General features: G+C 37.9%; 1 long non-coding RNA gene across 2 annotated transcripts; it reads right to left on the minus strand.

The window, feature by feature from the left end:
* Positions 1–556: 556 nt before the first annotated feature.
* Positions 557–27,873, minus strand: LOC125264781. Of its 2 annotated transcripts, XR_007184121.1 has the most exons (8): positions 27,694–27,873; positions 25,849–25,964; positions 9,560–9,651; positions 8,900–9,137; positions 1,894–2,002; positions 1,702–1,756; positions 1,446–1,586; positions 557–1,322 (listed from the first exon to the last, which is right to left on the minus strand). It is a non-coding gene; the product is annotated as an uncharacterized LOC125264781 (long non-coding RNA). The 2 variants fall into 2 exon arrangements; XR_007184120.1 differs by having other exon boundaries at positions 1,446–2,002.
* Positions 27,874–68,408: the final 40,535 nt, after the last annotated feature.

A 68,408-nucleotide genomic window follows, 5' to 3' on the forward strand; every position in this document is an offset into this window, starting at 1 on the left:
TAGAACGATAGAATGATCAATAGAACAATCGATAGAAGAATAGATAGATAAAACGATAGATAGATAGATAGATAGAACGACAGATAGAACACGATAGATAGATAGAACGATCATAGATAGAACGATAGAAAGATAGAACACTAGATAGATAGATGGATTCTATTTGAATTTAAAAATTGAACAAGCACTTATATGCTTAGCACATCTTCCTTCAAGGCAGAGGGTGTTCAGCTTATGTAGAGGCGCAGAGCAATCAGACAGCCTGTGTCTGTGAATGTGAAAACTAGAGTATCCGCAGGGATGGAGGATAACAATTAGAGAGCGTCTGTCAGAGTCAAGCACCCCCTCTCAGCCTTTTTTCCCCATTAATTGGGATGTAGGGAGGCTGAGGGCGGGCAGGTTCAAGAGGCTCCATGTGAATGACAGACCCACTCAGGGGCCTCTTCAGAAACCATCCAGAGCAGATGAGTTTCTGACAAAACGTGATCAACAGCATAGGGTAACAGCTGAGGTGTCCCAAAACCCCCTCCCCCCCATGAACATGCAAATACGCTTTCTCACTCACAGTTACAGCAGTTTGCCATCAGTGATCATTTGTGGAGTGATGAGAATGTAATATAGTTTTGATAATAGAATTTCCCAAAGGAAAAAAATATTGCTCAGATTGCTCTTTAAAGGTTCAGCCTTTTCATATGAGAATCATTTTATCTAGGATGGATGGATGGATGGATGTGCTTTCTTTTTAATCTTTCAAAGTTGTAAATAAAACAAAAATGATTGGAATGTGTTTTATTTTCTTCCTTCCTTTATTATTCTACCGTATGCATGTCACTAAGCAGAAACTTTGAATGTCTGGTATTTCATATGCAAAATGTGAATTGCCCATTCATGTGGCAAAAGCAAAACAAACACTTGAGTTTCTTTGTAACTTTGCTATGGACAATGAGCAGAGCAGAGCAGAGGGTGAGAAAGGAAGTTAAGAGCACTTGTTAAGAGGCTAAGAGTGTCAGCAGTGGGGATATGATATATCAGTTCAGTGCTAAATGGGTTCAGTGTCCACTATCACCTCTCAAGACCTTGGACCAAATGCTTGAGGCTAGAAAAGCTGAACACTGCAATAAGAGAAAAATCTCTTTGTCGAAATAAAGTGAAATCTTCAGTGCAACAGTATGATAGATTCTAGGTTTTAACCTTTTTAATCCTGCCTGTTTCCTTTGAAACAAACACACACAGTCTCAATGTTCTGGTTACACACTTCTGGAAGGAGCAGAGAGGAGATGGGAGCAGGCGGGCTTGTCTTGACAATACACACCAGTGTTTTCCTGTTGAACACAAAGGCTATCTGTCACTGCAGGCCCCTTCTGACTCACTCCTCCTAGATGTTAATTTCATGACCTTCCCAGCAAAAAAAAAAAAAAAAAAAAAACTTTCCCTTTGGTACTCACTGCAACTTAAATCCCCCTCCAGGCAAAATTGACTTCACACAAGTACTGCCATGCTCTCTGAATGACACACTCTCTAAAAATATCCTCTTCACCGGCAACGGATTGCTGTTGAGCTCTATTTCCTGTCAGCACACACTAGGACTAGATGGTGAGATGGGAGATGAAGGGAAAGAGTGAGAGTGAAGGCACAAAAATGCTTCAAACGTGGGGTTATCAAAAAGCATAGAGCAGGAGTTGCGATACACATCAAACGTACCTCAGGCTCCCTGTTATCATGCATACATTAACACCCACAATCTTTCTTACACACCCTAATAAACAGAAACACACACCTCACAAATGTGTTATGTTGATTTAACAATCATAAATGCTCAACACACAAACACATACACACAAGATGTGTGCGCTAGCTCAGAGCAGTCAGTTACTCTGATTAACTCTGATTAACCTCCTCACGGATCATGAAGTCTGCCGGGGCCCGATACAGGATTCATCGATCGTAACACTCAGCTGTTTCTTCCGGACTGAAAACGTCTCCCGAATCATCTTTCTATGATCTTACACACAAGAGAGAGAAAACGATTAGCCAAATCAACAGAGATTAATGCGCTAACCATGTGTGTGTGTGTGTGTGTGTGTGTGTGTCTGTGTGTGAAATCCATTAGTCTTCTTTTCCAAAGAAGATTAAAAATGGACTTTCTTTTAATTCTCTAATTATCAGACTGCTCCATGTTAATGTATCTCCAACAAGGCTGCAGCTCTCAAGCAATTATTATGAATATGGCTGATGGCAAGCTAAAAACAAATAGCATATTTAACTGGTGCTAATGACTTAATTACTGTGCAATTCGGTGCCAGTGAACTTATTTTGTATTTATTCACTTCAAACTAAAACAATCACAGAGAACGTATTTCACAGCCGTCTTCAAGGTCAGTCTTGTTAAACTGCTAAGCATTAAAAAGATTGTATCTATTACACCTGTGTGTCCACTTCACATATCTCTCATGTGGTGAGTCAGAAAACAGTTGGATGTGTTTTTTGATTTAAGATATTTTTGCCAAGTGACTCTGTGAGTCACACACCATAATGTCATGAGGCTTGCACATGGCCGTGTGAGTTTCTTTCCTGATGGTGTGAATCCGGACCTCTGTGTGAAATGTGAATTAAGGGCAAAACTCACCAGGAATGGATGTGGTGTTACTCTACCCTTTTTCACTCCTGTCTTGAACCATCTGTTCTTGCTGTCTAATGGATGGTCCTTTATTTGCAGCAAGGATTTTTGGTACCATGGTGGTGAATACGGTTTTACTGGTGTTCATTGCCATAGTAACACAGAATGCCATAGTGATCATGAGAACATGACACCACGTACACACTGCAGCTAAATTCGGTTGTCAGTTCACCTTTTAGTGCTTAATCCCGTTCTGTACACACACAGATCAGTAAAATACGGGAGTGACAACTGCATTCTGCAGCCAAATTAACTCCCGAAAAATACAGGTACACTGTAAAAAAAAAAAAAAAAAAATCAAAAGTTGAGAAAACTTAAAGGTGCCCTAGAACCAGTTTTTACAAGATGCAATATAAGTCTAAGGTGTCCCCTGAATGTGTCTGTGAAGTTTCAGCTCAAAATACTACGTAATATCATTGTGCCTGCTGCACCCATGGTACGGCAGTAAAGTTCCTTGATTATTACACTGGAATGAGAGTATAGTTCCTAGCCATATCGGCCTAGAAAATCGCAACTTTTCATTTTCCGTCGGTCTTAGTACATGATGTAACTACAGAAGAGTCAAGTTTTAAATAGGAAAAATATTGAAACTCTTTGGTCATTTTTGAGCGAGATGCTATTGGTCTCATCAGATTCAATGATCTATGCTAAAAGTGGTACCGCCAGACCCGGAGATCGGCTGAATGGATTCGAAAACGGTAAAACTCAACTGTTTAACTCTAGGGGAGTTGGAAAATGAGCCTATTTTCAAAAAAAGTGGAGTGTTCCTTTAAACAACAAGCCCAAAGCGCTTATAAGTGATCATGGCAACAGAAAGAATGTGAAACAGGCTGTACAAGCATCAACAAAATACGATGCCTCCGTCGACTGTGTTTAGTTAGATAAGTTTCTGAAAATAACGAGTGTTTTGTCACTGTAATATTAGGCTAATTTGGTCACAATAATGGCTACCAAACATGAGAGACGCCAGAACGTCACTATGGTTTCCAAGCTGTTAATCATGGGAGTTTCAAGGGTTTCAAGGCTGAGGCGTGTTCCGTGCACACATGTAATGATAATTTAGGGGATTCACTCCCACATTTAAATGTGGTTGTCACTCCTAAATTTTACAGTGTGTACGTGACCATGACAAACTTAGGCCTGCTGGTTGATGGGATGGCACAGTTTGTTCACATGACCTGTGGCATGAAAAAATTTGAACACAGTAGAATGTCACTGGTAAAACTATGCTTTGATGAAATATTAGTGATGTATATCAACCAGCTGGTGTGGTCAACTACCATATGAAAGGGTTAATGGGGCTATGCTAACCAGCTAAATCGTGACACCTTAGGAACAGATTGCAAACAGACATCGAACCAAACAGTTGTGTGCAAAGCGACAAATCTCTGATGCAATAAACACCAAATTAACTCCAATAAACTCCAAATTAATAGAACACTTTACAGGGGAAGAATTTTGGAAATGGACAAAAAATACAGCTGTCTACGATGATTATTTATTCAAAAGACATAGATTTTCAGCAGAGGGAGTCTCGTATCTTTGTCAGCATTTTGAGCCCGCACATTAAAAATGTATTATTGCTTTCTGTTTCGTCATACCTGTATGCAGAGAGTGACACCTCAGCAAAAACTCTTTGCAGAGCTGTTCGTCAGATGGTCATTTAAATGTTTTTTGTTTTGTTCCCCTGTCATTTACCTACTAAAATATTGAATATAATATATCAATAAAAATACAAAACATCTATAAAAATCAATATTAATCTATCACCAATATTTATCTATGACATACAGCTAGTAAGATCATTCATATCAACAGAGAAATTTATTTATCTTAATACTGGAACACAACTAAGCAATCCAATAACTTATTTGGGAAACAAATAAAAAAAGCTGCATCCCAGGAATTCATATTAGAATGTCAGAGTCATGTTATTATATTGTGCAGTTTAAAGTTGACTGATAGGCTCTGGAAAGAGTGGGGGGAAATAATCATTAGATCTTCTGTTGTACATGATAGAAATCTTTCCTCAAAGAGCTACTCACACCGTTGCCAAGACTGCAGTCCTAATAGTCTCAGAGCAGGTGTTGCCCTGGTAACATACAGGTAGGTGTCTAGAGCCCTGACGGCTGTGCCACATGAGACAGAGAGACAGAGTGCTGCGCTCACATGATGACTGGCAGTCTGAACAAATGACTAGACCGTTGAGACACCATCTGCTTACTGTAAACTGTAAAGATATAAAAGGACAGGGTAAAGACCAATGTAAACATATTTTATATAATATGAGCATTTACTATGGGAAAAATATGCTGTTTGCCTCCCCTGATGGTGTAGTTACAACACCCACCAACAGGGGCTAACTGGCCCATGCTAACCAGTCAAAACTTGACCCCACATACACACTATAAAAAACAGGGTGCTTCTCAATCAGAAGGCTGCATTGTAGTGAGGCTCTGTCCTTCCTAGTCCAGTCCTTCTGAGGCTTCTGGGCTAAACTCCTTCACAACACAGAATGCTAGAATGAGATGATCCACTGGCTACACCATAAAGGATTCTGACACCCATGGTCATGGTGTGAAGATACTAATTAAAACATTTTTTGGAAAATACCTTATATTAAAAATTCTTTGTATTTTCTGACCTTCAATTAATTCAGTACAGTGAATGACAACCGTCAATCATTTCCAACACAATAAAAGAAAACAAAGTATCATTTCCGAAAATATTTTTTGTCTTTCCACCAATTATTTTTTGTGAATTGGAATGTGTGCAAAGGATTGTGGGTGACTGGAAGATGCAAAGGATAGACTTGACGCATCCTTCAAAATAAGTCGAAAGGATGATGCAAAATGAAGGCTTCTGTTTGTTGTATTATTTTTTTTTTTTTTTTATATGATTTGTTATCATTTGCTAGTTTGTTGTATTATTGTTATACATTTTATCGCAATTGTACAATATTATGGTATTTTGGACATGCAACTTAGTTTTATATTGTAAATGAAAAAAGAATAATTTAATTAATTTGAACAAATTCACCATTAATATAGACTGCATCCATTGTGTCCAACATGTTTTTCCTCACTGACATACAGTGTTGGGGAAAGTTACTTTTAAAAGTAATGCATTACAATATTGTGTTACTCCCTAAAAAAGAAACTATTTGTGTTACTTAGTTACTTTTTATGAAAAGTAATGTGTTACATTAATTTCGAGTTACCTTTTCTCGCCTGGCCTGGCCTGGGCTTGCTTGTTTGTTTTTTAATAAAAACAAAAACAGTTCTATTTTTGGCATGTTAAGGCCCTTTCACACCAAAAGTGAAATGAATAAGCCTCAGGCTGAAGGAAATGCACATTTATGTCTATACAGTAGAGGGTCCAGCTCAAACAAACCTTTCTGTCATTCTGGATTAAACAAGAATAGGATACAAGAGAAGGAAGTTCAACACTCTTATTTCTAAATCTAATCTAAAGTAGTTTTTGCTTATTAGTATGGTTGAATTAGATCATTGAAGGTCAGTAGAGAAGACATTTGTTAATAAAGTGAGATTAAATACATAAAGAATATATGTATAATTTAATATAGTTAATTATTACAGGTTTGCGTAAAATTCTGAGATTGCATTTCACTGTTTTTATTCATTTTGAGGAATACTGAATGTTTTCGTGCAAGTAAAAGGAATAAATGTATTTAGTCTAAATACATTTAGTCTAGAACTACAATAACCATCATTTCTACATAACACACACAACACCTTTGCACTTTATTTCTCTGAACATGGGGACAGGAGAGCTGTCAGTCAATAAATGTGAAAAAGTAACATACGTTAATTATTTGAAAAAGTAACATTTTGTTGTAAATTGAAAAAGTAATGCGCTACTTTACTAGTTACTTAAAGTAATCTGATTACATAACCAAAGTCACTTGTAATGCCTTACCCCCAAACACTGCTGACATGCTCCCATCTGGGAAACTTGAAGCTTAAAGAAAAGTGAGAAAAGTGAGAAAAGTTTCCCACTCGTAATTACGACTTTGTGGTGACATTCATGTGCATTCAGCTTGTAAACATAACCTTTCTAACATGACTTGAAAGCACATATAGAATACTACAGACACAATAAACATGACTATGATTTTGACAACTATGAAGTCATATGATGAAATAATTCAGGCCAAAATGTATCCAGTCTGAGGGCTCAACCTGACAAGCACTACACACTTCAGTCTTCAGGTCAAGTCCTGAGAACATGGTTTTTGACATATAAATGAAAACACACACACACATACATATCCAGTACACTAACATCGACCATCATCCAGACACACAGAATCTCTTTCTTGTGCTTCCCTCACTTATTCTGTCTCCCCCAGGACAGCAAGTCCAGCCAAGATCTGAAAACACATTTTCGGCTCTACTGAACAATTGACTGTGAGGGTGCAGAGATGCTTGTCCTTGCTGCTCTCTCTCGCCGCCTCTCCACCTTGTGTTAGGACAGTCCAATAAATCTATACTGCTCTGGCAACATGCCGCTTACACCTCAAGCCTGCTTTTTAGACAACCTTTTTTAGTACAGCCTTTTCCCCCCTTCCCATGCCAGCTTCCTGTGGATTACTACAGACAGATTGCATGCTCAGCAAAGGACACTGAGTCCACAGCGCGCTAGCACTAATGAGCTATCTGGCCCACTGATGGGGTAACCGCACATACCCACGTCAAAGTTGTTCAGTGACCCTCACTAATTGGGCTCTGGCAGAGAACAGCTCCATTTGCCCATGAGGCGTGTAGAGAAGCAGGCTACCTGAACGCGCAATGAACAGAATAAGTATGCACAGCATTATCACATAACTGTCACATAATAACTACAATAAGATGCTTCCTGCAACATGCTGTGAGATTTCTTTTTTCTTTTTATTCATATTGCACATCAGGAATTATGACAATTATTTACACATCAGAGTAAAAAAAAAAAAAAGAAATTGTGAGATTACGTTTAAAATAAAAATGAATGTTAAAGGTGCCGTAGAACGTCTTTTTAAAAGATGTAATATAAGTCTAAGGTGTCCCTTGAATGTGTCTGAAGTTTCAGCTCAAAATAGCCCATAGATTTTTTTTTTATTAATTTTTTTAACTGCCTATTTTGGGGCATCATTAACTATGAGCCGATTTAGGCTGCGGCCCCTTTAAATGCTCACGCTCCCCGCCCACGGAGCTCGCGACTGCCTTAAACAGTACATAAACAAAGTTTACACAGCTAATATAACCCTCAAAATGGATCTTTACAAAGTGTCCGTCATGCAACATGTCTAATCGCATAAATATGGTATTTATTTGGATGTTTACATTTGATTCTGAATGAGTTTGATGGTGCTCCGTGGCTAAAGCTAACATTACACACTGTTGGAGAGATTTATAAAGAATGAAGTTGTGTTTGTGCATTATACAGACTGCAAGTGTTTAAAAAATGAAAATAACGACTGTCTTGTCTCCGCGAATACAGTAGGAAACGATGGTAACTTTAACCACATTTAACAGTACATTAGCAACATGCTAACGAAACATTTATAAAGACAATTTACAAATATCACTAAAAATATCATGTAATCATGGATCATGTCAGTTATTATTGCTCCATCTGCCATTTTTCGCTGTTGTCCTTGCTTGCTTACCTAGTCTGATGAGTCAGCTGTGCACAGATCCAGACGTTAATACTGGCTGCCCTTGTCTAATGCTTGAACATGAGCTGGCATATGCAAATATTGGGGGCGTACATATTAATGATCCCGACTGTTACGTAACAGTCGGTGTTATGTTGAGATTCGCCTGTTCGTCGGAGGTCTTTTAAACAAATGAGATTTATATAAGGAGGAAACAATGGTGTTTGAAACTCACTGTATGTCATTTCCATGTACTGAACTCTTGTTATTTAACTATGCCAAGATAAATTCAATTTTTAATTCTAGGGCACCTTTAAATATTGTTAGATATAGTAACAGTGTGAGATATAAAGTTAAAATTGCACAATTTAAAGTCACATTGCGACATATACTGTTAAGTCGCAATTACAAAAAAACAAAAACACACACACAGGATTTTTTAAAATCCTGTCAAAGTAAACCAATAACTAAACAGGCTCTAATATTTAATGTAGTTCTATCTGCTATTCTTCTTGGTTTTGTTTTTCTCTTATGAGGATGTTTCAGTAGCCACATGTTCCACTCACCATCAAAACCACAGAGAAGACGCTCATCTCAGGCAGGAAGTGGCTGCTGAGGCCAAGTCTTTTCGGTAGCAGTAGATGGCAGAGCAAAGGAAGTGCGTCACAGATCAGACAGTTCGAACTGTGTCTTGGAACACCGCAGACTGACCACAATCTAGAGCGCCTATCTGTAGGAGCACATCTGTATTTCACACAGGAATGTAAACAGGTCACACATCCTTGCACCCAGTGCTCAGAAACCCTGCAATTATCACATGATAAAAAATGCTGTTAAGAAAGAGAATCAACATCAGAGTGTCAGAGTGTTTCCAGAGAAATATTAAGCAGCAGAGCTGTTTCTTGAGCACCAAACCAACATATAAGAATGATTTCTGAAGCATCATGTGACACTGAGTAATGGCCCCCCCAAAAAAAGCTTTGCCATCACAGGAATAAATTTCATTTTAAAATATACTGTATTTTTGTTCAATTAAATGCAGCCTTGGTGAGCATAAAAGACATTAACGAAATATTACTGACCCCAAACTTTTGAACAGTAGTGTATATAAATACATTGTTACACTGACATATCACATTAGAGGTTACCAAATTTAAAAGACATTGAGGGATAATTCAAAATGCTTTCAGTCTTTTTGACATAATTTGGGTGTTTGGGAGCAGTACCTGATCAAATCCACCAGTGAGGGTCGAATCTGAAGCCTCATTAACAAGTGTCTGTGAGTAGTGATGACAGCAGATGGACACTCGCACTTATTCTGGATAAGGAAAGAGGAAGAGAAAGAGAGAAACATAAACACGTAGAAAAGCAGTGTAAGCTGTAATTTATGTAACACTACTTAGCATGCTAAGCAAGCTGAGAACCAGACATAAGTTAGAATGTTGACTCTTGGTAACACATTTTTACACACCCACACACACACATCCCACACAATCTGTTTACAAGCATTAGTGCAGACTTACTTTCAAAGTTACATTTATCTATACTACTGTATTTAATGTATTGTTATTTTTAATAGTCCATGTTTTACAGGCTTTACCAAGCTTAGTGTAATCACATCACAATTCCTTTGTGTGTGTACTGCAAAAGTCAGATCAACAGAGCTGAAATCTACAGGATTCATGCTTCTACAGTCTTCATCTGTCTGGTTCAAGTACATGACATGATGCATAATGCAATCTATGAAGGATTAAATAAACATTATCAAGTCTTTCGGCGCAAGCACCCAACAGCGAGGCCATTTGTAGTTTGATTAGCATACAGGACAAAGCCCACCTACAATCACATTATCAATCACATTTCATAAAAAATGGACTGGTATGATTTTACATGACATTTCAAAAAGATGAATTACTGTTTTAGTCTATAACTGAACTTTTAAAATGCATGTAAACACACTTAATGTCTGCAAGTGTGCCTACGGATTACAATCTCCATCTTTGTAGTGCTAATTTTATACCTGCTACCACAGAAACGTGTGTCAGAGGACCTGGCAGGAACCTGCAAATCTGCAGGGCTACAATGAAGACACTTCAGTAATGATCCACCATCTTTATGAGCTTCATTAGCCACACACACAGAACAGAGGAGCACCTGTGGCAAGCCTGAGCTCCCAAGCCAGGCACTCGCGGCCCACCCAAGTGCATGTGTGTGTGCATTTGTGTGCGGGTTCAAGGCCTACAGCACTGTTGCGCATCGGGGCCTATGAAGCGAGAGCCCTTGATGAGAGACGAGTGGAGCGCTTTACTGTGTGTGAGAGAGAGCAGACTAAACCACAGCTCTACAGCAGGCTGTAATTCACCCGCCACTGAAACCGCCGACAATGCTGCTACCACCGTCTAAGCTGCGCCTGCTTTCATACACATGTACGTGCACACACACACACACACACACACACACACACACAGGATTTCCTTGTTTGTTTTATTGCATACAAAAATGTAGCTTTTGACAGAAAGCAAAATTGTGATCCTACTCCAACGCAGTTGTCATGTTCGAGGGCTGCGATCATGGCTCAGAGATGAGGTTTCATTTCTCCCACTGACCTCTCAGGATAAACTAGAAAAGCCACTTAACTCTGGGGCTCAGCTGCCAAACCTCAAGAGAGTTAGTCAGAGAGGGAAAGAGAGAGAGACAGACAGGGAGTGACAAAAAAACTGACACACACACAAAAAAGAAAAAAAAAAAAAGAAAGAGGAAGTGGTTACTTGACTACAGTACAAGCAGTGTGGTTGTGTGTGTTGCTACACAGTTGTCACATTTAATTAGACATATCAAACTTTTTGAATGCAGGATCTTATAATTATAGGGTTCAGAGTTTCTAACTTGGATTTAAAAACACTATTAAGTCAACATTTGAGTTGTATGTTTGATAGAAGCATCTACTGTGTGTGGTATACTCCTGAAAGTGGGGGAAAAAAAAAAAAAAAAAAAAAATCACTTTTAGTAGATATGCTTATTTAATAATTAGACCCGTGCTGGCAAAAGAAGTCGGAATGAGAAAATTGTCAAAAATGAGTTAATGTTATTTTCACATTCTCTATTAAAAAAACAAACAAACTTCAAAATGTTTTTTTATTTGTTGTAATCTGACAAAAAATGACTCACATGACAGTCAGCGTGAGAAAGATCTTTTTCTTTTTTTTTTTAACAGCATGAGTTTGAAAATCATATTTCATTGGTGCAGATTCATGCCATAGAGAATTTGCTATGAATATTCACAGAGTTGGAATGCTGCACTTTAAAACAATACCAAACCTGTGCCGAGAATAAGCACGAGTAATCCAGAAGCGAGCAGAGAAAAATGGCATTTTTCATGGACAAAGGAAAGGTAGGCTGTTACTCTCAGAAAATGAACAAAGATACTTTTTCTAGGAATTTTGTCCAATCAAATTCTCTCTAGAATGGGAATGGCTATCCTCCTGATACCACCTGCAACTGATTAGCTAGTGGATTCAGGATTTTATACCTAAAGATACTATTTTTTTATAGGTCAGCACTTCACAATATGGTTCAGTTTGTAACATTAATTCATGCATTAAGGTTTGGTCATACTAGTGAAATTTTGTAGACAAATAGTACATTGTCTATTGTCAATAGTGTAGCGATGTATGAAGCACTGCTCACATTTAAGTGACTTTCAAACCAAGAATCTTTCTGTTGGTCGACATGAAAAATTTATTTGACCAACTTGAACCCGTTGTGAAACTTTAGTTCTCACATGAAATTCCTAATTGTGAGGATTCCTATTGAAATTACTGGATTTTTCCCTTGAAAATTTGCAGAACAATAATAAATGTGACTTCAGATGTCATGAACTAAAATTAACATTTTCATGTTAATGCTAATTTGTTAATTCATGTTTGTTCATAATAAATAAAATTAATGTTTATTTATACTACTTGTACTTAAAAATGTACTAGAAATTAACCAAGATAAATAAATGCTGTAGCATGTTGGTCATTATTATTTCATGTTAGCTACTGCATTAACTAATGGTAAAGTATTGGTAAACAAATTGATATTAGTAAAGTGTAACCTAAAAAAGGGGTGAACCACTCAACCTGGAGTTTGGGTGGAACATGTTTTCATGGGGAATACAGGAAAGCAAATGACACTTGTCATGTGATTTAATGGGCCTTTAAAGATATTTTAAAGGTGCCATCGAATGTTTTTTTACAAGATGTAATATAAGTCTAAGGTGTCCCCTGAATGTGTCTGAAGTTTCAGCTCAAAATACCCCATAGATTTTTTTTAATTAATTTTTTTAACTGCCTATTTTGGGGCATAATTAGAAATGCGCCGATTCAGGTTGCGACCCCTTTAAATCGCGCGCTCTCTGCCACCGGAGCTCGCGCTTGCCTTAAACAGTGCATAAAGTTCACACAGCTAATATAACCCTCAAAATGGATCTTTACAAAGTGTTCATCATGCATACTGCATGCATGCGTCGGATTATGTGAGTATTGTATTTATTTGGATGTTTACATTTGATTCTGAGTGAATTTGAGGCTATGCTCCGTGGCTAACGGCTAATGCTACACTGTTGGAGAGATTTATAAAGAATGAAGTTGTGTTTATGAATTATACAGACTGCAAGTGTTTAATAATGAAAATAACGACGGCTCTCTTGTCTCCGTGAATACCGTAAGAAACGATGGTAACTTTAACCACATTTAACAGTACATTAGCAACATGCTAATGTACTGCTAATGTTTTCCTTGCTTGCTTACCTAGTCTGATGATTGTGCACATCCAGACGTTACTGGCTGCCCTTGTGTAATGCCTTTCATAATGTTGGGAACATGGACTGGCATATGCAAATATTGGGGGCGTACACCCCGACTGTTACGTAACAGTCGGTGTTATGTTGAGACTCGCCTGTTCTTCGGAGGTCTTTTAAACAAATGAGATTTATATAAGAAGGAGGAAACAATGGTGTTTGAGACTCGCTGTATGTAATTTCCATGTACTGAACTCTTGTTATTTAACTATGCCAAGATAAATTCAATTTTTAATTCTAGGGCACCTTTAAATATTGTTAGATATAGTAACAGTGTGAGATATAAAGTTAAAATTGCACAATTTAAAGTCACATTGCGACATATACTGTTAAGTCGCAATTACAAAAAAACAAAAACACACACACAGGATTTTTTTAAATCCTGTCAAAGTAAACCAATAACTAAACAGGCTCTAATATTTAATGTAGTTCTATCTGCTATTCTTCTTGGTTTTGTTTTTCTCTTATGAGGATGTTTCAGTAGCCACATGTTCCACTCACACAAATATCTGTCAGCATGTCACGCCCTATATCAGTCTTTTACCTCGTCGAATTTTCACAGAAAGCTGAGCTAGCTTACAGCTAGCTGGCTGACAGAATTTAGACCTGTGTACACTAGACTATGAGTCCCTACAAATTTTTGCCACATGTTTGTATGTGTGTATTTATCAAGAGGAAAGAAAATGAATAACCCTTGGTGACATTTTGGAGTACCTCCATGGCTTTGCTTCCTCTTTACCAATCTGTAGCAATTTGTGAGCAAAAGAGCAAACATCTGGATGGTCTCATTACAGCTGTGTTAAGAGCAGTCACAAAGCAGCTCACAGTGAGTTGGAGAAAGAGACTGTCTAAGCACATCGACTGAAATCCTCAAACACATTTTGAATCCATATTGAGCACCACATCTACCTTGTGAACTCAACGTACATTAGATCTGTGAACTACGACTCTAGTCTTGCACTGACCTGTCTGTCTCACAGACTGGAAGTGAGCCAAGAGTTGCTAAGGCTAACATCAATATTATTATTGTTAATAATTAATGTTAGGGATTTTAACAAACCTCTAAAGCCCAAAGTATACTTCACTTTTTACTCGTACGCGAGGGTCAGCGTACAGCGCGCATGACGCCAATTTCGTCATCAGAAGAGTACGTGCGTACTGTAAGTGCACCGTCGGATCTTTGTAACTGCACGTACTTTGTACGCATAGGTCGCACATGTGCATTTACATTTTTTTTGCAGTAATTAGTTTATCCACAAGGTGGCAATCATGCCCTGGGGCCATCAGTTCACAAGGTAGTCAAAGAAAACCTGCATAAACAGAACAGACCAGAACGCATGCAAGCTACAGCAACAATGGAGGCCTACATAGGCGACAGATTGTGTGAAGAGGTTAGAAAGTACCCTTAATTTGTACAACTCTAGCATGAAAGAATGCAAAGATATTAACTTGGGTTGTAATTGCTCAAAACTGTGCATACGTCGAATGTCTGTGTACGTGTACGAGTCAACTAAAGTATACTTTGCAAGGCTGTGCGTTTGACTGTAAAAACAAAAAAACAAAGTATACTCAGGGCTTAACCCTGAATATTTTTGCCCGTAGCTCAAACTGTGTGGGCTTTGCAAAAATATGTCGTCAAAAGATGCTCTGTATCCATCATAAGTGCTGATTATGAGTTTATTTTATTCCATCTCCCTCTACATTGGTTTCTTTTCTTGTATTACACACTCATCTTTCATCCATCTCTCTCGATCTTATTCTCCCCAGACGCTTTAATGGCCTGATGAGCATAGGCTGAGTGGGCAGCAATACGATAGAGCTTTGTGACCTGCTAACAAACAAATACATACACAAACACTCAGTCACACACTGCTTCTAGCAGCCTTATCTGTCCATCTCTATGAGCAGGGATTGACCAGACACTGATAGCACTTCTCAACAGCTTATTACTAAGAGCAGGCTAAGACCAAATACATGTTTTCTATGTCCTCTACATTGTGCAAAACAGAGACACATTTAATAAATAAAGAATTACTAAAACTGGATTCATGCATAAAACACAATTATTGTCCAATTTATTGTCCATTGTTCATCCCACAGTGACAATTAACTACATGAGCAGCACTGTACAATTTCTTTTCCATCCAAACATATTCCAAATCCACACACACAAAACATGTGTTCACTCTTAAACCCATTTCTCACTGAATCAGCTGAAGCCAGAACGGCTACCGACTTTGTCAACATAAGTGAATACAAAGAGAGATAAACAGACCAGAGAGAGAGAGAGAGTGGGAAATTGCTACTGAGGCCAAGTGCGTTGCGCCGCAAGCCTGTAAATCACCAGATTATAGCTTTTATGAGCACTGCTCGTGTGAAAATAATTGCTAATGTTCGAAGAGTAACCAATGGAAATCGAGGTAATGGAGCAGTTTATAAATTCTGATTGCTATACATGGAAGACTTCCAGCCCATCTACTTTGTTATTTACAGCCTATAATAAAAAATACTTGGAACTGCACAATGAGTGCGCGGCTGTTATAATCAATAATAATATTTATTTATTTTTTTGCAGAAGCTTAGTTTACGTTCTGTTATTTTTAGCAAGGCTGCAGGAGAATCTGCTGCCAAGTCCTAAATTAAAGGTCAGTGTGACTGAACACTTTATTTTAGTAAGAATAAGTAACATGAGGGGGGGGGGGATGTTTTTACATCACTGTAATTAGGAAATCATTTAAAAGGAAGGCTGAACATGGGTTAAACTAATAATTCCCTGCAGGATGCATGAGTGACTGTGTGTCTGTGTCTGTGTGTGTGTGTGTGTGTGTGTGTGTGTGTGTGTGTGTGTGTGTGTGTGTGTGTGTTACTGGTAAACCCTACATTACGGGGACAAACCCCATAAAGACAGCAATATCTGAAATATTAATAGCTGAAAATCAAATAGCTTATAAATCATATACAAAATATTTTTTTTTAAAATGTAAAAATGCAGAAGGTTTTCTGTGCTGGGTAGGTTTAGGGATAGGGGATAGAATGTGCAGTTTGCACAGTTTAGAAATCATTATGTCTATGGACGTTGAATATGAATATATGCACAAACACCCAAATACCACAAAATAGTTGTTTTCAAAAGAACACAGTATTCCTACTGGCCTAGTTGGAGTGTGTTGGTCCTACTCAGAAGTGTATGCACAATTTATCACACTCATCTCAGAGATCATGGTGTTCATAATAAGCTTTTCTAAGTCTCAAAGAGTGTCATAGCCCACACAGATAACTCGCTGCTTTTTACTCTGAGGTGAAAACACCTCTTCAGTATTTAAATCATCTGTGGTTTAAAAAGAGAAGCACAATAGTGTCAGGGTGATGTGGAGGACGTGTTTGTGTGTGTGAGACGGTGAGAGAGAAAGAAACAGAGAAAGGGAAGTGTGATCACACACACACACACACACACACACACACACACACACACACACACACACACAAACAGATAAATATATTAAAAAACTAGAAGAATAAAGTGCAGTAAACGGTAAAACTATTTGCACTACAAACCAGTGTGTTTACAATTAGGACTATACGTTAAAATAATATGGTAAGAAGAAGTACCAGTTTGCAATATCAAGCAGCATAAAGAGACATTTTGTATAGCTAATAATAACTGGAAGTGGATGACACTGAAAGTGCATTCAATTTACAAATGGCTGTACTCACTCGTACCTGAAAAATACTTTTTTTTTAAAGTGGATATAGCAGCACAAAATATACACATCATTATTCTAACACAGCAGCAATCAGTATTCAGCTTTGCATGTAAGATTATGTGTCTCTGTATTTCTTATGCTGCATATCGCAATATAAATCTGAACTATTTTCCACCACACACACAAAAAAAAAAAAAGCTAAAAATAGGGCACTCCCACATAATGTCATACACAGAAAAAACACTTTTATGTTCAATATCTCCTCATTCTGCAGTTCCAAGAGACCTTTTTTTTTAATCAGTGTTTTTCCTTTGAGGGAGGATGAGGTATATCAGTAGTTATCAGACTACAGACGGAGGAAAGGCTGTAACAGTCAAAATCACTATTGTGGGCTGATTTCGTACACATACACGTCATTCTCGCACCACAGCACTGCCTTCACCTACCTAAATACTAACACTCCACATACACACCAATCCACTTCTCTTTCTCACAAGACAAGTGCCGTGCCAGCTAATGTGTGGTTATGACCCATCTTCCTCCCTTTTCCTTTTTTCTTTCTCTTTGCTGTATTCTGTCTTTTGTTTTTCGCTCAGTTCATCGCGTGTGAACTTTACTTGTGCTGTTGTGGGTTTAACTGCCCCCAAGATGAAATGTGTGAGAGAGCGTGTTCTCCAAACCTCAGACGATGATAAGGTGCATAAAAGCGTGAGACTGTGTTTATGTGTGGTGAATGCATGTGTGGCATCTTACATCTCATGGACTAGTATGGGTAGAACAGAAGTAACAAGCAAACAAAGAGAAAGCAAGAGATGCAGTGTATTTTTTTAGCTTCTACACTCTTCTGACAGCCCTCGATACATTCACACGCATCAAATGCGATGACAGTGGTGGCAATATGTGCAAAATCTAATTTGTCACCTACACCTACACAGAGAGAGGAGCACAGCTCCTGGAACCGTAAACCTCTGCTTATCACCCACACTGTAATACTGAAAGTAAGAAAAAGTAAGAAAAAGTAGAAAGACACACTACATTAATAGCATTCCAAAGAAAAATTAAAGACACAGAAATACAATCTTAAACTGATAATGCACAATAACAGAAAATACACTGTGTATATGCCCTCAGTTGCCATGACAACAGCAGCAGATCATTTTGTGCAGACAAGTCAAAGGCAACAAAGAGAGCAGGAAGGACATGAAAGGGAAAAGAGAACTGATAACAATTTCAACAACACATGCAGTAGCAGCTTGCAAGAAAGAACATCAATAATTCAAGCAGTTGGTGTGATAGAGTGAAAAGAAAACTAACTGCATAATCTCATCAAACCGGAACAGTTTACACATCAAGTTGCTAACAGCCCAAAATCAGCCACTGAGCGTGTCTGTGTGTGTTGAGTTCAGAATAAAAGGAGTTTTGGGTGAGGAGAGTTACAGGAGATTTAGGTTATGAGTTATGAGTAGTGCGGTAAAGTGTGAGTCTGAGTGTTGCAAAAGCACACAACAGAGGAAAAAAAGCTTACAGAGGAGACAGCATGTGGTTTCTGGTCTGTGAGGTTTCACAAGAGCAAACGTCTTTCTTGCTCACTCAGCACTTAGAGATCATTGCACTAAACCGCAGATGAACCTGTGAGATAACCTTCACACAAACACATTTGCACATACTCTGGAGTAGAAAAACAACCTTAAAAATAAACTTGTGGCTGTACTATGGCACATGACAACATGCTAATTTGTGAGAAAGCAAAGAAAGATGAGACGAGCAAGTGAGAACTTGTTTTTGTTACTTTGACCAAGATAGGTGTGCAAGATGTGAGTGCATGCGTGAGCATTTGTGGTGAAAGTAAGATGCTTTCGTAAGAGGAATTGGTTTTGTTAGCCTCATTATTTCTGCCGACACGATGATTCTCACAACCGCATCTTCTTTCCTTAAGAACAATAAAGGAACTGACACAACTAAGTTTAGACAATAAAAAGCACAGCAGAATAGTATTTAAGAGATGCTATGAAGTAGTTATTTTGAGTTTTTGAAAGAAGCATATCAGATGCGAATCTATCTGAAGATAGTAGAATCGGTGGACACGTCTACATGAACAGTGCCATTTTGTATTGGCAGAATGATTCAGATGACGCTAAAAGATCAAAAGTTGAAGGCTACAGTTCACAAATTACACACTCACAAAGACTTTAATAACGTACAGTGTACTACAATTAATACTGTCAGTGTCGGACCTCCCTATACGCAAACTACACAAGGTGCGTAGGGCGCCGAAACACCAGGGGCTCTCAAAGATCATTTAAATAGAATAGTACTACATAATGTAAACATATTTTTTTATAAAATGCAAATATAAATGCAGATTCATGTGGAATTTTTTTTTTTGTTTGCCCTTGGACATCTGCAGTGCGACATACTGGGTTAAATAAAACAATGTATTTATTGAGGAAGCATCCTTCAGGTATGTGCGATTGTGGAATGGAAGAAGAGTCAGTGGAGCATGTGATTTATCACTGCATTAAATATGAGACAAGGTTAAAAGATTAGTTAAAGAAATATGGGGTGAGTGTGTTGAACCTTAAGAATATATTAAATGAAGAGCAGATCAATAAAGCTGTATTTATTTTTCTGGAAGGATTAATGGAAAGAATTTAAATGATTAATTTATTTTATGTTTAATTTAATTTTTTTATTAATTAAGTAAATACTAGGCTGCGTCTGAAAACTGGAAAATGCTGCCTTCTGAGGACACATTTCAAGGTAGTAAGGCATCAAGGTACGTCCCAATCCAATGTTAGCTTCACTTCCTGTCTCATGAGATACCTTGCTCAGATCGATTTTTGAAGGAAGCATAGATGTATCCTTAGCTGCCTTTGATATCCCACAATCCTGTGCTTTCCATTCTGTCACAGTTGAGCTAGAAAAATAAAGAAAGTTGCGTTTGCTGCTCAGTTTGTGTATAAATGTACGATTTTGACCAACATATTTCAATTTTGATATAATTTCTATTGAGAAATTACTACTGTAATAATTAAATATTTGTTTAGTTCTCACCAAAGCTCACGCTATATTGCTGTAAATCATTAACTGTTACGCTGCCTCAGAAGTCTGTCCGAAATCAGTTTCGTGAGGTACCTTCATGCACAAACGCTGCCGTACAAGTCATTCTCTTATAAGACGGCGAGGCAGCAAGACAGCTACCTAGGTTTTCGGACGCAGCCCTAATCTCTGGCCCACACTCCAGTACAGCAGGTGGCGGATTTGCACCTTAATTGTTAATTGCCTCCTGCCAATAAAAATAGAAGAAGAAGATCATGCAGTGCGGCTTGACATGGCTTCCAAACGAAGCTATCTGTCCAGAGCAGAAAAAAAGAAAGAAAATGCACTAAGAACGAAGTACATATTTTTGTAACATTTTAAAATGAATATTTAGAATTTAAATTCTTATTTAGAAATCTTATCATTTAAACTATACTCCAGTCCAGGGGTGCATTTGCCGAAAGCACCGTTAGCCAACTATGGTCACAAGTTCCATCATTATCAGCATAGTTCAACGAGTCAGTGTTTCCCAAAGCCATGGTTCCAACGAACATTCGCAAAGAGCATCTCAAAGTTGTGTGGTTGGAACGACAGCTCTTGAGCTGTGGTTAAAAGCATAGTTTTTTTTTAATGACATGTGGACTTAATAAATCTGAATATTGAGCAAAATAAGCAAGCTGACATTCAGTACAGTCTATATCTTTTATCTTGAATGTAATTTATGTCTTTTAGTTTGTCAAGAAAGAAACATTTTTGAAGAGTGTGCATGTGCGTACACGCTCTATACATAGAACGAGCCTATGATTGAATCAGGAAATAAAGCAAAATAACTGAGGGAAAACTGAGAATTAGTCCACAAATGCCATGTCTGTAATGTATAGCAAAAAAAATCGAAAATTCGATCTCAAACGGACTCATTAAATAAAGTTATTACTCCACCACATGCATGATATCATTAACAAACGCAATTGAACGACAAATTTGCAACAATATAGTTTTGGGAAACATGCGTCATACTATGGTAATTAAGCAGCAAGTTACGTTGCTCTCCGGGTTCAATTAGTGAACTGTTTTATTAGAAATGTCCCATGATGAAATGCCATTTTCAGTTTGTGTCAGTATACATCAATAATCAAAACATATTTGTACATGGTTTAATGTATAAGAAATAAACATATTCCTGTTCAGTTATGCAAGCTGTCATAGAAGTCTGTCAAGCGCTTTAAAAACAATGCTCAACTAAAGTTAGTAAACATCAGAATTACTGATGTATTTTCATATGTTAAGTTAAGATGCTTTGAAAGCAGTTGGGTGGGGGGGTTCATTTCGACAGGGGCCTCTTCACAAAGTTTTGCTTAGGGTCCCCCAGAAGTATAGGACAGGAACTGAATACTGTCAGCCAAGGACATTTTTATAGAGCTGCTCAGTCAGGGTGTCAATTTGTAGGCCAACCTGGAAGGCTAATTCACATGGGTTCCCTTGGGAATTTCCTATGAGATTTTAGAAAGGCGGCTATGGATTTATGAGTAAAATTAGGTCTGTGGTTAACATTACTAGATGAGACTTTCATGTTTTGTTCCAGAACATAAAATTACACACAGTCAAAACCTCAAACATGAAGCCATTGTGTTGTTTTTTTTTTTTTTTTTTTTTTATGTAAATTGCTATATAAGATATAACAGTTTGTCCAGCATGCAAACTTACATACTTGAGGTAGTTGCAGTCTTAAATATATGTATATGTCGCACTTTTCCTCATCAACCATAAAACTTGATTAACCACAGAGCACTCAACTGTTACATTTAAATAACATATAATATCAAGCTAAAAGGATAGCCGAGGTAACTTAATGACCAGTGGATTGTAAAAAAGATCTAATCAAGACATTTGTAAATTTAACAATTTCCTTATCTAGTTCTGATGAATTTGACAACACCCTCAATATATCTTCCTGAGAATGGGCTTTAGACTGTACTGCTTTTCCAATGTACTGTATTATGAGCAGAGCAGTTTATCGCAAATTGCTGTCAAATAAGAAAAACTGTCCAAAAAATGTCTTGCATTTGACTTTTAGATTGCTAAGGGTGAAACATGCTTGCACATTTACCCTCATTAATGAATACTGCTAAAATCACATTTGTTTCATAATGATAATCATATAACTAACTACATCACCTAATCGAAACTTTAATATAATGTCATGTCTCTTTACTTCAACGAAGATGCGCATTTCATGTTTGCTCTTGTCTGCCTCTGTTCTACAAATGAGCACTGACTTGCAGAGCTGATGTAAAAGCATGAAAGGCAATGTTACGATACAGACAAGAAAAGAGAAAGAGTAAGAGAGAAAGATTGAAAGAAGCCTGCAACTGCTCCATGATGAAATTTGTTGTATACTGGCAGCAAGGGGCCCTAGTTTCCATTGTGGAGTGAGTGGAGGATGAATCAGGGAGTGTAGCCCAGAGTGGTTGTCTTTCCCCAGGGTTGACATTCACACCTGCAGGGGCCTCAGCTGTGAGCTTCATCCTGCTGTTGTAGCCTAATCTCTTTAATCCAGAATTATCCCAGCAGCCATCCACTCACTCCATCCACACTTAATCCTCCCTAATCCCACCAACTCCACACTCACTCAGCCAGCTGCAGACACACCGCTATCCTTATCACTAAAAGGGAGTGTGTATGTGTCAACAGCAACTGTGATGCCTTGTATTATCAAATAGCACATGTATGCTTCTCAAAAATACAGTTATGGATCTGATTGGAGTGATGGTATTTCAGATAAATTCAGCACCTTTTTAACTAATTATCTGATATGTATAAGTACCTATGCCAGTAGGTGGCGACAAGTGACTGTCTTTATGAGTGAAGAATCACTGAATCAATTTGTTCAAAAAATGATTAATTCAGGAACAAAACGTTGGGTTATGCATATAACTACTGTTCACAGAAGAAGAGAAACAAGGTACAACACATGACTATAGAATATCACGCTCTTGCGCCATTCGCTGAAGAAAGGCCAATGACGCATGCCAATGTAGGAGGACCTACCTGCCAACAGCATATAAATGTGGTCAAATGCGTCATTCCCCTCTTTCAGTCCAGCTCTTCACCGAGCCTTCAACTGAATGGGTATCAGAGGTGTTGTACCTTGTTTCCCTCCTTCTGGGAATAGTAGTTATATGAATAACTCAATGTTCCCATTCAGTCAGTTCACTAGGTACAACATATGACTATGGGACATATATTCACGCCCTGCAAAGTGCACTGAACTAAATGTAAGGGACCAGCTTCGCCACATACACCTTTTTCTTTATCAAAGGAGGCATGGCCCCTGGTTTAAAACCCCTGCATTAAGCACAGACTGAGCCAGTAAAAGCAAACAAACATGCAGTGATGCCCAAGCAGCACAAATGTCCACCACAGACACCCAAGATTGCCATGCCCCTGGTAGAGTGCGCAGGCACCCTGCAGGCAGAGCCAACTCTTTACTCTTATAAGCTATTGAAATAGTCTTCACAAATCAATGCAAAAAACACTGTTTGGATAGCGGCTACCCATGGACCGGGTTAGCAAAGCATACAAAAAGCTGATCAGAAGAGTGCATAGCCTGTTTGTCAGCACAAAACTTGCACAGAGCACAAATAATGAAGTCTCCTGTTTTCCTCCGAATCATTAGAGAGGTTTGACAGAGGCTGTTTGAACGAGAGTGCACTATTCGCTCCCGATATGACCTTAGGCGTATACGCCGCATTAGGATGCAACACCACTTTTGACCCATACAACGCAAATTGCAAGCATGAGGGATGCACCGAGAGCGCATGGAATATAATTTATAAGACAGCATCCTTATATCCAAGGATTCTAATGGCTCAAACGTAGGTTCACATATAGCCTCCAGAACTACCCATGACGGCACCATTGATTTTGCAATGGGTCTAAGACGTATAGCCACTTTAAGAACTGAATGGCAAGCAGGTGCACGCTTGGCACAGCACAATTAATGCCCTCATGACAAGCCGAAATGGCTGCCAAATAAACTTTTCCAACATGGAATCGGAGCGACCTTCCTCCAACAATTCCTGTAAAAAGTCAGTATTGCCACAATAGGGCACTGATATGGTGATAAAGACCTTCGCCCACACCAAGCTTCAAACATGTGCCACTTCAACGTATAAAGTTGACGGAACCTCCTGTGGGCTAGGAATCTGACTGCTTCTTCCCTGCAGAGAAAGATCTCACCTTTGTCGGAGACGGACCATTTATTTCCGACCCCACCTGCTGTTTAGGCTGCATGTGCATCAGCCCAGCCCCCCCAAGCCCCCCCTAAATGGCCTCTTGTCTGGTGGCAGTCGGAAAGACAGCCTAAACTGTAAATGTTGAGCAATGAACCCCTCCTTGGCAATGAACACCTCAGAGATTCCATGCCTGAAACATGTCAAGAACCTTACCAAACAAGCCGGATGGATAGATCGGTGGGCGGAGTAAAGCATTTTGATCTCACTCAGGTAGGTTTGCCAGGGTCAATCAAAGATGATGCCAAGCCACCATAGTGCTAGCCATCACATGATCCAATGACACTAACACGCAACGTGTTGTACGTACTACGTAGTCTGCCGTGGACCATACTTCTCCCGCACATCGCATGGCCTCCCCCATCATGGCCACACTCAGTTTCTTCAATTAAATAACCTGGTATGTCTGCAGCAAGGACATAGTGCTCAATGCTCTAGCCATGCAGGCCTGATCACTATAAATCCAGCCAAGCCTTTTGTACAAGAACCAGCACAGACCCATTGGAAGAATGGGGTTATCTGCAATGCACCATGGGGGGTGACATGGGATTCGACCACAAAGGTGTCAGCTCTGCTATGCAATCCAGATAAAGCGCAGGCATGTTCTTACCATGGTTTACACAGGGGACAAACGGAGCCCACAGAAGTGCAAGCTTATCTCTATTGGAAGAGGGGTACTGATAGCTCCACTGACAGCTTCCCTGCAACTCTTCGATACACATTAATGAAAGAATCCTCCATTACTTCACTTCTACCCTCCACCTCGGAGGGTGGGGGGGGCGTGATTTGCCCCACTTGAAAAATGTCGTCAGAGAATTCCTTCAGACACTCATGACACTCAAAGCTGAGGAGGCAGTCAGAGGAACACTGTCGTGATCAGACTCTCCTCGGTTTCCACACGATCGTCGCAACTCTCTGTGGCCTCCCCAAAAATGGATAGAGGCACATCTGAATCAACACCCGAAGACAAAAGCGATCACACACTCAATAAATGCTACATGCCGTTCGAGTGTGGAACGATGGAGCTGCTGGCAGTGCGCACATGCCCTGGGGTTGGAGAGAGACACCTCAGCATGGACAACACCCAAACACACCAGAGAGTGCTTGTGAGTATCCTTTTCTGACAGCAAATACCTACATGCCATAGGACAGGGTGAGAACCTTTGATTAGACATTCTTTAAAAAATGTTATTAGCCCTTTGTTAGCTAAGACCAATTTGAGCTAAAAAAAAAAAAACTTTCTCTTTTTATGCCTTTGTTTCAACAAGAGTCACCACCGTGGGTTTTGTGAATGTGGAGTGATGGTGTTCTAGCAGCGTGGTGAAGAGCTGAAGTACAAGTGGAATGAATCATTGGCCTTCAGGCATGAATAAAAGTGTCTTCAGCGATTGCAGCGATATCCTATAGTCATGTGTTGTACAGAGTGTACCGACTGAATGGGAACAAGTGGCTGTCATTATGAGCGAGTCATTGAATAATTCAGTCAAGCGTTTCATTCAAAAACACACCGATTCATTCAATAATGACACTACTGTATTGCTTGGAGATGCGCAATGAGTAATTATGCTTGGCCTTTGTTTTGAAATTTTTTTTAATGGGCGCAAAAACATTTCGTATAACAGCAATATCACACTTACAATGATGCTGTTTTTTCCCCTCACTCATACCAGGATCTGTCTCTCTCTTTACTTCTTTCCTGCTGCACTTTCGTCGCCTTGTCCTTTCTCTTATTTCTTGTCACTGTCTGAGTTCTCTATAGGAGGCAAGCAGATAGGAAAAAAAGAGAAGGTGAGAGACAGATCAGTGCCAATTTGTGTCATATATTAACAGGATGGAACAAGAAGATCTTCATCTTTCTCATTCTCACTGCTGAAATGACAGTTCATTACATTTTTACTTTTTGAATCAGCTGAGTGGAGTGTGACAAATCTGCACTTTGTGCACAGAACTCACTGTAAAAGTAGAAATCAAATGTTTTTCTCCTCACTGTCACCCTTTATCTTCTTCCTTTAGCTTAGAAAAACCATTTAAATATAGCACATGTAATGAGATATTTCTTAGGAAATCCCAAGTTGGTTGCTCTATTGTGAATGTGATAAAAGCTTGATTACACCCTTAAAAAAATAACTCTAAGTGTAATTTTACTGCAGGGCAAGCAGCTTGTTTCGTCCGCTGTTGTTGTTGTTTTGTCATTGAAATTTTATCCTCTGTACCCCTGCTGTTTATTGTCATTATCATTATAACAGCTTGGTTGATGAGAAAAGCCACTCTTGGTAATTAGGTGATTAATTACTAAAGTGACCCAGTGTGTACTGGAGTACAGCAGATGCATAATGAGACATGTGCTGTTTATTCATACCAGCGATGACAGGCGTTAGTGTCCTCTAATGGTCCATTTTTAATGGAGCCGTTATCAATTGAAAGCCTGCTACTAAGTTTATCAAACTACTTTCTCGATGGACAGTGTTCATATTGGAAAGACAACGTTTGAATGTGTATAGAAAATAGGGTGACCACCATCAAACAAACCAAATGTGGGACGATTACTAAGTTTGTGTGGGACAATGTGGGACATGTTTCCAACACTAAAACATAACCTGAAGCTGTTATATAATGTCTAACTTAATAACAACATTTGTATTCTGCCTTTCAGCTGATAAAAATACTTTGTTATTTAGTCCCTTCCAGAAAACACCATTCCATCACAATGTATGTCTTTATTTTACATGTCATTTAAATTAAATATCACTGACCCTAAAGGCAGCAGGCATCATGCAGATAACTATTTTTGAATTAGGTGACCAGATTTCTGAAATGAAAACTGGGGACATTTCCTATTTTAGAACAAAAATCTCATTTGTTATTATCTATTTAAAAAACAGGGACAATACATTTTTTAATGTTTTTGTTTTTAATTGTTGTGGGTTCCTTATAGGCTATTATTACATGAATAATTATGATTTAGTTTCATTATTAAGATTTTTGCTCTGGTTTAAATACAACCAAAAAAACTTATACACGATTAACGTTAATAGTAACCACTATAAAACCAGTTCTAAACAATACTGTTATAGCCTAACATTCGTGTGACTTTACAAAAACATATTACATTTTAAAAATAAAACATAAATAAGCCTATAAGAAGATAAATATTTAACAAATATGTTTTAACATTATTGAATTTAATATTTAAATTTTCAAATGCTGTTTTTAGCTACTGTACAGAAATTAGGTTACAACTGTTTTAACTTTTAACTAATTTTAACTATTACTTATTTTAAGCAAAAAGTATGTGTATTATTTTATTTTATTTTTTATTTATTCATATCTGAGTGTACCTTCACCACGTAGTTAAGACTTGTGTGTGGAAATTGCTGCGTTATGACTGCGGAACGTTTAAAATTGTGCAAAACAATCTCGCACCCTGTTGAGGCCTTGTTATAAAACATACAAACAGTTTGAATAGTTAGTATGTTACTAACCTTGAAACTGATAACGATGTTTATTGTGATATTTGACGAAAATGGCGCTTTGCTCTGGTCCAGATCCAGATTACGACGTTCCTCATGAAGTAGCGGCGCGCGCGCGACCAAGTGTAGCTGCACAGCCCCCTCTGTTGGAGAACATGATCACTACACAATTGGTCCAGCAGGCTGCTGTATGCTCGTCGGAACAGACCACAGTCTATGGAACAGAATGATGAAAATGCGGGACAAGGAGTTAAAATGCTGTGCGGTACAACGCAAAGCGGGACGGGTGGTCACCCTAATAGAAAATCTAATCATATTTTGAAATTGTTCTTTTTATATTATTTGGCCCTCGTTGTTTTCGATTGTAAAAAAAAAAAAAAAAATTGCAGCTGCACAATCTATACCTGTTTCATGCTCTGTTGTACATAGTACTACATAGTTATTTTTTTCTTTCATCCTTATTGTGATGTTCTGCAGTCATGATCCTATAGCTTCAGATAAAGTTCTCTAATGATCATATCTGAGATAGCACAGCAAGAATCAATACCACAAAATATGGAGGGGGTTTATCTCTCTCTCTTGTTCCTCTCCTGGGTAAAAACGACCAGCTATAACATTCTAAGACTTTGCTCAACATACAGCGATTGTTTCCTGCGACTGAAGCAGATTTAAATACTTACACATGGAATCTGAACACCATCTGCAATCGCCGACTGAACGCAACTGGCTCTGACTGGACTGCGTTTGAGTGCTATCAGTCATAAGTATCAATTTACATTCAGAACCGGCCTTACAATCGTTAAGTGTGTCCTCGGCTTAAGAAAGAAAAAAGACCATCACAGTTAAAAGGAGCTGTCTAGTGAATGAGGACATTGAAAGGGATAGTTTACCTAAAAGTGAAAATTGTGCCATTTACTCAAAATACACAAATGTCAATATAATATTAATATTGTAACTAGATGTCGGCTGAACCACATGTGAGAGACTGATTCTCTTCACTCCCGCCCTGCTGCTCACTTTCCATATGAGTATATTAGAACGAAGATCACATGCTTCTCGCCCACCAATGCAGCACAATCTGCTGCACTATAAATGATCCCAACATGTAGTATGAGTCACACTCTACTATTCTCAAATAACTTTTTCAGTGGCTACAGATACAACACTGATAGTGCTCGTTGACGCTTCTGAGAGAAGAGCGATTAAGATCTGGCCTGGTTGACACAGTGGAGTGGCACTCTCATCAAGCTGTTTGTGTAGGCACACATTTACTGGCTGCATGCTGATACAGGAAATTAGAGGCAGAAGTTCCTGTGAGAGGTGAACAAACACATGTTCCTGCCATTCAAATGTGTTAACCCAATGTAAGTTCCAGTAAACTAATATTTGGTGCAAACATCAGTGTGTAGGCGGAGAAATAAGGGCAGAATCATGTGAACTCTCAGTTTCCTTGAATCTGTCACTGTGATGCCACATATCTAAACAGATTCATTCATAATTTAAACAGGAAATTCATGCATAAATATCACAGGTTGCCAAGTTATTTATGGCCTCCCCAGGGCCTCGCCTGTTAGCATATATAGAAATTATATATTCATAACACTGAATTTTCTAGTGCTATTTTTCTAAAACCATTTAAGCTGTCTAATATACCTTAAAGGATTAGATCACTTCAGAATAAATTTTTTTCTGATAATTTACTCACCCCCATTTCATCCAAGATATTTATGTCTTTCTTTCTTCAGTCAAAAAGAAATTAAGGTGGAGGAAAACATTTCAGGATTTTTCTCCATATAGTGGATTTCAACAGGGTTAAGGGGGTTGAAGGTCCAAATTGCAGTTTCAGTGCAGTTTCAAAGGTCTCTACACAATCCCAGCCAAGGAATAAGGTCTAGCGAAACAATCTGTCATTTTCTAAAAAAAAAAATAAAAATAAAAATAATATACTTTTTAACCACAAATGCTCATCTTGCACTAGCTCTGCAATGCGCCTTGCATTACATAATCATGTTGGAAAGGTTATGCCTGACGTAGGCGGAAGTACCGAGCAAGTGTTTACAAAGTGAACATGTAAAGACTAAGGCTGCGTCCCAAAACCTGGGTAGCTGTCTTGCTGCCTCGCTGTCTTATAAGAGAATGACTTGTACGGCAGCGTTTGTGCATGAAGGTACCTCACGAAATTGATTTCGGACAGACTTCTGAGGCAGCGTAACAGTTTAATGATCTACAGCAATATAGCGTGAGCTATGGTGAGAACTAAACAAATATTTAATGATTACAGTAGTAATTTCTCGATAGAAATGATATCAAAATTGAAATATGTTGGTCAAAATCGTACATTTATACACAAAATGAGCAGTAAACGCAACTTTCGGACACCATCTTTATTTTTCTAGCTCAACTATCACAGAATGGAAAGCACAGGATTGTGGGATATCAAAGGCAGCTAAGGATACATCCATGCTTCCTTCAAAAATCGATCTGAGGAAGGTATCTCAGCAAACAGGAAGTGAAGCTAACATTAGATTCGGACGTTGCCTTGATGCCTTACTACCTTGAAATGTGTCCTCAGAAGGCAGCATTTTCCAGTTTTCGGACGCAGCCTAAGTCAAACAGCCTTTACAAAAAAAAAAAAAAAAAAGGTAAACCCAACGATGGACGATTTTGAAATTGGAGGAGAATATGATTTTTTTCGCCCTACCGCGCTACTTCCGCCTACGTCACACATGACCTTTCCAACATGATTATGTAACGAGCATTTGTGGTTAAAAAGTATATAATTATTATTTTTTTTAGAAAATGATCAATCGTTTCGCTAGACTAAATTCTTATTCCTTGGCTGGGATTGTGTAGAGCAATGTTCCCTCTAAGCTGCGCGCGTGCGCGGCCGCGCAGAAAAAAAATAATTGCCGCGCAGAGAACAGACATGAAGATCATGTGTGGGGAAATCCATTTGATTGTAGTAGTTTAAATGAGAAACAATTGCAGTGCTCTGGACAACCGCTATAGAGTTATTGTCGCTATAGAGAGTTAGAACCGGTGAATGCGGTTTACAGGTTTCACAGAAAGAGAACGATATGAGCGCGTGTGAGCTGGCTGGCCCTGAGCCAAATCAGTCGCGGTAAGAATACTGTCATTTTGCGGACTAAATACATCAATACGAGAGGCAACGCGAAACGAAAAGAAATGTGAAATAAAACGCCATGTTTTAATGAAAAGTGGTGGAAATAACGGATGATGGGCACAGAATGCTAACAAAACTCTGAGACATTTACAATTACACACCCACCACAGGTGTAGCTTGCAAACTCAAAATACATCAGTGATATACCTCCGTTTAAATAGATATTTCTGTGTGGTGGTGGTGTGGGTTTCAGGGATGTTTATATAACTATAAACGAGTTAACGTTCACTTCTCTTAAAAATATTTAGCTATCAGGGGCCGTATTCACAAAACATCTTAAGGCTAAAAGTAGCTCCTAAATTGCCCATTTAGGAGAAATTCTTAAAAATAATGGGCGTGTCAGTCCTAATTTTAAGAGTCCTAAATTTTTGCTCTAAGAGTATTTCACAAAGCATTTTAGCGCTAAAACTAGCTCCTAAATCTGTGAAACGCTAGTAGTCAAGAGGACTCCTAAGTCACTAGACAAAATTACAAACTACATTTTGATTTATAGATTTAAATCTACAATGAGATGCAACAAATAAATCTTTAACAAATAAATAAATATTGTCCGATTACCTGTGCCAGTGGTTTTCATGAGTTCACACTTACAAATGATTGAATAGAGTAAAAAAAAATAAAAAAATAAGCGTATTTGGTGTGCTGTCCAAGGGGATCGAGGGCTCCGAGATGCAGACATCCAAGAGGCGGTCCACAATTCACTGTATATACTAGTTTAATTAGTGACACTTAGCCTACATTTTAAAACCTTTATTTGAATATGGCAAGATTTTTATTAAAAATATTTATTTGAATAGGGCAACATTTGTATTTTAAAACCTTTATTTGCATATGGCAACATTCTACAATATTTCTATGATTAAATCGCTGACTCCTCTCCATCAGCCAATCACTGTGTGGATACTCCATGGCAACGAGGTCAACCCCGCCCTTACTCTTAGCTTAAAGGTGCTAAAGAGGATGTTTTGTTTTATACATTTTTGCAATATTACTTGAAACTGTCTTTACTAACTGATAAAAGACTATTTATTAGGTGCACTGAAAGTAATAATATTAATATACATCATCTGTGCAAGAGGTAGGGCCTTAAAAACATCAGCCAATCATTTACACGATCATCGCGTAAACGATTGGCCCTCTGGCTTGTCAATCACTGCCATGACGTTCCTTGTGAGAGACGTGCGCGGCTGCGCGCTCCAGTAACTTTCCACACTCCAGAGGCGCCGCATGCAATGTTTTTGTCAGGAGACAGGAGTAACAACTGCAGATTATGAGTTACCTGCGGTGAATCCGACATAATGAATCCACTAACACAACACAGAGAATGCCGGTGGTAAACACTCGTTTTCCAATACTCGTGCACGAGTTTTGGGAGGCGTTCCTTTGAAATGAGCTGTGAAGGAAGGGGGGCTGTTCTTACGCATGCGCTCATTTCAAAAACTCACTAACAGTCTTTGGATTCTCAGTCGACGAAAAAATCCTCTCTATCACCTTTAAGACTTCAATCTTTTCCTTAGTAAAAGTTGTCTCAGCAGCTTTGTGAATAGGTTTTAAGAGAAAACTCTTAGCTAAAAACTTTTACTGCTATTTAGAAGAACTCTTAGTGGTAAGATAAAATGTTTTGTGAATACGGCCCCAGATCTGTTTAAATGCTTTAGTTTGTTTTCACATATTGTAGAATGAGGTGTCATGTTTCCACATTAAAATAAAGGTTTTAAAATACAAATGTTGCCCTATTCAAATAAATATTTTTTTAATAAAAATGTTGCCATAGTCAAAATAAAATGTTGCCATAAAGGTTTTAAAATAGGCTAAGTGTCACTAATTAAACTAGTATATACAGTTAATTGTCCACCTCTTGGATGTCTGCATCTCAAGAGAATGCAGAATTCAAGCAACAAAATATGTTTTATAAACAAAGTTTGGGAGAAACACATTCGAACAGTTTTTCTAATCAGCTCGAGAGGAGGAACATATACACAGACGAAAGCCGACTTGCCTAGTTACTTCGACAGTTTTCTGCATCCCTCCACCACCCCATCCCTCACTCGACTGTGGATACGGAGATAACTTTGGGTTTGGGCTAAATTTCAAGCTCGGAGCCCTCAATCCCCTTGGACAGCACACCAAATACGCTTTTATATATATATATATATATATATATATATATATATATATATATTTATTTATTTATTTATTTTTATTTTTTTTTTTACTCTATTCAATCATTTGTAAGTGTGAATTCATGAAAACCATTGCCACAGGTAATCAGACAATATTTATTTATTTGTTAAAGGTTTTTTTTTTTTTTTTTTTTTTTTGCATCTCATCGTACATTCAAATCTATAAGTCAAAATGTATTGCATTTATGAAAAAGTTCATAAGGCTCTATCCTCTATTCCCTCAATGGTGTACAGTGTCTTTGGGTGGATTAGGATTGTTTGTGATTTAGTCTTAGTGACTTAGGAGTCCTCTTGACTACTCCTAACGTTTCACAGATTTAGGAACTACTTTTAGCGCTAAAATGCTTTGTGAAATACTCTTAGAGCAAAAATTTAGGACTCCTAAAATTAGGACTGACACGCCCATTATTTTTAAGAGTTTCTTCTAAATCTGCAAGTTAGGAGCTACTTTTAGCCTTAAGATGTTTTGTGAATACGGCCCCTGGTATATAACATCTGGGAAATTCATAAGCAATAAACATGTAATTTTGATGGTTTAATACTGTTTGTTGCTAATAATTGACTGTACAAAAATACATTATGGTTGTCCCAAACCATCATTGTAACTGCTCATATTATATAATTATAAAGAATTGAACTGTCCTGCAGGAGGACAGAAATTATTTTTTAATAGAATTTCTTGGTAAAGACTGGTACAGTTAATACAGCAATGTGAAAAAAATCTCAAGTAACCTAAAATGTGCTTAATTTAGTGACTGAACTGCTTGTTTTCAAACATATTATTTAATAAATCACTAAGTTACATCAAGGGTCAAATAAAATAGAAACGGCACATTAAAGTTAAATGTTACAGTTGCGTGATAAAACCATTTTTTTGTGTGTGTGTTTACATTCATTGTACAGGTCTGATATAAAGTAAATGTTTTTGCTCAGGTGGCCAAATGTGCGCTCAACAGAGAAGTTTTGCTCAGCGAGAAAAAAAAATTAGAGGGAACATTAGTGTAGAGCCCTTTGAAGCTGCACTGAAACTGCAATTTTGACCTTCAACCTGTTGAACCCTGTTGAAGTCCACTAAATTGAGAAAAATCCTTAATTTCCAAATACCTTAATTTCTTTTCGACTGAAGAAAGAAAGACATAAACATCTTGGATGGCATGGGGGTGAGTAAATTATCAGGAAATTTTAATTCCGAAGTTAATTAATCCTTTAAGCTGGAAACTACACAAACAGGCAGACAGCTGCTTATCCATAGATCCATCCATCCATCCGTCCATCCATCCATCTGTCCATCTATCCATCTTGTAAAAATGCTGTATTTTTTGGCTGGTGCACATCTAGAGGGTGAAGTTCTGACAAACCTTGAAGTGTGACAGTTCTCCCACAGTGCTTTGTGTAGTGAGAAAGTCAGACTTCCAAAAGCCATTTATCTTTATTACTTTGATATGGGTAAAATACCTCCTTTCTGCCTCACAACAGGTTTTAAAGCATTTTACTTGAATTTGACAATATGTGCTTGATATCAGAAGGCACATCTCAGTAGTAGCAAGCCTGGAAACCGGCCTAGAATAAAGTTTTGCTTAGTTCTGGTTTTTGCTCTTCTCCCTGACCAACCCCTACTTGACTCATCACAAAAATCAGAAAATATGACAGATTCATATAGTACATTCAACTACTATTACGAACGTGAATGATGGAATGAAACAAACAGATGTGAGATGTTGTTTTGAATGATAAGCACAAAGTTCCATCTGACTCCAAGAAGCACTTCAAACACTGATCTGAGGTCAGGCTTATAGCCTGTTCTGCCTTCTCAGATTAGCTCTTCATCTGATCCTGTTACAGCACTTAGACACACATCCTCCCCAGAGCCAGAAACATAAGTGATCCAAATTTTAACTCTGCGCTTCAGCCAGATTGATCTATAATTACAGAAGAGTGCAAATGCCAGACTGAACTGATCTCCCCTCTGTCCGCACTGTAATTAAGATTAAAAAATTATACCAATCACTTCAGCTTAAAGTCTGTTATCTGACAGAGCGCCAGGGGCATGTGCTCAGCAGCTTTATCTTTACCTCTAATCCAGAGGTTCTTTACTGAGATTTACCAAATAACGCAAGCATCCATTCTCTATTTGTCTGGCAGATCTGTCCATTGGTGTGCTACTTTCATTTTCAGCAGCCAGATGTTAATGATTAAAGTGAAATAAGACACGTAACATTAAATTAGGCAAACACTGCAACCAAACTGTGGTAAACAAGAGAGGACTCATTGAGTTTTATGAGTGGTTATAATGTTTATGCAATTTAGCAATGTTGTGGTCCTTGTCACGTTAGTGTAAGAGTTATTCATTAAAGGCGACAGCCGTTTTATGTTTCACAAAGCATCAGCACTCCTAAAAAGGTCATTTTGCAATGTTTTAAGGTGCTTCACAAATGAATAACTTTTATGGGACTCTGCTGAAAGGGCCAGGATATGAATGTGTTGCGCACACAGCACATTAGTAGAGATACAAAGTGAGTTTGATTAAGGGGGTGATTTTGCTGCTCCCTAATGAGAGGTAATAAGAATTACAACAACCTCTCTGAACATTAGCTCAAAGGGCAATAAGCTCATTTGGCAAGTCCACCGCACACATCAGTCAAATTAATATTAAGAGTCTAATATAATGGACTTCAGCTGAGGAAATTCTTTCCTTTTGTTTGGTCACAGTGATGTAAAGTTATTTTTACACTAGGTCTTATACACTTAAGTGACATAAAATGCTTGAACCTTGCATAAGCTGGTTTATAACTTAAAATATGTTTAATGCATTGCCTTAGCTTAGCTTTGGCAATATATTGCTCCCAAAAGTAGTATGCTATAGGGCCATATGGAGCATTTGGTATAATGACAAAAAGATTTTCAAATGTCAAGGGCACTTTAACAAGCTTGCTATCTGTATTTTTCTGAAGAACCAGTATTAAATAACAACTTGACATCCCTCCAAACCGATCTAGAACACATATGTACTCTGATCCCATGAGGTGTGTGAAACTGGAGTTACAGTGATGTGAGACAGGAGGAGATCGGTCCCTCCAGACCCAACGAAAAGCTAAACATTCAACTTTCTGAAGAAATAAATGTAGTAACAGCTAACAAACTACACAAAAATAAAAGCATAAAAGACTATTTTAACTGTACGCAGCAAGGCAGATTTTGATGCTGCTGTGAATTAATTTAACACACCATTTATACTGCAGATAAAAAAGCACTTCCTATATAAAATATGTTGTTTTTTAAAGCCGCTTTAACTATGTAGAGCCATCCACACAGACTTGAATAAGCTGTAAAACTCTGACTGCAGGCCACTCTCTTAATTGGTCTGCCTATTATGTTTTTGAACAAGCCCTTGAAGATTTGTTGAAGTTAATATTTTATAGCCAACATTCTGCAAACTCCAACCAACTCCTGAATTAATGAGTTGAGACAAGAAACCGAAGACTTGCCAACAGCAGCTAGTGGCTGAAACGCATTAAAGAAAGCTACATCAGCAAGATACCGCCAATTTAGAAATTGAGGAGGTGAAATGAGAGACCGTGTGCGCGCATAGGCAAGAGAGAGAAAGATAAGTGTCAAAAGAAAAGCGTTTTTTAATTCCACTTAGTTCTTTCTAATTCTTAGAATGTTAGTGGGCATATAAATGTCATCAATGAGATTGTAGTGCTCACTGTTACAGATAAAACAGCTAGAAACCTTTTATCTGCTTTGCAATTTAGCTGATACTTTCATGTAAAGTGACTTACAGCATATTTGTGTATATACAGACAGCCCCCGTAGAGCTAAGTGAAGAACTAGAGCTAAGTGCCTTGCACAAATGCATAGTGATGATGTAGCGCTCCTTACAGGGTTCAGACCTGGACCTTTCGGTCACCAACTCATGTCTTTACAACATGGCTACAATACTCCTCCACAGACTCAAAGCACTAAAAATCAAGCAAAAATACAAATAGGTTTATCAAACGGATCATAACATCATCAAACGCCTAAACATTATCCATTATTCTTCAAGAATTAGATCACTTTCAAATAAGCCATCGTATATGACTTTCTTCTTTCTGATGAACACAATCGGAGATATTTTAATAAATATCCTGAAGCATCCGAGCTTTATAATGGCAGTGATGCTCCAAATAGCTCTGGGGGGTTAATAAAGGCCTTCTGAAGCGAATCAATGCATGTGTGTAAAAAAAAAAAGTTATGAAGTAAAATATCTAGCTTCCACCACACTGCCTTCCGTATTCTACTTACGAAGAAAGTGTAAAACTCTTGCAGTTCAAAAAGCTTAAGCTACGTCCTACTTGCCTGGAAAATCCAGCCTCACCACTGTACCAGCGGATAAGTCTGGTCGCCATTGAATCAATTCGATTTCTAGGGCGGAGCAAATCCGAGCAAACAGGAAGCGGAATAAACCAATCAGAGAAGGGCGAATGTGACGTTAGCAAAGCGATAAGAGAGTCAACAGCGAAAAGTAAATGATGTATTTTTGGTCATTTAAAACTGAATTCACGGCTGAATAGAACAAACTCTCGGGTCTCCCGTGCGCAATCTTTGTTGATATTGAAGGGACTTTCGCCGCACTAGAGTGACGCTGTTTGCGTCACTGAAATAAACAAATCGGTTTGGAGTTGACGGTTGACTCGAGGCGCGACGGAGGGTAGACTGACCAGACTGATATATCTTGTAGAAGATATATCATTCTGGACTTGCCAGGCAAACGTCCTACGCCTTCCCTATTCAACTTATGGATTGACATATTGATTTTGTTTAGCCTGTATGTTTTTGGGGTTTTTTGACTCTCAAAGTGACGGTAGCCATCGACTTGCATTATATGAATCATCAAGGACCACGGTTTCAGCTAAAAATCTTCTTTAATGTTCTACAGAAGAAACAAAAGACACCTACATCTTGGGTGGCCTGAGGGTGAGTAAATTAACAGCAAATTTTCATTTTGGGGTGAACTATCCTTTTAAACAAGAGTACTAAGAGATAGGGGTATCTATATCTATACACCCCACATACATACACACACATGCATGAATACATACATATACACATACAATTACATTGCAGCTCAAGACATAATATTTAAACAGCTTTATCTAACTGCATTGATCTTTCTGTAAAGGGAAAGCTCAAACTATACCAATCATCCAAGCTGTCACTCCAAAGGTGCTGTGTACTTCCTTATGAGACAATCCAAGTGCTCACACTTCACCTTGATTAGTCCACATTGCTGTAATTCAACTTAATATATTTTAATGGCTGATGGCATTTGCTTGGAGAGCAGCATCAACAAGTGTGTAATTATCTCCATAATTAAGCTGCCAAAACACACGCACTGCCAGAGCACCTCTGAAACAGTGAGTGCTCTGTTCATTAGCATCTCTGTAAGCTTATTAATCATCTAACAGGCAATTAGCAAGCCGTTACCATTCATGCCTGCTATGTAAATATATTCCTGGGTTAATTTTTCCCTCTGATAATAAAGAAAACATTATGAAAATTAGCTCTGTGACCATATAAATTATCTGTATTGTTAAAGGCAGAACAATGGTACTGCAAAGATAAGCATAAATAAATGTGTTATAAGAAAAAAGGACCAACATCAGGGGGAACAATTAACTTGACAGTCGTTGGCTCACCTCTAAGGCCCTTTATGAGCTGTAGTTGTGGCCTCCACCAGGCTTCTGTTGGACAGATCACGCAGCTTTATCCTTGCAGGAGGCTACAGATGATAGACAGACAGTCCTAGAGCCACTTACTACTTCAAGCCAACCTGCACCTCTGACACTAAAAATGAATAAATAAAAACATTCACCCTAAACAGCAAGGCATAATGAATCACAACACTCCATTAGTAAATTAAAGCACTGCCCCGAGCTGCCCTTTGAGTCACATCTTAGCCCTCACGGAGGACGGGAAATGGAGTGTAAATGGGATTTTCCACTAGTTTCAAACCAAATTTGAGCGAGACCCACAAATAACACATACATCATAAATTTCATGCAGGCTCAGCCAGAAGCCCAGGTCCCTTCGGCCTGTGTTGTTAATGTGATGTAGTCTCTGAGAGGACATTATGTCAAGCGTTTCAGCAGTCTGTGGTTCAGGGATCTGGGACAAACCAAGTTGGTGAAGTTGTGGGGAGATGATGTTCCGTGAAGACTAGTAAATTGCTTGTATTTTTATGCCATCATGGTGTTAACATATTTGAAGAAGTATAATGGTTCAGCAGGGTAGTTTATCATTTACATGACAGCGAAAGGGACGAAGCACATGAGCTCTTCAGTTTTTAATGAAAAAAACATTTAACACAATGTGAAACGCTGACAGACACAGAGGCACAGTGGACCATTTATCAGAGGTTCACAGAACGTTTCGAAGGGGGACGACAGACATGCACACGAACGCCCTTCGATTTGGACGAGAACGTGGAGTCACTTGCCAGATGGTTTAGCCATTTCTCTCTTCTCAAATGGCAAAAACTCTTTCCCACTCGACTCTGGCAAAAGAGCGGCCACCATGTGCGTCCTAATCAACAGCAATACAAGAGGCTTGTATATCTAAATATGCGTGACTGCACCAAGCTTTATGCGGCCCAGATGTGCCCTCTTCCCCTAACTGAGGTGATGTATGGAGACTTGGCTTTAGAGAGACACTATGAGGAGCTGATCTGAAAAGCAGCCCACATCTGAAATTTCAAATGCTGCTCACCAGACCTACTTAACACGGTGCGCTTCCAAAGTCTTCCGTGTGGGGAGTTTAACAATACAGGCTTGCCAAGGACGAACATTACCGCATACATCCCAATTGAAAACACACATATATCTTAATTTCTTCGGCATGTGATGTGAATTTGACTTGGATAGACACGGAGCATTCGATTACGCTCAATCCGTGTGCTCCTTAGGGCTGCTGTTAAGAACAGTCGATGACTGAAGCTCTTTCAATTACAGCTAGTTTCTCTCCTCGCTAATTACTGCCACTTGTGTTGATTTCTTCTCAAAAGGGCCATAATTTCTCTCCTCCTCAACCCCTCACTGCCACCCAATCAATTAACATGAGTAATACTAGGGCTATTAGAGGACTGCACGCTGCCTCAGGAGGAAGTTTTGCCATCAGCAGGACGAATGATTGCTTAATATAGCAGACAGACTCAGAGGAAAGCTTACCACAGTACAATCCGTTGAAATCAATAGCGGCAGTCAGCCTATATTGTTTCAAACGAGGAGAGCCAAGCCACGATAAAAGCGTTCAATAGGAGCGTCTGGGCCGCTGAGACGCTGAGCAGGCATTAAGCTCCGGTGGCAACAGGGAGACATTACTCTCTTTGGACGGACACTCAGCACCCTGTCCAATAGCTCAATCTCTGGTGCTGAACACATGCATGCACCAAGAGGAAGTGGATCTTATGAGGCTCTAGGGACGTCTTCTGTGGTGAGGACAAACATGCTGAGCTGTTTTGTTTATCTTGATAAAAGTAGGCAGTGTGTTGTTAATTTGCCGTATGGCAGGTTATCAACACCATCAATGGCTGTATTGTTCTTTTATCACAATTGAAACAAGGACAGTTACAAGATAATTTAAAGGTGGCTTTAATCTCCTCTATTTGTTAAGCCATTTTATTACACTCCTCACTGAAATACTTTTCAGTGGTCAGTAATTCTGGTCAGTAACAGCATTCAGTGGTCAAATATAACTGTAAAACTGTTCATTTAAATTTTATCTCCTATTCTGTGGTAGTTTCATGTTTCTGATATTCATAGGCATGCGTGTATAATATTTACAAATACATTTCCATATGTTTGGATACATGCTGAAACAATATGGATGTATTGACAGCATTTAAATAGGTCATATAATAGCACTTTTAAAAGACATAAAATAAGTCTGTGATGTCCCCAGAGTGTGTATGTTAAGTTTTAGCTCAAAATACCCCACAGATCACTTTTTATAGCATGTTAAATTTGTCACTTTTTGAGGATGAGCAAAAATGCTGTTTTTGTGTGTCCCTTTAAATGCAAATGAGCTGCTGCTTTCAGTAGAACACAAATGATGATTTTTATGTTCAACTGCCTTTAGCGCACGCACGGCATCTTGTGCGTGAGGTGTGTACGCGCTCTGGCGTAGTTTACGCAAGCGCCGGAAGTGGTCTCTCTCTTGCTTTTATGACATGCTATTGCTTTGTGTTACATACTGTATTGCAATAACATGGCCTCACCATTAGGGTTAGTGATGTCACTAACCCGGGAAGAAGCTTGTTGTAGTCCCTACCAGCTGTTTGTTGTAGTCCTTAAACAGCTAATTCTTTAAAAGAAAATATCTTGCTTTACTTTGAACTTTGAGCATCCTGACTTTGCTGATGTTTTTTTATGCTCTAACAGCAACATTACACACTGACTTAAGTTAAAAAAGTGAAATCATAATCAACCACCACTTTAAACCATTAAGTAAGCACAGCATTAGAAATTCTTTAGAAACTCTTTTAAATTATATTTATTCATGCTATGAATTCAATATTGTATGGCAGTATATATTTGGCAGTTTTTTCCCCATGGTATTGCAAATTGTTTTAGATATTTATATTTTTCAAGGGATTGTATCAAAGTTAGACATTCCAGACAATACTAATATATATATTTAAATTATTATTATTATTATTATTATTATTTTCTTTCAGACTTTCAGAAGTAATGACCGGGCTGACTTACAATATGCTTTGGCAGCCAGTACATGAAACCACTGGATCCGGACCCTGTGACCTCTCTTCATCCCTCATATCAAGTTGCTCTTATCTACAGACCAGCGCACAGAGGATGAAAGGAGAGAGGGATCATTTAAATCAACAACAGCTGATCACTGAGAAAATTCACATTTTTCTAATTCTCTGTGCTATTCAGATCTTACAGACAACAAACTTTCCACATAGACAGTCCTGTAGGAACAGATAGCAAAACAGTATGTATAGGTTAAAGGCCAGTGTAAAGGTCGGAGTAAAACACTTACTTTAGTTATGATTTATTTATAAATATATGACAACATGTTACATTATTTGCATGTACGCAACAAAATTAATAGAATATCATATGCATGATTATTTTAAGTTTTTTTTTCATGATAAGAGGCACTGATATTCAGAAGATTACCAGATGTATCTGTTTGAATACCATGCACACTTTAAAAGAACATATGAATACTAATCTAAAGAACAGCCTAAGGACAAGACGATTTAATTGACTTGAGACATATGTGATGAGCCATAACGCTGGATAACGCTGCGTGCATAAAATCTGAAGATGCTTTTTTGAAGCAATGTACAACAACATGCTTATTCATTCTTATACAATTATGGGGGGAAAAAATAGGACCTTTGAAAAGACGCCCCTGCCCTGGCCTCATGAGAAAAGAAATGAAGAATATCTGTACCTTGCATTATTCCAGCTAGTATTCTCACTTATATACACCTCCATATGTTATATTGCTAACCAGAATGATGATTAATTGTATTATGCAGTTTTGCTTTGTAACTTACAGGCGATGTAAACTTGATGTAGCAGCCACTGAACAGTCATCAGCTTTTAAATCACTTCATAGGCCTGAATCTCTTCAAAGAAACAAAGCAGCTGACACATAACAAAATATTGCTATGTGTTGTTGAGCGAGTCTCTTTTGATCTCCCACATCTCTCTTTGCAGTGAAGTCTTCCTCAGAGATTTGCATTGAGCATTAAGATTCCAGGAGCATCTTCCAATCTCTTCACTCCTTGTAGGGTCAGGGAAATCAAAGCGGCATACATCAGACGAATATCAGAGCAGGACTCATGGATTAGTGCCCATGGGGTCCTGGCACTAATTAAAAAAGAAGTGGGAAAACAGTTCCCATCGGCTCCCGGTGGACACGGAATGATTAGCTGCAGGTGATCGATACATCCCATCAGTCCATCACAGGTGTACTACAGGGAGTTGGAGAGAGTAGACCAGGCTCATCTGGAGTCTAAATAAAAACAAGCAAGTGTGCTTGGCAGAGAGGAAGGCTAAATTATTGAACTTTTGCAGGGGAATGGAAAGGATGAAATCTGAAGCAAACGGAGAAGCCTTGAGATGGGCCATACAGACAGATCAGGTAGAGTGCTGCTGTAAATAGGCCTTTACAGTGCTTGATGCCAGTGATGTTTCTGTCTGTAGATACACGAGTATTAATGGGAAGCTCAAGTAGAATCCATTAGAGCAGCTTCCTGTGCAAACATTATAGACAGCTCTCCAGTGATGCAGTTAGGCGGCTTAGATTAACCCTCATGGGAATATTTCAAGAATTTCTTCCATACATGTAATACAACTCCAGATAATCAAGCATAATCAAAAAAATATATATATTTTTTTTTTTATAGGAAGGAACTACTTCCTTCCACCATGGATTCAAATCTCAAATTGACAGTTTAACAGTTGAGCCCAAGCCTCCATTACTAATTCTAAAACGTCACTTTAGAACTAGTAACGAAGAAAAGCGATATCCTTGTCTTTCTTCTTTTAACATCAGGCTTTCATCACTCCCATGACAGCGCTAGTCAATACATTTGTCAGTTGCATCTCATAAGATGTTGTTTAAAGGAAAAACAACGTCCTTGTTTCCTTTGAATTCAGTCCAATTCAATATGAAAGTCTTTAACTCACTCACTCATAAAGACAGTCTTTGCCGCCATCTAAGGGCTTATTAGTTAGTGCTCTAGTTAGTACAGGGTTTAATTTTAATGTAAATATAAAGTTATGAAACTTAATATAGCCCTTAAGCCAAATCTATTAGCTCTGGAACAAGTAATAGATTAATAAGACCAGAGATTGCCCCTTTGATACACCCAAAACGAATTATAGGCCTCATGTTAAACACTATACATAATAGCTAGCGGCAAATTCCCGAAGTACTGGCTGAGACGAAGCTGTTCTCTGTGGGTACACGAGCGCTGAATGGTTGCTGACGGCCTGGAGCTCACATTTCCGAAATAAGCACTATGTTTACATATAAATGGCATACCTGAGGTCTAAACAACTATATTCTCACCTAAAAAAACTTTTAAAACTACACTCCGTTACAAAATAACAGTAGTATCTATGAAAATATGGTGGGTTTGTTCATCCACTATGACACTCGCTGACAGCAGAGTGAAGACCTCTCAGCCAATCAGATTTGAGAACCAGAAAGAACTGTTGTGTATAAATATCTATCTATCTATCTATCTATCTATCTATCTATCTATCTATCTATCTATCTATCTATCTATCTATCTCTCTCTCTCTCTCTCTCTATCTATCTCTATATATATATATATATTATATACACACACACACACACACCCACACACACACATCATTTAACCTTGTAGCTAATAACACATTCTGTGAAGCTGAAAGATCTGATGCTACTGATCAATTCCTCAGCCACAGTTCAAAAAAATATAAGTATGACTTGTAAGAGCTAAAATCATCCCACATTGTACATGCAAAATCATCTTAATAGCAAAGCACAGGGCTGAAGGTTACCGTGGTAACATGCCAGGGTTTATATGCTCCCCCCTGCTGTTAACAGCATGGATCTTCTGAACAGACAACAATGAGGCAGGTAATTTCCTCTGGCCCCCTGGAGTGCCTATCATCTCTCTTTACTGCCTCCTACACATCTCAATACAAACCTGAGCTTCTGCGTTCACGCTGAAAACCAAAGAACACCTGCAATCTCATGCACAGCACTGCGCTCATTAGCTAACAGGCATTTTACAGGGAACTATACGAGAAGAGTCAACATGTCATAGAGAGATGTTAGCAAAAACAGCGGTCTGTTCCAGTCCGTGTTAAAAGTGTTTCCAGAGACATCAGGCCTAATTTGCCTGTAAATAATTGATTTGCTATCGTTCGGGTCCCATCGGAGACCCTCACTTTGTCAGTAGACTGCAAAGCTGCATCCACTGAAAATTAGCCTTTCAAATGTGTCTAACCTCCCAGTTCATGGACATCACACACAAATACACATTCACACAAACACACAGCATGCACAGCAAACATAGCCGCTTTCTTTTTTCATAGCTTCCCGTCAGAAATAACCTTCAACTAACCTTTAAACCATACTGAATAATTTAGATCTCATTTTCATATCAATGCAGGAGTCAAGCCAGGCAATTATCTTTTATCTGTATATTTCTCTGTAAGACCAAAGCATAATAAAGTTTTCCCAAGTGGGCCTGGAGAGAGAGAGAGAGAGACAGAAGAAACGAAGAGGAAGAAAGCATAGTGCGCTCCCCTGTTATCTTAAGACATTAATGATTGATGAATAATGCTATAATACCTCAAAACCTTTTGTGAAACACATACACACCTGCAGTTAAAAGCTGGTGGGAGAGAGTGAGCATCCAGACTGCAAAGATAAACAAGAGAAACTGTCAGATCACACATTCAATTAGGCCAGATGAGCAGGTGTGTGTATGCATCAAGAGAGAGTTTCAACATTAATAGACAGTGACACACTTACAAGCCTATCCAAAAGCATAATGAGAAACATACCATTTAATAGACAGTGTCGAGGGGAACAGTATTTAGGTATCTAAAATAAATAAAATTATAGAAATGGATGTTGTATGGCAATTAGATTCCATTGGAAATTGATATGACTGCAATGTCATGTCACACAGACCGTCTCAGAATGATCAACGATGATGGCATCATTTATTTAGCGGTGTCTGAGTTGTGGCCTAGTGATCAGTACACGATCTGACATTACCAGGAGTGCGCATAAGTGTGCGCAGGTACGCATACGCGGTAAAAAAAAAAAAAAAAAAACGCGCATCAGAAAAAACGCTTTTGAGTACCAACATTTGAGGACCAGTTCACGGGGACACTTTACTTACTGGAGCAGGATTTTTCTCCATCTCTGGTAAGATAGCAATAATGATGATAAGTGTGTTCTTTAATTATTAGGTGTGCACCTGATCGTAGTTAATCCGTGATCTGTACGGATAAGGTCCAACAGTTCGTCACGCATGTGATTCGCTGATTAACTGCTAAATTTAACCATCTTAGAGTGAAAGTTTATCATTTGCATTTATCATGTTTTGTCTCGCCAATTAACACATTCAAACGATTTTAAAAGCGAAAAAAAGAGGTGAAATTCGGGACTCGTGAGCTGTTATCTGTGCGCACAGCCTCACTCACCCAGCTTGAACACCGAATTAATCCCTCTTTCGCGTTTACTTGCGCTTGAACAGACACATACACACAAAATTATGTCAAAATACCTGTCTCGGCAAGTATTCTCTCGGTTATGTCATAAGTGAACAGTTGAGAAAGAAACCGGATGTGTGTCAGTTATTCGGTCTGCGCTTTCCTTCTTAAAGTGACAGCAGCCTAATATTCTTGCTGTTGTCTATCATTAATATTAGTAAAAAACAAAACAAAAAAAAAACAATCATTATCATCATCTATCATTCTCCATGTTAGAGAGAAAAGAAGATAATGAGGAGAGCAATCAGGAGGAACGTGATGAGGACAGCTTTTAAAAAAAAGTGTCACGTAAAGTGTGAGTACCAAGCAACATCTCCAGGTGCTCCCTTGAGAACCAGACCAAAAAAAGTTATATGCACCCCTGGACATTACAGTGATTATGAGAGCAAATATAAGGTCAAATCTAGCTTGCTTGATTTTTCTAATGCTGCTCTTCTCCCTATCATCCCCTGTAGTCTATACTCTCCTATAGATAAAACTGTCTGTAGGAGCCATATTAAGAGTATAGCCCTTTAACCCTCTGGAGTCTGAGGCTGATTTGAGGCCTGGAGAAGTTTTGACATGCCCTGACATTTGTTCTTTTTTCAGTTGTTCATAAACATATTAATGGAAAATGTGTCATTACACTGTATTCAGCACAAACTAGGCTACCATAATATGTGAGGAACATGTATGTACATGTTTGTGTTTTTGAAGTAATAGCGTTTATGCGTGGTTATTGAAAAAACAAAAAACTTAAGTCACTGAAATAAGGCCAAAAAAATAATATTATATATGTGTTCACAAGACTTCTGGGTATTGTAGGTTGTAGGTTGTAGAGTTTTTGCTTCAAAATTATGTAAAAATTATCCTGCCTACTCCTTCATATAAAACAATAGAGAGATTTAAATTTTCTAAAACACTTTTTGTCAAGAAACGTATGCATGGAGGCGTGAATCATCATGAATAATGGGTCATTTACACCAGAGAAGACAAAAGAATCGCATAATAAATATTAAAGGATTAGTCCACTTTTAAATAAACTTTTGCTGATAATTTACTCACCCCTATGTCATCCAAGATGTCCATGTCTTTCTTTCTTCAGTCGAAAAGAAATGAAGGTTTTTGATGTAAACATTCTAGCATTTTTCTCCATATCATTCATTTCAATGGGCACCAAATGGTTGAAGGTCCAAATGGCAGTTTCAATGCAGCTTCAAAGGGCTTTAAACGACACCAGACGATGAATAAGGGTCTAGCGAAACGATTGGTCATTTAAAAAAAAAAAAAAAAAAAAGTTTAAGTTCTATAAGCACAAATGCTGGCCTTGCTCTTTTCTCCGATGCGCGTTCGTGACGTCACGTAATACGCAATTACGTTGAAAAGGTCACGGTTGACGTAGGCGGAAGTATGGAGTCAGTGTTTACATTACAAATGTGCGGAAGGAAGATCGTATACACATATTCAAATGTCTTTGTGTCAGTTTATTGTTTAACCCTTTGAGCGGTACGTTCCCACATATGGGATGTTTATTTCTGTGCCCCTGGGTGTACGGTTCCACATATGGGATTTAGAATGTTCAGCGACGTCACATAACTGCTAAATTCAAACTGTGCTTTCACGTTCTGGCTGCGAGACGGATGCGCGCTCTCTTGTCATCACAGCTATGCAGTGTTTTCAGCCACATAATGTTTCTTTTAAGGTTTTATACATTTAAATACGCATAAGCACCATTAAACAATACATTTGGAGTTTATAAAATACACACTGATGTCAGACGTCAGTGGAAGCATCAATAAACAGTGAATTCAAATATAATTTGCCGACATTTATTCATATCAGACACACATAATGGGTCTAAGTAACTATAAAGTTTACTCTCTTATTCTTCCTGTTCACCAGCCACTTACTTGCATATATTTCAGGAGAAACGGATGTATTCACCTGCTGTAAATCAGACTGAAAGAACTCTGTGAACTGCAGCGCAAACTAAGATGGCGGCGCCCATCTCGCATTATAGATCAAGATAAAGATCATTTATAAAGGTTTTTAAACGACAAAACACACTCACTCACACATATTTGAGAATCGGAATATCATATAGTTGAAGACATGTGAGCAAGTTTGTGAATATTTTAAATAAAGGAAAAACAAAATAATAGTGATCCATCTCTCATACAGTGTTATTGTGGCTACGTTCAGCGCTCCTGACACGCACGCGTCGCCATGGAAACAATAAGGGCAAACGTTCTAAAATAAGGGTCTATGGAGTCAAATTAATGCCTTAAAGTTTTGCACAAAAATAAAGTTTTGCAAAACACAAAAAAGAATTGAGCAATAAAAAAATGTTTTGCAAACAAAAATAAAGAATTGCAAAGGAAAAATAAAGTATTGAGCAGAAAAAAAAATAAGTTTTGCAAACAAAAATAATAAATTGCAAAATAAAATAAAGTAGTGCAAAAATAAAAATATAATCAATTACAAAAATCAATGACAGCTGTAATCCTATTTTATCTTTGCCACATATTTTTCATGCTCAAACCTACTAAATCATTTGCAACGCTCATTTTATTCTGCGTTTCAGTCAAGCGTGCGCTCACGATACCGGCTTTCGTTTGCGCTGCACTGTTCTGTGCGGTTCTCTTTATGGCACTGGTTTGACGTGGGGGTGGAGTCAAGAAACGGGGGCACGCCCCCGCGAAATGCATTGGAGGGGAACGTAATCAGCGACAGGTGAAATAATTCTTTGACATGGTTAAAAATAATGAATGGTTTGTTTTTGTTGGTTTGTTTAGCATATGTTGTCGCCAATTACGACCCCCTCCAATGCATTTCTTATAGTAATATGACCTGTTGTGCTCTGTCTCACTGCCTGTATCCACTTTTGTGTCCTTAAACATTCATTTTTTGGGGTCGACAGCTTATAAAAACTTATTTCTGGGTTTTTTAGCTTGTTAGCTGTACACCTTGTCACACAGCAGCTTTTAGGCATTGTTCTGTTTTTTGTAATGAGTCAGAAAAGACAAGGAGGCAGCATCATGCATTACAAAGTCAATGGAGACGGTTGGATTGATTTTTCCCCCGGTTGGATTGTTTTTCCCCCGGTGGGCATGGTTTTCAGATTATAATAAATGCGCTCTGTCTCTATGCTTGATCTGTTCTGTTGCGATCTGCGTCTCCTGTCGATGACGTGTTTCGCGGGGGCGTGCCCCCGTTTCTTGACTCCACCCCCACGTCAAACCAGTGCCATAAAGAGAACCGCACAGAACAGTGCAGCGCAAACGAAAGCCGGTATCGTGAGCGCACGCTTGACTGAAACGCAGAATAAAATGAGCGTTGCAAATGATTTAGTAGGTTTGAGCATGAAAAATCTTTGGCAAAGATAAAATAGGATTACAGCTGTCATTGATTTTTGTAATTGATTATATTTTTATTTTTGCACTACGTTATTTTATTTTGCAATTTATTATTTTTGCTTGCAAAACTTATTTTTTTCTGCTCAATACTTTATTTTTCCTTTGCAATTCTTTATTTTTGTTTGCAAAACATTTTTTTATTGCTCAATTCTTTTTTTTGTTTTGCAAAACTTTATTTTTGTGCAAAACTTTAAGGCATTAATTTGACTCCATAAGGGTCGCCTTAAAAAAAAAAAAAACTCACTCTGGTGGTCAGTTAGAATATTTTAAACTCACGCTTGAAAGGTGTGCGTATCCTGGGTGTTTTAATATTAGAAAGCCTAAAAGAAAATTTTTGTCAGGACAGAAATTTGTGACTTTTCATAGATTTCCTATACACAATCCTGAGCGAATTAAACTGGTTGCTACGCCTACGTCAACCGTGACCTTTTCAGCGTAATTGCGTATTACGTGACGTCACGAACGCGCATCGGAGAAAAGAGCAAAGCCAGCATTTGTGCTTATAAAACTTAAACTTTTTAATTTTTTTTTTTAATGACCGATCGTTTCGGTAGATAAGACCCTTTCCATCGTCTGGTATCGTCTGGTGTCGTTTAAAGCCCTTTGAAGCTGCACTGAAGCTGCCATTTGGACCTTCAACCGTTTGGTGCCCATTGAAATGAATGATATGGAGAAAAATCCTAGAATGTTTACATCAAAAACCTTAATTTCTTTTCGACCGAAGAAAGAAAGATATGGACATCTTGGATGACATGGGGGTGAGTAAATTATCAGCAAAAGTTTATTTAAAAGTGAACTAATCCTTTAATGACCCTGGGAGGAAGTGGATATTAGCAGCACCATTTGACTGTGTCAGAAGCACGCTACGGGAGGACTCTTTGTTTTAATGGGGAGAAAATTTGCCTAAAGCAGTATCACCTTTCATCATTTCTTATTTGATCTTACTTGGAATACCATGGTATATTTGTTTTGTTTTTAATATTTACATTTTTTGATATCACATTTTGATATAATCTCACATCGATCGGACGACTTCAAAGTACTTCATATTCACCAATAACCTCAAGCAAGTTTCAAGAGTCAACAGAATCAATGGTCCTGTAAGTAAACCTCCCTTAAAACATGCATTGTGCTGAAATTCCTTTTCTTTTTTTTAATGGATAACTTTATGTGAATGTGGCACAATTTAAGATTTTTCTTTTTAAAACATGCATTGTGTTGAAATTCCTTTAAAAAAATTAGTGGGTAAATCAGACTTTACATGAATTTGGCACTTGCGAATTAATGTGACCCTGGGTTTATGGAGCTCAACATTAAGTTATTAGAAACTAATTTTTTCTCCCATTTGGCAGGTACACTTAATGGTATTCTTCGAAAGTCTTCCTTTCTCAACTGTGCAGTGCTCTCTGAAAGGAAGTGAGTAATGATATAGCAGTTCCTTAGCCTTGTGTGTTCACGGCACTGTTAATTACAGAGGTGCATATATGCATGCACAGGGGAACAAAGCCAATAACATGCCCACAGTCAAACACATTTCTGCAAACACATACAAAGCTCTTAAAAAAACATATATACTTTAGCAGAGAAGTATAAATATCATCATGTGGTATTGTGGGTAATTAATTCTCATGAATAAGGGAATACGGTTGCATATAAAAGAGGAATGAGAAAGGCTTGCTGTAGTGTTTGACTGCAGCTCCCTGCTGAGAGAGTTATAATAACCTCAGCCCAGCATTTTCTTGCCATAATAACACAATCTCTCTCTCTAATTATGGAAATTGGGACTGACATTAGCATATTGAGCGGAGAGATGCTAAAGAGTATCTGGCAGCTGAATATAGTTGAAACTGGCAAAAAACAAGTGTATTTGTTTGGCTTTCTGCAAAGAACAAATAAAGACGTAAAATATCTTTATCTCATTATCTAATCCATCAGAGTGGAATTCTTGAGTGCTTGAGTGTAAACTGCATATTACTGGATTTGTTAGCAGATATTTTAATATGATAATGGCAGCAGCAGTGCAAATTCAGCCTTCTTCGAACAATCATTACCATCACAGTTTTTTTTTTTTGTTTGTTTGTTTTTTAAGGAGTAACTTCAGCCATCTGAAAAATCAGGGGGTTCAAGCTGTGCTGTTTCAGCAAAGGATCAAAGTATGGTGGAGGCATAATATAAAGTGTAAAGATAAACGACAGGCCTGTAGACCACACATATTCACAAATGACACGCAAACTATTAAAGCCAGAAAACTTGAAGCAAAATTTAACCAAACACATTTCCTACACACACATAGGAGAGAAAGATATTTGAATGAGATTTGAATAAAATGACTGAGGAATGAATAAGAATGGGTTAGAGCAGAGAAATAAAGAGAGAAGAAAAAAAGACAGAAACATATAAATGAAGTGCAAAATGTCTGATAGCCATGTGCACAAACAACAAAAACTTTACAAAAATACAGTAGAGACCCAGAGACATAGGTTACCGTATAAACAAGACTGTCTGCATAATAACTGATGGATTATATAAGCATATGCTGTGATGAAAAGCACACTTATGCATTTAAAAGTGTGAAACACAGCTCTGAGGAATGGAAAAGAATACATGGTCTTGAGACGCATTCTTAAAAGTCTAAAAAAAAAAAGTGCAGCACTTATGTGCATGATGCTGAAAAGAGACATGGCACAATGGTCAAATATACTGTATATACACTACAATTAAAAAGTTTGAGTAATGTTTTTGAAAGAAGTCACCTATGCTCACCAAGGCTGCCTTTATTTGATCAAAAATACAGTAAAATATTATTATTATTTAAAATAACTCTTTTCAATTTTAATATATTTTAAAATGTAATTAATTCCTGTTGTGGCAAAGCTGAATTTTCAGCAGCCTTTATGTCGTGTGTCCACCAAAGCATTTGGAAACACTTTATTTTAAGGTGACATAGTTAGATGTTACTTAATAACAGTAAATTGGTAAAAGTAGGCCTAACTACTCCTAAACTAAACCCTAACTGTAACTCTGTAATAAGTACATGAAGTTAATTATTATTACTCAGTACTTATTTAAAGTACAATGTAACTACATCACCTTAAAATAAAGTGTAACTGATTTTTTCCCGAGGCTAGTGTATTTTTCCAATTGTTTTCAATGGGAGATTTTTTTTTTAAAACCAAACCACTGACCAACCATCAATTTCTGCTTGTGCAAAGATAAACGACAACAACAAGCTCACCTTTTCATCCAAAACTAGTACCAGAGCAAGTGGGTTACATTTTGTAGAGTGTCTACATTTTTCTATTCAGAAACAAACTATTTGCGAAATCAGATACTAGTAACAGTTCCGCGGATATTCCAAATCAGCACATATAGTGTCTCAATTGAAAAAAAACAAAAACACAAACTAAGTGCCTACAGCAAGGCATTTTCAGAAGAGCGCTGGCGTTTTCAACAGGATAAAAACGCTTTGGTGGACACACTGCCTCACTCCAGTCTTCAGTGTCACATGATCATTCAGAGATCATTTCATGCTGATTTGGTGCTCAAAAGGTATTTCTTATTAATCACATCTATCTTACTGACCCCAAACTTTTGAATGATAGCGTGTGTGCATATTCACATATCCAAAAGTTTGGGGTCGGTAAAAAATTTCAGTCCAGAGGGGATCTTTTCTTGCCTATAACATCTCTTCTTTTGGATGAATCGGAAAAAAGAATATGAATCTGAATAAATGTAGGATCTGTACACAACAACCATGCACATCTACATATCTAACGATACTCGTTAAAGCCTTTGACACGCTCTTTCCACCTCCCACCCCCCTATTATCACAGGTGAAGTAATGAGCAGTGGGAAATTCATTTATTTCTCTCTCTATCTCTCAGTTGCCGCAGGCAGTCAGGGAGGGTTAGCATTTCTCTAATGTGTTCATAATTTAAATGGCAATGCTGTCTGTTGGCGGAGCGTGCCATGAATTATGCAACAAGACGTCTCAGTCTTCAAGCAGACAAATAGAACAGGCTCATACCCCTGCAAAACAAACAATATTCCAATCAAAATGCCAGTATTAATTAGCTAATTTGAGACCTCAAACAAGTGTGAGCTTGTGCCAGATAAAGAAACAGTGCTAACCAATTTTCTTAAGTGATCATAAATTAAAACGATATTAGTGGGTGTTAATTACAAAAGAGCATTCAAACAAATTCGAATATTAGTTTCAGGGAAAAATTATTCCCTCTTAGCTGAATTGTGGTCTTCATCTCGCTCGAGCCTATGATGATAGACACGCAACAGGACAGAGAGAGGGGGAAAGGCAGAAAGCATTTGTTATGAAGAGACGCTGATTTTGAAAACCCTTGTGTCGTAGTGAAAAAGGAAAAAAAGGAATCATTACTAATGAATGAAGGGAAGATAAAAAAGAAAAGATTTCCCTCAAATCTTTCAGTGTTATGTGAATCTTTAATGCAAATGGAATTTCAAATGAGCTGAAGCTATCTTCAGAGACCTCTATGGTTTTCCACCAGCCCTCGATTAAAATTTATATCACCAATGATTTATAAATTTCATTAATAGCCAAGCATTGAGGGAACAGGAGAGACGGCACGCATGCTTACATGCTCTTTCTCCCTCTATCCCTCGGTAGTCTGTACGGAGTCTGATGTCTCCTGCTCCCATCCTCCTTCCAAAGTATTACCCTCCCTCTGTCACCCAGTCTCCAATTTAATATTCCATTTTCCTCACACATTATAGAAAAATCTAGTCTTGCACTGTCTCCACCTTCCCCGATTTCAAAATCAGAGTGATTTTATAATTGGGCCCTTGCTCATTGTTATTCAAAACCCAGTAGAGCCAATTAGTTTTACCCTTTCTGACCTGTTCATGCTTTGCAGGAGCGCTAACTAAAGACTCTAAGTGAGGGAGCTGCAACGGAGGTCTTATCTTCCCCCCGTTCTGATTAATAATCCTGTCACAGCCATCTCACTCTTTAAAAAGAAAAGCCTGGTTAAGGCCCAGCCTTTCTCCATCACTCCCTTCGCTTTAATGCCTTTCTATTAATCTTTAATGGTGGCTGGGTCACTCACTCCCTTTTGTCTTGTTAGATAAATGTAGTGTTAACAAGATAATGAGCTTTCTGGAGGATGGGGGGGAGAGAGGAGCTACGCTAGCAGGGTGACCCCCTTTCGAGCTGCGATGGGTGGGCTTGGGGGGGAACAGGACAGGAAGTGCGGGTCAGGTTCTGTAGTATCATCTTGATCATTTCATAAGATAAGCGAGAAGACAGGTGTCAAATCTAACAACTCAACAAGTGCCCCTGTGAATGCACAATCACCTCAATACAGCTCAGCAGACGGATATCATAGAGTCACTGACGTACTGTATAAGATGAAGAGCTTCCCTAGTGGATACTGATGCAATCATGTGCATTGTATTACATTCAAACAAGGAATTCATTGCAGTTGACTGGTATCTAAACTTCCCACCGACACTACGCCTAAACCTACCCGATAGTGTTAACAAAAGCAAACGTGACGTAAGAAGCGTCTGTTTTTCAGCTCGTTTAGATAGTCTTTGAGCTCTTTTTTTTTTTTTGCCGTCAGTCGCCTTTCACGGGATTCGTACCCAGGCAGGGGGAGTCGACTCCTCACCATAAGTCCAACTCCGTATCAGCTGAGCTACCGAGCAAGCTTGGTTATGGCCAAAAAAAGCGAAACGCATAGAGCCGGAAAGTCCAAAGTACATTCGTTTACAAATCGGACACTCTGGTCAGATGCGTTTTGAAGTCGTAACGTGATATTGCGTGAGGAGATGCCAAAACGAGTCTTTACGAATCGATAATCCGACCCCGGCTGTCATCGAAACCGTGTGTGAAAACGAGCAAAAGCGCTTATCGACGTTTTACCGGCCTCTAGCGTTCGTTTCTGTCGGAAACTGCAGCGAGACCTACTTGTCGGTACGTAATTTTGTGTCTCGTGAAAACGTGCCCACGGGTACGTCTCTCTTATGAGACCAGGTTGGCTAAAAACTGACAGCAAAAATAAAGTTTTGGTAATCAAGTTTTGATAACTGAACTCACTTTGCAGTGTAGCAGCATGAAAAACTACACTTGTATTCAGATTGTGAATGGGTTATAAACAGAAAGCAAGAGAAGAGCCCTCCCTTTATAATCACTAAGGCTGTTAATTTCTAAAGGGCAAGCTCACTGAATTCTGCACTCTCACAAAAACTCCCGTAATAATAATAAAAAGCTGTCTTAATTGTACAGTGAATCTCTTATTTACATTGTGTTTACACTGTTGGTTATGATGATGAAAGGATTCCATGTTACTTACATATAACTTACTGACTAGGACCTCTGATTGGCCATTGTGTTCATGCGCTCAACAGATATGATTGTGAGTGGCTACAATGCTCAACACTTGTAAAAAAACAACGAGAGTGTTTGAAAGCAGTGTCTATCAGCGAGTACTGAATATACCTGGTACTATCGGTTGTGCAGAAATGCTGGTACAGTCAACTTTTTTTTTGTAGTTTTTTTTAGTAATGGTACAGATACATTGTACACCCCTACTTTTGTAGGTTGTCAAACTGTACTCTCAGATGATAAATGTAAACAGTTGTAATAAAGTTAAGCCGGCTCTCAATATTTCAGCAAACAAATTTCACATATTGCTATCCAAGCATAATTTCCAAGGCACTTCTTCCAGTTCAAAAAAGTTAAAAAGACTTTATTCACATCATAGCTCACACTAGAAACATTAAAAATGGCTAGAACACTGCACACTGATGCATTTCCACCATTCAGCCTTCCTCAGAGTGTGTCAGGTACAAAATGAGTCACAAGTTTAGATGCAATTAATTACTCAGTAGAAATGGGAGAAACCAAAAGAACTATTGCAGGGGGACCTATAATATTGTTAACTATTACAAAGCATAATCACATCAAAAATACCCAAACAAAAAAATATATATCAAAATAATACTAACAATAATCATAATGATAATAATAATTTAAAAGAATGGAGTAAAATCTAATTCTTTATTCAACCCATGTTTACCTGCTATAGCTTATCCACAATGTGTGCATGAAATGGTCCTCAACTGAAAATTCTTTTTTCCTCCATTTTGTCTGAATATCTTCATTTGCTAAAAGTTTTGTGAATCACTAGTGAATCTAAGGGATACAGTTAAAAGCAGAACGTCAACAGAATTGATCAGCGCAAAAGCATTCAATTTCACAAATATCCTTGTCATCAAAACCGGATGGTAGGCAAACTTTCGTCCTGTCAGTATAATAATAATAAAAGGAAATGAGAAATGTGTCCTTTCTACCAGTAAGATGCAACACAGGTGTTTTTCATAGTGCCTTTTCATTAAAAGTGAATGGAAAAACTCAATGACATTTCAGTCTGGGCTGATCACTGAACAATATCTCTTGAGAGACAGAAAGGAAACGAAATTTGAAAACTTTAATATGTCCTGGTAGAATGACTGACATCCCCAAAAGAAGTCTGTCTGCTAAAATCTTATACTGTAAGTTTACACTTTATTTTACTGTGCCGTAGTTACATGTTACTATATGTACTTACTATAGTAAAAACAATAAATTATGCATAATTACAAGTAACTAACCCTAAACCAAACCCAAACCCTAACTGTAACTCTATAGTAAGTACATGAAGTTAATTAATAGTACTCAGTACTTATTTGAGTAATTACAATTTAACTATGGCACTGTAAAATAAAGTAACCATATATAAATCTAAAATATTTAGATTCATTAAAAAAAAAAAAAAAAAAAAAAAAAAAAGTTTCTTAGTGAATTCATCAAATGCAGTGCCACTGGTTCTGATTTTATTATTCTGATTTATTTTATTATTATGTCTGTGTCACATTTAAAACATGAAAACAGGTCTTCCCTGTGCCATTGCTCATCTTACAGCAACATGTTTGTCTATCTGTATGGTTTTAAGCTACATCCCTTTGTTCATCTCTTTGTCAAAGCTATGAGAACAGAAGAAGGGAATGTAAAAGCAATATGCTGCAAGAATGGGAAATGAGGGACTTGATCCTTCCTGTTTTTCTTTTCTCTTTTGCTCTTTCCTCCCTTTTGTAGGATATTGCAATGAGGGGATTGCGGCTAGAGGGGAGAGATGGATGTTAAACGAATCTCCCCCATGAACACTCAAGGTCTGGCCTTCTCTTTCAGCAACAACATGTTCCACACATTTGTCCATTAGGCTCTTATACTCTGATACATTGTCTATTTTACTTATTTTATATTATATATATATATATATATATATATATATATATATATATATATATATATATATATATATATATATATATATATATATATATATATATATATATATATATATATATAGAGAGAGAGAGAGAGAGAGAGAGAGAGAGAGAGAGAGAGAGAGAGAGCTGGGTAGTAACTGATTACATGTAATCTGGATTACATAATCATATTCCAAAAATTAAGTACTTGCGTTTTAAAATACTCGTAATCGGACTTACTTTTTTATTGATTACATGTTATTCTCACAATGGCAGTCAAATATTCAGAATTCATTGATTCTCCCTACTACTTTTTTATCTTTTAAATGTTCCCTATCACTGAAAATTGAAACCCACACAGCAATTGATCACTGGATTTACAGAAATCATTTCAGTTTTAACAAGTAGCCTACTTTCTCAGCACTGCAACACTGCATATCTAATCAACTCCTGATTCACACATTAGTTCTTATTTGAATTATCACTCAGTTTCAGTGAGTTATTTAACCATGCATTAATGTCTTTGGAAGGTTTTTGTCTTTCAAAAACATTAAAATGTACAAATTCACATTTCATATTTACATGCAATGCAGGGATTCCCCAACTTTTTTGTCAGCTGAAATTTAATATGACCTAATATATTTACTTCATGTACCGCCTGAGATTTTAATTTGTAAGTTAGTTCAATAATAAAATTAAGTCAATAATAATAATAAATAATTAGTTCATGGTTCTCTGATGTCGGTTAATGGTCACATGACATTCAGGCAAACAAAATATATGTTTTTTAATCTTGTTTAGTAGTGTTTTATTTTTATTGTTTTTATTTTTAAACTATTTATTTAAAAAATAGAATAGCTTTTCATTAAACTCAGGAACCCCCTACATTTCCTTCACAAACCTCAGTCTGGGAAACCCTGACATAATGTAATATTTAATGCACTTAATGTTGATAAAGAATGGAACATATTTTCTTTCTCTTTGTATTTTTATATCAGTATGGTACAAGATTATTATACTCAAATCAATGTGATAAATGAGTTAGGTCAAAAGTAATCCAAAAGTACTCAGAATATATTACCTTGAATATGTAATGTAATGATTACGGTACTAACTACAATTTTTGTCATGTAATTTGTAATCAGTAACCGATGTACCGATGTAATTTGTACCAGCTCTCTCTCTCTCTCTCTCTCTCATATATATATATATATATATATATATATATATATATATATATATATATATATATATATATATATATATATATATATATATATATATATATGTATGAAGTCTTCAGAGGGCCAATCCGCGCACGTCTTTCACAAGGAACGTAAATGGCAGTGATTGACAAGCCAGAGGGCTTGTCTTTTATCAGTTAGTAAAGACAGTTTGAAGTAATACTGCAAAAATGTATAAAACAAAACATCCTCTTTAGCACCTTTAATGGCAATGAAAAGGACCTATTAATTGCCATTAAAGTGAGATTACTGAACCTAAACATACAAGCTTGATAAAAATGCTCTTTTTAGAAGAAATGTTTTGATGGCACTTATATTATAATATATATATATTAGTCCTTGGGATATGTGTGTATATATACACACACACACACACACACACACACACATATATATATATTATATATATATACATAAATTATGGAAGCATGTGAGATTGCGTCATAACGTAATTTACGTCACGCAGTTAGATGATCTTAAAAGTCCATGCTGATTATATCAGAGATGGCAGAGAGAATTATTAATTCCAGTGTCTGTTTCGCTTTAAAACATGAACTCTGTCATATTTAGGGCCCGAGCACTGATGGTGTGAGCACCCTACTGTAACTGTTTGGTCAATTATTCTTCTCCGAAATTAATCGCATTTTTGAGGGCCTAAACTTGTTCGAAAACTCATGAAACTTTGCACACGTGTCAGAAGTGGTGAAAATTTACGTCTGATATGGGTTTCAGAATTAGTTGTGGCAAAATGGCTCGATAGCGCCACCTACAAAATTTCAATTAAGTGCCCTTTGCACTACGTTTCACATACAGGTATGAAATTCGGTAGACACATGTAACAGCCCAATACCTACCAAAAAAAAAAGCCCCCTGGGTGCAAAATCTGTAAACCCAACAGATCAACATCATATTTGGTCAGTCTAATCTAAAGGCCTTTGCGACGTTAAATTGCGAAGATCTTGAGTTTTCACTGAAGGGCGTGTCCATGGCGCCCTGACAAAGTCTGAGGTTTCGCCATGAAAGAGGAAGCTGTTGTAACTCAGGCATTCGTTGTCCGATCTGCCCCAATCTTCACATGTGTGATAAGAGTCCTGGCCTGAAGAAATGGCATGCTTTACACTGTAATTCTCTCCCAGAAACATTTCTGTATGCCACAAAGTACCAAACACACTAGAAACACATTAAATCATGCAACACTTGGCTAATGTATGTGACTGACGCTACGAAAAAGGAAGTTGTTGTAACTCAGACATACAATGTCCGATCTGCTCCAAACTTCAAATGTTTGATAATAGTCCTGGCCTGAAGACATCTACATGGCAATATTCAGTTACAGTCAAAGCGCCACCTGTTGGCAGCAGGAAGTGGGGCACTTTGAAGTGACTTTGCCATAATTCTCCTGTATTTACTCGCTTACATGCATGTCACCCTCTGTTCAGTGCTTTTCTAAGGCCAACAGGTGGCGGTAAGCCCAGGTGCGAGGGCCCTTTCATCGCTGCTTGCAGCTTTAATCTGTCATTGTATCTGAGGAGCGCGAGCCCTCCCGCATCATTGATACATCTCACCGCTGTATGGCCAGATGATATGAAAACTCGGTTGGATAAATCAAACCAGCTTCTTGCTATGAAAGTTTTGATGGATGAGGATTGTAATCAAAGTAAAGAAGATTGTGGTGACGTACAGCAGCACGCATGAGTCTGTTATATTGATGTGCAAACAAATCATGAATGAGCACACTGATCGCACATTGTATTTATGCACAGACACATTTCAGTACATTCACATTGTTTTCACACACATTCAGGATAATGTTTGGATTTGTCCGGTGTATGTTGCTGTGTACTTTAGTATATATGCAGGTCAAGGTGGTTGCTTTAGGAGTTTTTTTGGCATCTCCATGTGGTCCTGTTAGGTATTGCAACTTGACTTTTCTAAAATGTAAACAAGCTCTTTGCTGTTGCACATACTATACACTGAATTTTGAAACTTTTTTTGCTGTGATTTTTTTTTTTTTTTAAATGGGTGCTCAGGCCCTGAATTAATAATTAAATAATTCTACATGATAAAAAAGAAAGCTTCAAATGTATCGGTGTATGCTTCCTGTGATCGGCTATATGAACTATTTACACACAAACACTCATATATTGCATTTGCCCTCAGAAAAATCAGGTTGAGATGGGGGGCCAGTCTAATTGCCTCCCCTGCCTGGGCTGGTCGCCCAGAGGCCTCCTACACAAACCATTACATTAAATCTGTTATCCAACCAGCCGCAGTGCGCCGTGGGGGCATCTTTAAACATCCTCCATTTCCGCATGCACGCAGACCTACTGCTGCTTCTTACAAACCACATAACAGTCAGGCTGACTGACCCAAACCATCAGTACAACCATCAGTACAACCAGACAAACGCTGTTCTGAAAATTAATACAACAACATTGATTTTCAGGGACTTTAATTGCCAACAGGGTATGAGTTTCTGTCCGCAAAACATCTCTGCCTTGGACTGCAAGTGTTATGTTAAATGCTGTGTCACAAGACTAGTAGAGGTTGGTGTGGTTTCTTAAAGAGGAAATGGTGCTTTTGCTTTGAGGGTGGTTACTGTGGCCAGTACTCTTGGGTCTGACCACGGGCCAGTGAAAAAAGAACCTGGGGCTTTCAGAGCAGTGAAGAAGTCAAGGGTGCAGTGTAATGGTGGATGGGTATGGGTAAACAAAGGGAAGATAACAGAGAGGAGAAGAGAACAGCATACTACCAGCAAACAGAGAAGCAGGAAAGGTCATAGAAAACAAATGTCTGTGGTCTGCCTAAAGTTCAGGGTGGGGCAGAGTTTGTGGCTATGTCCATTGTCAACAACACACACAGACATAGTTCTCATGTTGTTGCAGCTTGAGTCACATGAAAATGAGAGGGCTGAAAATAACGAGCCTCATTCGCTAATAATTTCATACAGTTTGCATGTTTATGTGTGCTGAAAGAGTTAAGGGAGAATTTAAAGGTGCTAAAGAGGATCTTTTCGTCGACTGAGAAACCAAAGACTGTTACTGAGTTTTTGTAATGAGCGCATGCGTAAGAACAACCCCCCTCCTTCACAGCTCATTTCGAGGGAACGCCTCCCAAAACTCGTGCACGAGTATTGGAACACGAGTGTTTACCACCGGCATTCGCTGTGTCGTGTTAGTGGATTCATTATGTCGGACTCACCGCAGGTAACTCATAATCTGCAGTTGTTACTCCTGTCTCCTGACAAAAACATTGCATGCGGCGCCAGTAGAGTGTGGAAAGTTACTGGAGCGCGCAGCCGCGCACGTCTCTCACAAGGAACGTCATGGCAGTGATTGACAAGCCAGAGGGCCAATCGTTTATGCGATTGGCTGATGTTTTTAAGGCCCTACCTCGTGCACAGATGATGTATATTAATATTATTCCTTTCAGTGCACCTAATAAATAGTCTTTTATCAGTTAGTAAAGACAGTTTCAAGTAATATTGCAAAAATGTATAAAACAAAACATCCTCTTTAGCACCTTTAATCCAGATTCACAAGAACTGCATACACACATTGTTCTTACCTTCATTTTAATGTTGACGACTTTGGATTTTCTCTCTCTCTCTCTCTCTCTGAAACACAAAGCATAACCAGCTTATTGGTGAAAACTCTTAGTATTTCACGCCAGGACATGTGATAATGCTTGTGAACTTAAAGAGATGGTTCACCCAATAATGAAAATGATCCCATGATTTACCCACCCTCAAGCCATCCTAGGTGTATATGACTTACTTCTTTCAGACAAACACAATTGGAGTTATATTAAATAACTTCCTGGCTCTACCAAGCTTTTAATGGTAGTGGATGGCTCTCATGATTTTGAAGCCAAAAAAAGTACATCCATCCATCATTTAAAAAAAAAAAAAAAAAAAAAAATCCACAAAGCTCCAGGGGGTTAGCAAAGGCGATCGTTTTTGTAAGGAAAATATCCATGTTTACAACTTTATAAACTATAATAACCAGCTTCCGGCAGACATCCGTACGCAAGTCGATGTATGGCAGAAGCGTAACCACTACAAAAAATCTAAAATTCGCTGTTACGCCATTATATCTTTGATTTTGTCAATTAATTTTGTTCTCAACGTGTACAGTGTTAAGTGTGTGTGTTAATTAAAATTCAAAAAGGAAAGAAATAAAACATTTAAAATGAATCCTATTTAAAAAGAACATATGAACATATGCTTAAAATTCACTTACAATTTCAATTATAAATAAATCAATAAATGCAAAATAATGTAAATGGCCAAACATTTGCACTGAATTTACAATACTGTTAACAGGGGGCACTGCACCCTGCTTCCCACTCCCCTGTACATACAACTGTTAGTGAATGAGACCCATTGCTTGTATGTGTGTGGAGCTCCATATTTTCAAGGAAATAAAGTTTTATAAAGATATAAATGTTCATGGTTCGGTCAAAGGCTGAATAATATATGTGCACGCCATATGGTTCATATAAAACCTTTTCTCACAAAAATTGTGTAGAAAATGAGCAAGGATTTAGGGGCGTTTTATGGGCCAGATATTTGCAGCGAGTGCTAAGTAACTCATAATTTACTGGAAGTTAGCTACAACAATCATCTTGTGACCTTTTGCCCAGTTAACAGACAATCGTCCTCTGTTTCTTTCTCCAGCAAGGCAGACTGGCAGCCTTCTGCATCACAGCCATCATTTTCAGAATAGAAAGTTAGCAATGCTAATAAACAACACATTTTTAAAACATGTTCTTCCTGAAACTGAATGCTGAAAGAGAAGCTCGAGTCAATGAATTCAGCAGTCTTTGTACTAATGCCAACCCTGAAATATAAGCCAAACACTAACCCTTGACCAGAACAATCCAATATGGATCTTATTTTGTTAATGAATACTTCCTTTAAAACCAAATGTCAGAGCTAAATTGTGTCCAAACATGCATTAAAAACTAGTTGAAACATTTTTCTGGACCTGTCATCACTGATTTTATCCAAATTTTGTACGTTGTGTGCGTTTTTTACTAGAATGGTGGACTTAAAGTCCATTTGCAATACTTTTGATGTCCTCAAGCTGATCACTTTATAAAAACCATGCTTGCAGCAAATTAAATAACATCTGTAATAAATGTCACATATTGGGTGTCTCAAAATATTTTTTATTGTAATTCAGAAGAGCCACTTTTATATAGCCCATTGTGATATCATGATATCATGATTGCATCATAATTTTTGATTTTGCATATGGTACCAAACGAGTTGACTATTGTGGTCCAGAATAGGGTCCATTATTACTGAATACATTTTTTTTTTTTTTCTTAATTTACCTTTTTGAGCGAACAAGTCAAAAAAAGTATCGCCTTAACTAAGATAATCAATTTTTTCATTTAAAAAATAAAAAAGGACACATGAGGACATCTTAGCATCAGCAACGTCTGGATCCAAAGTGACGCAAAAAAGAGCAAATCAGTATAGTTTTTAGAAGCACAGTGATATTGTGGTTTTTGCAATCATTTCCTCTTTCTTCACTTGCACAGGGGCTTCTTTCACTTCCAGCTAGATGTTAAACTGGACGCCCACTTGCCTTTAAATGATACTCCACGGTCATAAATATTTCATCCTTCAAACTACATAAAAGTCTCTTAGTATTGCATATTTCTAAATTGCTGCTGGTCCCAAGAGTGCTGGTCTGTGTCCTTACAATCTGAAGCATTAGAGCATTAGGAATAATGTGGATGGACTTGCCTGTCTTCACATCTGCCTGGTGGGTTGATTTGGGGACAGAGAATAGAATGAAATATATCCAGTTCAGTAGAGTAGCTGCTGTCAGAACTATATAAATGGTGCAAGGAGAGCCAAGAATGACAAGAGATGGAAGTACCCTAGATTAAAATCAGGTTTTTACAGAATTTTCCTTCTGCTGGAAAAAAAAACTGGCAACAGGATCATACATGTATGCCAGTGCTTACCAAACAAACTCACATTTGAATAATCATGGTCATCCCCTGAGGCTGACAAGACTGGAGTGGTTGCATAAGCATCCTATTTTACTACTGCTTCAGTCAAAAGCAAATGTTCTCATATAAACTTAGATATGCAATGCAGTTACTTGTACTGATCCTGCACTATATTGACATTAAATCACTGTTAAATGAAAAAGAGTGTGACTGACAAAATTGTGAGCCTGTAATGACTGAATGAAACCTCTTAATTCTCATATTTTCAAAAGAGCTAAATTACCTCAATGACTGATTATCCAATATAATTGAAACAGAGAGACAAACTTTGGATCGGGTGCTGATAAACAAGTAAATCGTCTTCTGTAGCCAAGGACCACCCACTTAGTCAGGAAGAGGATGTCTGACAGACATGTATAGCAACCAATCACAGTATTATTTTGTGCTGCGAACTTAAACTTATATATAGTGTTTAGTTGCTCTTCTTAAGTGTTCATTGCTGCAGTTTCTAGGCTCAGTTTCTAGTTTTTCTTGCTGCAGTTTTTCTAGTTTTTAAGATTATGAATATACAGTTAGATTATTTACAGTGTCATTAGATTACTTGTTTCAGTAGTTATATGTGTAGGTTCATGCCTGTATATTTTTTGTTTTTCTGTCATATTTTATTTTTACACACACACACACACACACACACACACACACACACACACGACTAAACCCTTTTTATGATATTCTGAAATAATGTTTGTTGCATTTCTTGCTAAAGCCTTGAAGAGTCAGAAACAATAACAAAAGGTCATTTTGAAAAAAACAAAAAACAAAAAAAAAACAAACAGGTCATCATGCCTATTGATTTTCAGTTATTATTCTGAATGATATAATGCTTATTTAAAGGATTAGTTCACTTTTAAATGAAAATTAGCTTTACTCACTCTCAAGCCATCCTAGGTGTGTATATGACCTTCTTCTTTCTGATGAACACAACCCGAGATATTTTAATAAATATCCAGACACATTCAAGCTTTATAATGGCAGTGAACAGGGGTCACGAGTATGAGCTGAATAAAGTGTCTCCATCTACATCCATTCATCATAAACGTGTACTCCACATGGCTCCAGGGATTAATAAAGGCCTTCTGAAGTGAAGCAATGCATTTTTGTAAAAAGTATATCCATATTTAACAAGTTATGAAGTAAAATATATAGCTTCTGCCAGACCGCCTTCCGTATTCAACGTATGAAGAAAGTGTAAACTGGTGTCGCATCAGTTACACTTTTTCCGTTGAATAGGGAAGGAGTAGGACATAACGTAAGCGTTTTGATCTGCAATAGTTTTACACTTTCTTTGGACGTTGAATACGGAAGTCGGTCTTGCAGAAGCTAGATATTTTACTTCAGAACTTGTTAAATATGGATTTTTTTTTTTTACACAAGCATCTCTTCGCTTCAGAACCCTGTTCACTGCCATTATGAAGCTCGGATGCCTCAGGATATTTATTAATATATCTCTGATTGTGTTCATCAGAAAGAAGAAAGTCATATACTCCTAGGATGGCTTGAGGGTGAGTAATGCTTGGGGTAATTTTCATTTGAAAGTGAACTAATCCTTTAACTTAAGCATATAACATGAGTGTTTACATAAGATAATGAAAAGTTTAAGTTCACAGATGTTTTTTTTCCTCAAATATACAAATTAAATATTAAACATTTTGTAAACATTTGTACAAACTAGCCCAGCTAGCTCAGCCTAATAATGGCTATGTTCAAATTAGCATCTTACCTTACTGTAAGCATACTGTTGCTCATCATACTGTAACACACGGCCATAGCCTACTGAATCCCACAATGCAACGCATTTGACTTTGTCAGTACACTATTATTCCACATACAACACCAACATATTTATTGATTCCACTTTCTAAAAAACAACCTTGAATAATTGAGTCCTTCAATCCCTATTTATAGAAGTCCTGTCAGGATGGACAACTTGGGAAACAGGGAATTACTTGTCTCGTCACATTAACATGAAGGAAGTAAACACCGAGATGGAAACAAAGCCTAGCGCATGAGAAGAAAAGGTCAAAGAACATTCAATAAGGTTAGAAGCTATTATACAAGAACACTCAATAAGATTGGTTTTAATTGATTGGTTCCATTAAGTTAATTATATAGGGTTAATCAAGTTAATTTTATGAACTCCACTGATGGCGCCATTGTGTAACCATGTATATGCTGAGACCATTTCCACTGGAAACACAAATTTTCAACTGTGCACCCCCAAGAGAGAATAACATTGAATGCAGCTATTGAAGTATTCCATCATGTTGAAGAATGTGAACTATGACATTCTACCAAAAATAGGAAATTGGTCCATTCCTGAACAAAGCAGAAATATAAGCTCTGGTATGCAGCAACATCAAAGAGTCTAAATGAACAATGAAACTCCAAACACTTGAGGCAGGTTAACCCAGGTTCTTCCCCCCTGAGAAGGAAAATATCAGGTGGGGTCAGGATCTAACAACCACCTGGGATCCATTAGGGTCTCCGTTATATCTGGGCTTCTATTTCTTTCCCAGCTTGCAAAGCCTCTGAAGTGCGCGTGAGCACTGGATCGCACGGCTGCCAAGGTTGTTAACCTGCAGGCATTTGTAATGTCGAGCGGGAGTTCCTTTATTAGCGGAGTGAAATAATCTCTACCAAAGTGGTTGAGATGATGACAGATCCAGATTTATGACCCCTGTAAAAGCCCAGGCATCGCAGCTGCTCCAGCATGCATCATGAAAACTAATAAGTGGGACTCACTGCCAGTGGCATAAATTCATGCAGATTTTGATCTCAGAACATCTGCAAGGCTAGAATAATTTATGTTGTACTCTCCACGAAGGGGCTTACAAGCCCTCTGATAACTTGTTTTGGTCTGTTTTGTGAGGAGGCCTCAGGTAATCCTTCGCCTCAGGGACAATACCTGTCAGAACCGCATCCAAAACCACAGAAAGTGCACATCAAAAGCCACAAATTCAGAAGCAGAGCCTCTCTGGTCTCTCCACAGCATCTGAAAAGCCTGCATTTATCTACCGTTTGTGATGCAGTTGGTGTAGCAGAAAGAATCTAATAATGAATTCTCCTAATATGATTTGGACGGAAATGGGAATAAAACGCTTATG

The sequence above is a fragment of the Megalobrama amblycephala genome, linkage group LG3, assembly GCF_018812025.1.
Source record: "Megalobrama amblycephala isolate DHTTF-2021 linkage group LG3, ASM1881202v1, whole genome shotgun sequence".
Classification (NCBI taxonomy): Eukaryota; Metazoa; Chordata; class Actinopteri; order Cypriniformes; family Xenocyprididae; genus Megalobrama; species Megalobrama amblycephala.